The 71584-nt window shown below is 50.9% G+C and overlaps 1 protein-coding gene across 1 annotated transcript; it reads right to left on the bottom strand.

Moving 5' to 3' along the window:
- Nucleotides 1-47683: 47683 nt before the first annotated feature.
- On the bottom strand, nt 47684-59784 carry LOC142365254 (scavenger receptor cysteine-rich type 1 protein M130-like). The gene is given in 13 exon segments (XM_075445903.1): nt 47684-47699; nt 50618-50748; nt 54321-54376; nt 54710-54793; nt 54796-55047; nt 55121-55183; nt 55653-55967; nt 56325-56588; nt 56635-56685; nt 56772-57098; nt 58135-58449; nt 58676-58981; nt 59679-59784. Coding segments are annotated over 13 exon segments (2286 nt in total).
- Nucleotides 59785-71584: the final 11800 nt, after the last annotated feature.

Raw genomic sequence — 71584 nt, 5'->3', positions numbered from 1 at the left:
GAAAGCTATAATGGAGCATTTCATAGACACAGGGCAGCTTCTGAGGGCACCTTCCTGGAGGCTGGTGGAAAATACCTTTGGCCAGCTTAAATGAATAATGTGCCCACATTTAAGACAACTGAACTTGTAAATTTTCCTTGTCTTCAGGGCTGCCTATAGATGTCATGATCCCATGAAATGGAGTCCTGTGGTGCGGGGAGAGCTAAGTCTCTCTTGTTCTGTTCTCCATCAGCTGTATTGTCTACATGGCCTTAACGGTATGATGGCATTTGTCTTATGTGCATCTCTTCATTGCCTAACCTCATTCAGGGCAGCTAAATCTTCATTTAATTTACATTTACAGACATCTATGACTATGTAAGGTGCCAGGGCTCTCCAGGACAACTGCATGCACCTGTCACGGACAGCACAGGTCCTATGCAGGAACCCCATTCCCACCCAGATTCGTTGTGTGACAGGCACCACCCAGGGCATCTCACAAAGATTTGGTGCCTTTGGGCAGTGACGGAGTCCCACCACTGCAGTGACGCAAGGTCTGTCCCTTCTCTACCCAGTGAATGCAGGGCAGTTCATGAACCCCAAGCACATCACAGCAGGGTCTCCACTTGAGGGCATTCCCTCTCAAACTCTGCTGGTTCTTCTCTCCTCATCCTTTAGTCATTCCCTTGATGGTACTAACATGGATCAGGCCAATGATTTTCACAGTGTGCTTGGATCACAAGATGTCCACACCCAAGGACATTTTCAACATCATCTCTTCCTTCCTGAGATCAGCTTCACCTCCACTGTGGCATGTTACGGCAGAGACTCAAATTGTGGTGCAACTGAGACAAAGTTTATTTTGCAAGCAGTCCTTGATATATTTCTACCTGGATGCGAATCAGCCAGGGACTTTCCATCCCGATAAGGCAACTATTTGCACGATTTTCTTACTCAGCTTCTAGCCAGTCTGCAGACACACCATGCGCTAGTCAGCCATTGAGGCTGCTGATCACACGCTCTCCATGCGCTTGCGGTTTCAGGTAACAGGGCCGCCTCCTTTCTCTTATCTTGTTTGTTTCAGTGCTTTGCTCTTGCCTCTCTGCTTACCGCAGCAATCTGCTCCTATTCTTGTCTTCCACATCTCCTCCATTTTTTTTAATAAATCTAAAGCAAGTGCTATATTCACATGCGTAAGCATAAGTTAGTTCCTACTCTGTTCAATCATTCATTGTACACAAGATAGAATACATGGAATGCACAGATTAAGCAAACGACAAACACTCCTAGTAAACACAAAGCTGTTAGTTCTTTGAACCATGGCCCAAGGTCCCCAAACCATGAAAGGAACCCAAAAAAGTCCCATTCTGAGGGTAACTCAACTAATTTTTGAGGTAGATCTCTCAGCTTATCAATACTTGCATGAATTGACTCCTAGTGGTCAGTAAGGTTCATATAGTACACATCTTCGAAATCCTGACATCAGTGACCTTGAGCTAAGAGTAGAAAATTAATTGCTTCTCTATTTAGCAATGTAGCATGCCAGACTGAGTCTACATCCATTAATAAGCTTCGCAAAGCGGTGCTAGTTGCATTGCTTTCTTTAGCAAGCTGAAATCCTAACTTGTTAAGAGTAGATAATACTTGTGCTGTCCCTATGGGTGCCAGTAAAGAAGCAAGAACTCTTTCATCTGAACTCCAAAAATGAGCATTGAAATCACAATCTTCTGGGAACGATGTTACAGCTTGTTTCATACAATGACTGAGTTGATGTGTCAATTTATGTAGTGCAACACTAGGATAAAACAACTTTAGTCGGCTAAAAGCACACAGCCCACCCATACCTCTTCCAGGAATAGCTTTCCATGCTCTGTCTCCACTAACCAAAAAAATGCCATCAGGGAGGCTTAAGGCATTGATTCTAGTAATAATTTGCCTTGACACATTGGTGTTGCACCAAGTGCAGTTCCTAAATACCACCCTGCTTGGTGAAACATGAAACCCAGCGGTATTAGAAAACCATGCAGCTGTAAAATTCAACGTAGAACAAAGGTAACTTCGCAATGTACCCATAATGTTTAGTTCTTGTGGCTGAACTGGGAAAGGTGGGAAAGCATCTACGTGGAATGGGCCTAGTAGTGTGGTGAGATCGGTTTTGTTTCCCTTGTACCATCCCCGGGGTTGCCTGGCGGTTTTCCACCACGTCCCTTGGCACCACCAGAGAGGGTCAAGGATGGTTGGCTTCTTGCAGGGACTTTGCACTGTGATACTGTAGAGGCCATCTAATTCCTGACTTGCCATTGGCACACCTACCAATCATGTACAGAAAAGATCTATTGGTGTGCCCATGGAGATACGCATTGTGCTTGTCTTTGTTGCATTAGCAAGGACAAGACAGACACTGCTGTCAGGCGCAGTCAAGCCGACACTGGACTGTCCCATGGCGCTTCTGATGAGGTTGAGACATAGAGCTGCACAAAACGTGATGGGGCCCATTGCAGTCGGTCACCTGCAGAAACACAAGCATATCTCCAACCCCACATTATCAGATCTTTTGGTCCCTCCCTTTGTCCCGAGACTATATTTTTTACCAGAACCAATGGTTTATTTTGAAAGGGCACAGATAAACTGTGTTGTTTTTCGTGTCTTGATTTATACGTCTCATCTTGATTCAGAAAATTAAGGACATAAGTTGCTTTTCACAACCTTTCCTATGGTGATTCCAACCCCATACTCCCCCTTCTTGTTTGTGAGTTATTCTTTCAAGACCCTATGAGTCCGTTTGATGATTGCTTGGCCTGTAGGTGAATCAGGAACACCTGTGACATGTTCAACCCCCCACTGTTGTAAAAATGCTCAAACGCGAGTGGACTTATAGGACGCTTCCCTGAGTGTCCAGCTCCCTTTGTCTCTGTCAGCCAGATCCTCAATGTATTTTTCCTTGTTTCTCCTCTTGTCTCTTCGAAATTTATTTTTTGCTGCTCTCACACTCTCTGGGGATGGGAGTTTCAGCTACAGAGTCAAACTCGGGTCTTGTTTCTCCATTCTTGCAGATGTGTCCAAGGAAACTAGTGTCCCACCTTCCCTCTAACGTGTGGGGCTGTGGGCAATGCAGCCTGTGGGGCTGGGGACTGAGTCATTTTTCTCTATATGAGATGCCATCATTAGGACAACTGGCCAGCTCCTTGGGGTGTCCTTCCAAGCTGTCAGCTGCCTTCCAGGATGCAAACATGACCCACAGCACCTCTGTTTTATATTGAAGCCCTATGGAGAAAAGCAGCGACACTACAACCGAGGACATGCTCTTGGACTGGTGAAATGAGCCATGTGTGTTCTTGGCTAGAAGAGGGGTGCTGAGACCATCGGAAAGAGTGAGACATTTAGTGGTCTCTGTTGTCAGTAGTATCTCCACCTCAGGATGGTGAAAGCCCAGGGCAGTTCAGAAAAAGAAGGAGGTACAGACCAGCTCCCCTGTCTGTGCACTAAGCCACAGTCAATCCTCTTGCCTCGCAGGACTCACCCTGTTCACCCTGCAGGCAGCAGAAACACTGAGGGTTCCCAACATCTAAAGACAAACCTAAGGGGAAATCAGGGGAGCTGTAAAAACCCAAAATATCTGAGACTGCCTTCTGCCATCCCCATTCCTTAGCACTGGCAGTTCTGATGATGAAAAGCTCTGCTGCCACAGGAGGAGGTTCCTCTGACAAAGTTGTCCACCAGGTCTGGCCCTGCCTCGCCATGTCCATGAACCCACTGCTGCAGAGCGGGGCTGGATCCTTGGCAGCCAGCAGGAACAGGTTCTGCTGCTCATGGTACACTCTGCAAGAACCAACCAGAGCTGCAGCCACAGAGCTGAAGGAAAGACTCCTGGAAAAAGTAATGAAGTGTGTGTTTAACAGGGTGAGGGTCTTGGAGAAAGGCTTTGAGATTCCTCTGTGAAGTCCCCACTAAATCTTCATTCACTCTTCCTCTAAGGACAGGACCCCATGCACATAGGATGCAAATGAGCAACGGCAGCTCCATCACCCAGTTCCTCCTTCTGGCATTTGCAGACACACGGGAGCTGCAGCTCTTGCACTTCTGGCTCTTCCTGGGCATCTACCTGGCTGCCCTCCTGGGCAACGGCGTCATCATCACCACCATAGCCTGTGACGACTGCTTCCACACCCCCATGTACTTTTTTCTGCTCAACCTCTTTTTTCTTGACCTTGGCTCCATCTCCACCACTCTCCCCAAAGCCATGGCGAATTCCCTCTGGTGGGTAGCAGAGGAGACTGGGGGTTGTGTTGGGAAATGTGTCTGCACTGCAAAGGATGGGAGGGAGGTGCTTGAATCCCCACTCCCACGACATCTCTGGTAGCAGCTCCCTCTCGCTCCCTGCCCACGTCTCTGCTGCCTGGCGCTGTCCCTTGTGGGAGCTGTTTCTGTGTCCCTGGGTCTTCTCCCTGTCAATGCTCAGAGAGCCCATCTCACCCACTGAGTGCTCACCTCTGCCCTGCAGACATCTCCTGGCAGCTTGGCACCGCCCAGGGACATCTCTGTGTTTGAGGGGGCTAAGGAGCAGCTCAAAGTGCTAAGGAGAACTGGGGTTTCAGTGCCTTCTCCACAACAGAGAAATGAATTTGCGTCTCATAGAACCACGGAGTCACAGAACGGCAGAGGTTGGAAGGGACCTCTGGAGATCAGGTTGTCCAACCCCCCTGCCAAAGCAGTGTCACCTAGAGCGGGTTGTACAAGACCACATCCAGGCAGGTTTTAAATATCTCCAGAGAAGGAGACTCCCCAACCCTTCTGGGCAGCCTGTTCCAGGGCTCCATCACCCTCAGAGTAAAGCAGCTCTTCCTTATGTTCAGGTGGAACTTCTTATGCTTCACTTTGTGCCCATTGCCCCAGTCTCCCACTGCCCACCCAGACAAACAACAGCGGAAAAACTGAGAGCACAGAATCCTTTCCCATAAGGTGAATGGTGCCTCAATGTCCTTCGGAAAGACCCTCTGCAAATGTACTCGGGGTGGTTTGGAGCGGAGAGCAGCCCTCACCCATGCAGGTCCCCCTCTACAGCGGAAGGTGCTCCCCTTCCCTGTCTGGGGTCATTCCTTCTACCAACAGGTTCTCCCTGTATTGCCATGGGGAGCTCGCCAGGCAGGCTGAGTGCTGACCCTGGCAGGAGGCAGTCCCTGCCCCAGCACACAGCCCCCATGGATTTCAGGGACCCTGCTCTGAAGGACAGCCCCGGGCACCCCTGGCTGCACACCCGGCTTCACACCCCTGCAGCTGGGAGGTGGCAGCTGTCGTGCCCTGTCCCTCTGACCATGCAGAAGGGAATCCCTGCTGAGGACCATGTCCTTCACCTCACTCCAGCCAGCTCTGTCAGCTAATTGCAGGCTACTCACCTGCACTGCCCTTCAGCCAGAGACTGACTGTGTTCAGGACTGTGAAGCTTTCTCCTCCAGTGAGCTCTCAGCTGTCTTCCAATCCCAGACTGCCTTTAAGGTCTCTCTGTCTAACTCCTCTCCATTTGCTGCCTGCAGGCAGTGCTCTCAGCCCTGCTGTGCTTTGCAGAGGAGCTGCTTCTGGGCACAGCTGTGTCTATTCTGTGCTGCCTGGTTTCCATCAGATCCCTCCATCCCAGGAACTCAGCCCAGATCAGCAGCAGAGGACCAGCCCAAAGCGGAACCTTCTCTGCCCGCTCTGGGCTCCTTCGAGGTGTCCCTGGGGCTCCAATTTCTGTGCAGAGGGACTGATTCCAGCAGCAAGGTTCGTCCTACCAGTGCCTGGCTTACTGCGAGAGGTGGAAATGTTCCTCTCTGGACATGTCCATTCCTGTACCATAACAAAAAGACACAAAGACAGGGAAAGGGAGGGGTTAGCTTCACCTGTGCAACGCAGGGCTTCAGCTGGGGAGACACAGACATCTCACCCCATATTGGAACCCCTTGGGCTGAAGTGGGTTCCAGCTCCCCCCACGCACCCCACACTCCCAAGAAGATCCTCTTGGTTTAGTGCAGGAGTGAGTAAAAGAGAGGCCTGCATGTGAGCTCCTGCTCTGAGCCCCACGTTTGTATTCAGATGGGCCTCAGGTGCTCACACACAGACACTTGGTGATGACTGACGTAGAGTGGTGGTCCAAGAGGTGCGTAAGTGTTTGCAAGCTCTAATGGAAAAAACTCTCACTATACCCACATTCTTCCCGAGCATCAGCTGAGGGCCAGAGGGGGAAGGGCAATACAGGGGGATACCCTTTGCCACCCACAGTGAGAGCAGCCACCCGTGTGTCTTTGTCAAATATCTCCCTGGAGCATGCAGAGCTATTGAGCCAACCAAATGGAGGATTTCCCTGATGGAGAGCCAGGTCTCCATCCACTGTACTCACTAGGGCTGCAGTCACTTCAAAGACAAATCACATCCACATCCCTGCACTGAGCACATCAAGGCTCTCATTTAAATAGCATGAAAAAAGCCTCTAGTGCCATGCCAGCTGCCTTGGGTGCCAAACATGACGGCATTCAGCAGGCAAACACAGCACAGCACCTCCAGAAAAGCTGTGCCCTCTCAGAGCTGGTGTGGGGCAGATAGCCCATGGCCCCCCAGATGTGTCTGGTGCCTGGGTGCAACCTGAACACCAGAACCAGGGCACAGATACAAGGTCTGTCCCGTCTACGGCCAGGGGTACTGCAGGGCTGGGAGGCAGATCACATCAGGACGCCCTCCCCTGTACTTGTGTTCTCAGCCCTTGGCCCTTCGCTCTCTGAATGTCTGCTCAGCTACCTGATGCTATGGAGAGGGAAGATGACAATAATGTTGACCTTGTGGGTGGATCAAAGCCTGTTACGGCCAGAGATTTTCTCTGAAGCTCCCCTATCCTGGACCATACTAGAACCTTACAGCAATGTAGTTTTTGGATTAAATGAGATGTCGTGGGACACCTTGTTCACCTGGGGCAGTTTCTCTCATGTTTGCCCACTCTCCCACCTGTTGTTGCACAGCGTGTTTTACCCCTTTTCAAATATGTTATCACAGAGGCGCTGCCAACTTCACCAAGTGGCTCACATTTGGCAAGCGGTGGGTCCATTTTGGAGCAGGCTGAAACTCTGTCTGACATGGGGCCAACTCCTGGTGTCTACTCACAGAAGCCACCCCTCTAGCACATGCAACTCCATTACCAGTTCTTTTGCCATGTAAACCCAATACAGGGTGACGTGGTGTTAGATCTTACTAACTACTTGATCAAGGAGAAGACTTGGAAAAGATCTTCTGTCAGCAACCCAAGGAAGCCTCAGGTCAATGAGTAGGTTCCTATGGGGAACTCTAAGCGCCCTGGCATTCAGTGGCCAGGCAAAGCAGCTGGATGCCAGCATTCTGAGGGATCTTGGGGCAAGATCTTAACACAGCTGCCAGGTGAGTCACCAAAGGTGATGCTCACCTGGACCTGATCCTGACAAACAAGGAAGAGTTGGTCAGCATGAGACCATCAGTGTCCGCCTTGGCTGTCGTGACCAGGAAATAGTGGGGTCCCAGGCACCAGAGGGGAGTGAGGAAGGAGAGCAACAGAGTACAGGCTGGTGGACTCCAGAGGAGAAGACTTCAACATACTTGGGAGTTGGGGGGTGGGGGGCTGATACAGATGGTGTCGTGGGGAGCAGCTCTGAAGGGTAAAGGAACTCAGGAAATCTGATAGGCATCACAGGACACCCTCGTCCACGTACAACAATGATGATCTCTCTGAACACCCATGAAAAGAAGCATTCCTCTTGTGAGGCTGCTTGTCTGAACTGGTGGCTCCCTGCACACAAGTATCTCGGTCTGCCATGGCATGTGAGGTTCCCATTAACCCCCACCTTTTGGTTCAAAGAGGTGTGATTTGTCTTGAGGTGTCCTGGCTTATCTCCTCACTCAAGTCATGCTTTAGGCACCCACTTTTCTGACATGCTCAGACTTCACCAGGAGATGCTCCAGGTCAGTAGGAATTGGAGATTGCTGATACCACCTGCGCTCTAAGCAAGGGTGGGGGCAGTGGGTTAGAAGTTACAGAAGAAACACTGTTTTATTGCTGTTTATTAATGAAATGGTCTCTGTTTGGATACACTCCTGAAATCTCTTAGATCACCCACAGCAGACTTGAAACCTTCAGGAAAATGATGCAGGGAGGCTTGGCTTGGAAGGGCATTTTGCGTGTGCAAGGAGCCCTCTGGTGCCAAGTTCCTGAACTGTGGACACTGGAAGATGAAACAAACCTCTAACGAAGCGAAAAGCAGAAGCAAACCCCAAGTTTCTGAGGGTGTTTGAGACCCCACGAAGGGCCATCACTGACAAAGCTGTGAAGGAAACAACCTGTCAAGGTGCCTGTCCTTGGAGTCTGCTGAAGAAAAAATTTGCAGACAATGGCTGCAGGTGGCAAAGGCAACGTGGAGATGACTCTGATGCCATGGAAGCTCTTAATATTTGTTTATCACCAGAATGGCCAAGCCGTGACCCCCTACTCCTTTACCAGGGCCTGGTAAAGGAGAACCTTTCTCTCAAACTTATCTCAAGACTCTGGCTATCGTGTGTGTGAGCATGCTTGTGTTTCAGGGAGTGGGTTTGGTACCAAGTACTGTTGCTTCAACCACAAGACTATGGTTTTCTGAGGATTTGGCATTGCCTGTGAGTTGCCCACAACCCATCCAGCTTCTTTCTTATCTCTGCTAATGGTCCTCAATCACCTAAGAGGTCCCAGTCCCAAACTTGCATTTATCCTCAGTTTGGATCCATAGCTAGAATCGTAATCACAGAACAGTAGGGTTTGGAAGGGGCCTCTGTGGGTCATCTAGTCCAACCCCCCTCTTGAAGCAGGGTCACCTACAGCAGGCTGCACAGGAGCTTGTCCAGGCGGGTCCTGAGTATCTCCAGAGAAGGAGAATCAACAGCCTCCCAGGGCAAAGTGTTCCAGGGCTCCGTCACCCTCAGAGGGAAGAAGTTCTGCCTCATGTTCACACGGAACTTCCTCTGCTTCAGTTTATGCCCGTTGCCCCTTGTCCTGTTTCTGGGCACCACTGAAAAGAGTCTGGCCCCGTCCTCTTGACACCTACCCTTAAGATACTTCCAGGCATTTCTAAGGTCCCCTCGCAGCCTTCTCTTCTCCAGGCTAAACAAGCCCATCTCCCTCAGCCTTTCCTCGTAGGAGAGATGCTCCAGTCCCCTCATCATTCTCGTAGCCCTCCGCTGGACTCTCTCCAATAGCTCCTCATCTTTCTTGAAGTGGGGAGCCCAGAACCGGACCAAGTACTCCAGAAGGGCCTCACTAGGGCAGAGTAGAGGGGAAGGAGAATCTCCCTCGTCCTGCTGGCCACACTGTTCTTAATGCACCCAAGGATGCCATTGGCTTTCTTGGCAGCCAGGGCACGCTGCTGGCTCATGGTCAGCTTGTCATCCACCAGGACACCCAGGTTCCTCTCCGCAGAGCTGCTCTCCAGCAGGTCCGCCCTGAGCCTGTACAGGTGCATGGGGTTGTTCCTCCCCAGGTGCAGGACCCTGCACTTGCCCTTGCTGAACTTCATCACATTCCTCTGTGTCCAACTCTCCAGCCTGTCCAGGTCACACTCAATGGCAGCACAGCTTTTTGGTGTATCAGCCACTCCCAGTTTTGTGTCATCAGCAGACGTGCTGAGAGTGCACATCGTTTATTCATCGAGTTCATTGATGAATAAGCTGAACAAGGCTGCCCTGAGTACTGACCCCTGGGGGACACCACTACTTACAGGCCTCCAACCAGACTCAGCGCCGCTGATGACAACCCTCTGAGTTCTGCCATTCAGCCAGTTCTCAACCCACCTCACCGACCACTCATCCAGCGCACACTTCCTGAGCTTCCCTAGGAGGATATTATGGGAGGCAGTGTCGAAAGCCTTGCTGAAGTCGAGGTTGACAACATCCACTGCTCTCCCCTCATCTACCCAGCCAGTCATGTCATCGTAGAAATCTATCAGATTAGTCAAGCATGATTTCCCCTTGGTGAATCCATGTTGACTACTCCTGATAACCTTTTATTCCTCCACTTACTTGATGATGACCTCTAGAATGAGCTGCTCTGTCATCTTTCCCGGGATGGAGGTGAGGCTGACCGGCCTGTAGTTCCCTGGGTCCTCCTTCTTGCCCTTTTTGAAGATTGGAGTGACATTAGCTTTTCTCCAGTCCTGAGACTTCTCTCCTGTCCTCCAGGACTTTTCAAAGATGATGGAGAGTGCCTCAGTGATGACCCAGCTCCCTCTGCACTCGTGGGCATGGATCCATCGGGGCCCATGGATTTGTGGGCATCCAGATTGCCTAAGTGATCTCTGACGCAATCCTCCTCAATCAAAGGAAGGTCATCCTCTCTGTAGGCTTCCTCTCTTACCTCCAGGGCCTGGGATTCCTGAGGGCTGGCCTTAGCACTGAAGACTGAAGCAAAGAAGGCATTCAGTAACTCTGCCTTCTCTGCATCCTCCGTCACCAGGACACCCACCTCATTCAGCAGCAGCCCCACATTATCCTTAGTCTTCCTTTTGCTGCTGATGTACTTCAAGAAGCTTTTCTTGCTGATCTTGACATCCCTTGCCAGATTCAATTCCAGGTGGGCTTTGGCCTTCTTTGTTACATGCTCTGAAACATTCCTATTCCCCTCCCAAGTGGCCTGTCCCTCTTTCCACATTCCATAGGCCTGTCTCTTCCACCTGAGCTCTGCTAGAAGCTCCTTGCTCATCCATGCGGGACTCCTGCCTCATTTTCTAGATTTCTTTCTCAGGGGGATGCACCGCCCCTGAGCATGGAGGAAGTGATGTTTAAACAGCAACCAGCACTCTTGGACTCCTCTGCCTTCTAGAGCCCTGACCCACAGGATTCCTCCCAGTAGCTCCTTGAAGTGGCCAAAGTTAGCTCTCCTGAGGTCCAAGGTTTTGATCCTGCTTATCATCGTGCTTCCTCCGCGCAGGATCCTGAACTCTACCATTTCATGGTCACTGCAGTCAGGGCTGCCTCCATCCTTCACATTGTCAACCATTTCCTCCTTATTTGTCAGTACAAGGTCCGGCAGCACAGCTCTCCTTGTTGGCTCCTCCACCACTTGCATCAGAAAGTTATCATCGATGCTCTGTAGGAACCTCCTGGATTGCGTGTGCCTAGCTCTGTGGTCTTCCCAGCTGATGTCAGGGTGGTTGAAGTCCCCCACGAGAACCAGGGCCTGTGACTGTGAGGCTGCTTGCAGCTGCCTGTAGAAGGCCTCATCAACTTCCTCCTGCTGTTCAGGTGGCCTGAAGTACACACTCACAACAATATCAGCCATATGAGGCTGTCCCTTAATTCTAACTTACAAGCTCTCGACTGCGTCTTCATCTGCCCCCAGGCAGAGCTCAATACATACCAGTTGTTCTCTCACATACAGAGCAACTCCCTCACCTTGCCTTTTTGTCCTGTCATTCCTAATGAGTGTGTAGTTATCCATGACAGCATCCCAGTCATGCGAGCTGTCCCACTGTGTCTCTGTAACTGCAATGAGATCGTGGCTCTGCGACCGCACACAGATCTCTCATTCTTCCTGCTTATTACCCATGCTATGTGCGTTGGTGTGCAGACATTTCAGAGAGGAACTTGAGCATGTCTGTTTCCCTGGAGGGGTGCAAGAGGATCTGGTGTGTCCACACCCACCCTTAAGGTTGTTGGTCTTTTGCTTCTCAGCTTGGGACACAGCTGAGGAATATTTGTCACTGCTGTGACTGGGCACTCTTCATACCCAGCCGGATGGGATGGCTTCAGCATTGTGGCTTTGCCCCCCACCCCCCGAGTCCTTCAGTTACAAAGCCCTCCACAGCAAGTTTGTTAGCCTGCTGCCAAAGATCCGCTTGCCTGAGAAGCAGTTTAGCCATTTCCAGGATGTGTGTCCGGGACTCAGCATGGCAAACAACCTGACAATGAATATCCCCCTCCTTCCTCCGTCTTTCCATGAGGTGATATGGCTGAGCATGACATCATGTGGAATGGAATACTCCTTTGGTCATTTGGGGTCAGCTGTCCCAGCTGTGCCCCTGTCAACTGCTTGAGTACCTCCAGCCTACTTGCTGAGCGGACAGAGTGTGAGGAAGAAGATTTCATGCTCTGCAAGGGCTTGTCAGCAGCATCCAAAGCACTGGTGTGTTATCAGTGCTGGTTTAGTTACAAATCCAGAGCAGATCACCACATGGTCTGCTGCGAGGAGAATGAACTCCATCCCAGATAAATCCAGGGCGAGGTGTAAACAATGTTGTATTTAAATGGCCTGAGGAAATCTGTGAATCTCAGCCCCTTGCTCTGATGGGGGACTCCTCAGCCTCCCCACTATTCCCGGGCCCAGTGAGACAGCAGGATGCAAAGAGTTCAGGAGGTTTCTTGTGGTCTTTGTGGAAAATTGTGAGCACAGCTGCAAAACGGGCTACCTAGTCTGATGCTCACCTGGACCTGATAGTCCCAAAAGAGGCTGAGCTGGTCAGGAATGTGAAGACCAGTGTCAGCTTTGGCCACAAGGACCATGAAATTTTGGTCTCTTCTATCCCCAGGGATGTCGGGAAGGAGTGTGGAGGAGCACAGACCCTGGACATCAGGGAATGAGAATTTGGCCTATTGAGGGCACTGGCAAGTGGGATCCCATAGGTGCAGTGTCCTGAGAACATCCATAGGCCTTCTTGTCCCTGACCAGCCTCACCTGGCGCCTTCACCCACACCTCTGTTCCATGGGCCCAGGAGACTGTTTTAGCCCAGCCCTGAGTTGCAGTCCCAGCTTCATCTATGCTGTAGGTGCACTGGTCTCCAAACACAGCCATAGACACAGCTTTCCCTGTCCATGGTCTTCCTTGACTTGGGCTTGCAGACTCACTTCCCAGCTTCATTCTTTACCAGATATACAAGGAAATGACACTGTAGCCCTCCAAGTGCCAGACCCCAGCGGAATCACAGAGGTGTATTGATATTCTCCAATCTTTCATATATTTTCACCTGTCCTGACAAAATGACTGTTACTAACATCACCTTTTCAGATGCAGTCTGCCTAGGCGAAAGCTCTTTCCATTATTCTCCAGTTTTCTGCTCCCTGTACTCTTTGTTCATTCAGATTCCTGTCACCTACTCAGTTCCTGCTTTAATATCAAGGAGTTAAAAGTTTGCCTGTCTTACAGTAGTCTAATTGTCTCCTTAGACAACTCTCTAATTGTGTTTATAACTATGCTTTTTATCTACTTAGCTACAACGATTCTCGTAAGATCATGCCATATAGGAAGGCAACCTCATTAGTTGCAGGTTGTAATTACAGTATATTTACACAGTGTATTTTGTTTATGGAACTTGACCATGCTTTAATTTTTCTTTTCTTGCATATAGGAAAACTCCTGCTGTGCCTGTGTGCAGCCAGCTCTCTATGGAGAAGATGTGGGAGATGGTGCAATGCAGCTGTGACATCCAGCTGTAGAGATCAGTGGAGAAGTCTGATGCAAGGAACCATGATGCGAGTCCCAGGTGGCCAATGAGAGAAACACTGGGTTTGGAGAGGCGAGGCGCGAAGTTGTCCATAGAGTGTCAGACCTCAAGGGACTGCTTTTCCTACCTGTCCATACCTCAAGAGGAGGTACCCTGGATCATTATCATTTGCAGAATGTTGCTACCACCTGTTCTCTAAATTGCAAAGCAATAAAAAATATCCTTTATTAGGTACGGTATGAAATCTTCCTCCTTAACTACACTGTAAGAAAATCTCCAATTAGCTCTACAAGTCTTGAAGACTTGAACACAAATTACAGTGAGAAACATAGCGCTTTAGGGATTTCTGTACTTTAATAAGCCCCATGGGGTATTTGGTGTTCAATCCATGAACCTCAGATACTGAGAGGAGACTGAAAAAAATGCTCAAGAAGTCAGAAGCAAAACTCCAAGTACCTGGAAGCATTGATTGGCCCCACTATGGGACATTACTGACAAAGCCTCCCCAGGGACTCCTTAGAGCAGAGAATTGGAGGCCATGATTACAGGTAGGCAAAGGCACTGTGCAGGTGGCTGCAATGCTGAGAAAATTCTTGATTTGTTTTATGAAGCAGAAAGGCCAAGACCTGAGCTCCAGGCCCTGTGAAGGCAGATCCTGTCCCTCGTGTGTGGCTCAGTGTCTCCTCTTGGGGACAGTTGAACGTATGGTTGAGCAACAACAAGTGTAGGAAAATTCTATGACAACTCCCAGCCTCCCAGACAAGGGGTGAGGAGGAAATGAAGTCCAGAGCCTCAAAGGAAAGTATCTCCTGATAGGCCTCAGTGGTAGAGGTAACTGCCATAGCCAAGGGGACAAAGCCCTCGGTCCTGTAGAAACTTTCAGCTCTGCCAGAGTCCTTAGCCATCTCTGCTGCATGCTGTCCTGCACTGTCCCATGCCTGTGTCTCTTTCCCTTCAGCATGCAGACACCCATCTTGCTTTCCCACCTAGGTCTCACCCCCGAATTTCCTCACCTTCACTGATGCCTCTTCACGCTCACTGGCTTTTCCTTGAAACACAAAGCCATGGGCTGATCCAGATTCCCTGTGGGTGACCTCTTACACAATAAGAATAGACTTTGAGGGAGTCTTCTTTTCCTTCATCTCTAGTCCGAACCCTCCAAGCAGCATTTTGTGAAGGTTTCCTTCCCTTCTCATTACCAAGAAAAGCTCCATCATCTCTGAAATCACCCTTCAAGTTTTTGCAGGCTACTGCTGTTGTCCCAAAACCTGAGGATCATTTACGCGGTGTGCAGTATGCTAATACATACAGAAAGCAGAGGTACTTTACTGCATATTTGTGCCCGTATGGGTATCTGTCCAAAGACAGCACACCTTGTTTATAAATCAACAGTCGTTTATACTCTTAACATTGCCATATAGATATATATTATTCCTAATACATATGCATCATGATTCTATTTAGTAATTGGTTAAATCCTTCTCGCCCAGTACGTTAATTGGTACGCGTGCTCAGTTTCTTCATCTTCTGAGTCTGGGGTATAAATGGGGAAAGTGGTCCATGAGTTGGAGGTGGTGATCTCCCCCTGCCAGAGTTGTCTTTCCCCTAGTTACCTGTTTGTTTTGGCATGTATAAGCTTTTCTTCATGGTTTACTATCTGGGCTAGTCATACATCAATTAAACTTCTGCACTCAGTAACCATCTCCTGCTTATTAGACAAAGGCACAATTTTAGATTAAATTACTTTCTCTTCTGGCTTTAAACCAGCAAGGGTGGGGATATACAGTGGGCATCTATAGCAACAGTGTCTCAGCACAACTTAGTTCGGACAATACTACGTTAGTGCCCTCTGCCTGCACTTTGCCAGGCTAAAGCAGCTCAAGTCCCTCAGCCTCTCCACAGAGGCCCCAAGCCCCGTATTGGCAGATCTGCTCTAGAACCTCTCCAGTTCTTCCCCACATGCAGACACACTAGTCCAGATGTGGCTACACTGCTGCTGAATCAAAGGGGTTGATAATTCCCTCTTTTAGATGGCCATGCTCCTCCTAAAGCAGCCTTGTAAGCTGTTGGCCTTATTCACTTAGAGCATGCGCCACTCGCTTATATGGCATCCCTTGGAATGCCCAGGCCTTCCTCCTCAGGGTTACTCCTGAGTTGTTCAGGCCCCCCAAAAAAGGACTCGCAGCTTCTCCTTGCAAAACGTCTCGAGGCTTCTACTGCCAAATGTCAGAGTTATTTAAGGTCCCTGTGGAGTGAGACTTGTTTTGACAGCTTTTAATGTATACGTACCAGATTTGTGGTGCCTCTGACAGGATAACAGCGTGAGGAGTTGCAGGACACCACTGATGACAGAAGGAGGCACCTGTTTCATGGAATTGCTGACAAAGGGAGGAATTCCCGTGGTGACAAGGGTTCTGTTATTACTATTATTATTACTGTTATTATGTCTCTGTGTCACTAGAATCATAAGAATCACAAAATCATAGAATGCTTGGAGTTGGAAGGGACCTTTAGAGGTCATCTAGCCCAGAGCCCCTGCAGTGAGCAGGGATATCTTCAGCTAGACCAGGTTGCTCAGAGCCCCGTCCAACCTGACCCTGAATGTTCCCAGGGCTGGGGCATTGACAACCTCTCTGGGCAATCTGTTTCAGTGTTTCACCACCCTGCTTGTAAAGAAATTCTTCCTTACATCTAGTCTAAATCTACCCACCCTCAGTTTAAAGCCATTGTTCCATATTCTACTGCAACAGGCCCTGCTGAAGAGAATTTCCCCATCTTCCCTATAGGCCCCCTTCAGGTGCTGAAAGGCTGCTCTAAAGTCTCCCTGCAGCCTTCTCTTCTCCAGAAGAAGAAATAACCGACCAGAAACTCCTGGTATAAAAAACCTGTCATGTGTCTGCTGCTGGTTATCAGGTTCTCAGGCAGAAGTGACATCGTAGTGAACACCCCAGCATCAATGATCTAGATGCAGGAGTTGAATGCACCATTGGCACGTTTTCTGATGATCCCAATCTGGGAGGTGCTGTTCACTCTCTCGAAGGATGAGAGGCCTTACAGAGAGACCTAGATAGATTGGAGCATTGGCTGGTGATTAATAGGATGAAATTTAACACGTCCAAATGCCAGACCCCTGCACCTGGGACATGGTAATGCTGGGCACAAATGTAAGTTGGGAGAGGAGTGGCTGGAGAGTAGCCGTGCTGAACAGGATCTGAGGGTGCTGGTCGGCAGCAGGCTCAGTAGGAGTCAGCAGGTGCCCTGGCAGCCCAGGGGGCAAACCGCTTGCTGGGGTGCATCAAACACAGTATAGCCAGCCCGTCACAAGAGGTGGTGATCCTGCTGCATTCAGCGTTGGTGCAGCCCCACCTCGAGTGCTGTGTACAGTGCTGGGTCCCACCATTTAGTAAGGATGTGTGAGGTCCTTGAATGTGTCCAGAGAAGGACATCAAAGCTGGTGAAAGAGCTGAAAGTAATATCCTAGGAGAAGCCGCTGAGGACTCTAGGTTTGTGTAGTTTGGGAAAAAAGAGGTTGAGGGACGATTTCATTGGTGTCTATGTCTTCCTGAGGAGGGGCAGTGGAGAGAGAGAGGTGCTGATGCAAAAATTGCTTGGACTTGATGATCTTAGAGGTCTTTTCCAACCTATGATTCTATGATCTCTTTTTCCTGGATTCTGTGACAGGACGCGTAGAAATGGTTCGAAACTGCACCAGGCGAGGTTCAGGCTGGACATTCGGAAGCATTTCTTTACCAAAGGGTCAAATACTGAAACAGGAATCTTAGAGAGGTGGTCGATTCCCCGTGCTTGCCAGTGCTTAAGTGACATTTGGACAATACCCTTAAGAACATGTTTGAACTTTTGGTCAGCCCTGATTTGATCAGACAGTAGTTGGACTAGATGATCATGTCATGATGTAGGTCACTTCCAGCTGAAAGATTCTATTCTATTCTATTCTATTCTATTCTATTCTATTCTATTCTATTCTATTCTATTCTATTCTATTCTATCCTATTCAACAAACCAGAACCTGGTCAGGTTCAAACCAGAACAGTTGTGTGCCTGTTGGTGGCACTTTCTCGGGCAGAAGTGACATCCAACTCAACACCCCAGCCCTGTGTCTGCTGATGGCCAATCACCCAGGCAGACTGGAGACTATAGTGACCCCACATTTGCCTTCATAGCCACGTGCCTCCTACTGGCCTATGAGCTTCTCAGGCACGAGTGATGTCATAATGATAGCCAACCCATCAGCTTTCTTGTGGTTTATGAACTGACCAGACAGAAGTAAACTCACCATGATCTTCATAGTGGAAACATGCTTGGAGTATACGGTAGATGGAAATGTAAATGATGCTGTGAGATGTTGAGGTAGATGACGAAGTAGATGATCAAGTTGCCCACAGAGTGAGCAAAGCCTGCTCACCAGGGCCTGAGGTAAGAAGGGCTGGGCTGTGCAACCCTGCCGGGACACCATTTGACATTATAGTCAGTGTAGATCTAGGAAGTGCAGCTCATGGAGAGAAAAAGACACTTGGCCCTCTCTGTGGCAAATGCCTCAATTTGGTCAGATGAGTACTTCTCCACGCTGCCCTGAACATACTGAACATGGACAGGATTCTTTGGCCAGCATCTGCTGTCATTTCAGCTGGCTAAAGGAATTCCCCAATGGCCTCCAAAACCATGCCCCCAGATGTCACCCTGTCCCTCACCACCAGTTGCTTCATTACAGCTCTCAGTCACCTGTATATTCCTTGGACCTTCTGTGTCACCTCCAATGGCACCAGGTGTTCCCACCTGAGCAACGCACTCCTGGCCTCCAGATCCATTGACTAGCACAGTAGCTTAGACAAAGAGCTCACACTTGTTTTGTCCACTCCGAGCTGAGGCAAGAGGAATCCCGTCTCCTGTGGATCTGTGGGGTGCACGGGAGGATCTGCATCCCCTCCAGCTTCAGGGTTACTGATGAGAGCCAACATGCCTGCACTAAGTAAGCTGAATCCCTGAGGCACACAGGACCTGGGCATGCTGGTCAACAGCCAGATGAACGTGAGCCAGCAGTGTGCCCAGGTGGCCAAGGAGGCCAACGGCATCCTGGCTTGTATCAGGAATAGTGTGGCCAGCAGAAGTAGGGAAGTGATTGTGCCCCTGTACTTGTCACTGGTGAGGCCGCACCTTGAGTACCGTGTTCAGCTTTGGGACCCTCATTATGAGAAGGACATTGAGGTAGTAGAGCATATCTAGAGAAGAGCAATGAGGTTGGTGAAGCATCTGGAGTCTTATTAGGAGCGACTGAGGGAACTGGGATTGTTTAGTCTCAAGAAGAGGAGGCTGATGTGGGATCTTCTTGCTCTCTGCAGCTACTTGAAAGGAGATTGTAATGAGGCAGGTGTTGGTCTGTTCTCCCAAGTAACTAGTGATAAGAGGAAAGGGCCTCAAGTTACGCCGGAGGAGGTTTAGATTGGATATTATGAAAAATTTCTTTACTGAAAGAGTTGTAAAGCATTGGAAGAGTCTGCCCAGGGAAGTGGTGGAGTTATCATCCATGGAGGTGTTCAAAAAATAAGTAGATATGGCACTTCAGGACATGGCTTAGCAAGCATAGTGATGATGGGTTGATGGTTGGACTTGATGATCTTAAAGGTCTTTTCCAACCTTAATGATTCTAAGATTCTATTAGTCAATGGAGGCCATCATACAGGTCAGCTATGAATATGAAACATATGCCACAATGAAGTAAGACACATGAGTAAAGTCTCTCTGGAACAGAGGGTGGTGGCTGGGTATTTGATATAGCAAGGCCTGGCAATATTGAACCTCTGCAAGGAACACGCCAAGGCAAGTGCTACGTGCTCACCATGGTAGAAGTAACCATCAGGTGACTAGAAACTTACACTGTACGTCACAGCATTTCCGGAAACACATCCTAGGGCCTTTAAAGGCAAGTTCTGTAGAAACTTGGTACCCCAGAAAGAACTGACTCAGTGGGACTCTTTTCCAACACTATCTCATAAACTCCTGGACCAAGAAATACAACATTGACTGGGCACATCCCGTTCCCTATCACCCACAAGCCTCCAGAAAGACTGAGCGGTATAGCGGGCTGTTAAAACTGTGTTGAGAGTATCGGGCACTGGGGTATGGAAGCACTGGGATATAAATTTCACAGAAGCCACTTGGCTGGTGAACACCAGAAGATCTGCCCGAACAAAGCCCCTAGGTACTGTAAGCAGAAATATGCTGCTCATAGGGAAGCTGCTGGGGAAGGCAATGTGGGTTGCTCCTCCCTCGGGAAAAGGCAGGGCAGTGGTGGGACTGTCTTCAGTCAAGGACCTGGCTGTGCTTGGAGGGTTATGAGGACAGGGAATATCATCTGTGGTGTGAGGTGTATGTTGCAGGAAGTAACGCAGCAGAGGCTCCCTGAACCAATAAAGAGTAAGCTTCATAAGGAACTGGGCAAGTGTAGTGATGACCCAAACCAAGCCAGTGTGGCACCCAGACGCCAAACATGCTGCTTCTCTTGTCCCGAGCGACCACCTAGACAGATGGGGCCCCAGTCATTGCCTGTTCTTACAGATGTTCAGGAGTGGTGGAAGGCCATGGAATGGGAAAATAATATTTATCCATCAATGAACAGGCAATAGTAGTTAATGAGAGTGTACGAATCTCTGTGTTGGAGGTAAAGATGGTTTAAGTATGTAGTAGAAGTTGTAAGTGTTGGTCTGGGAGGATTTCAGGAATGAGAAACAGATACAATGGGATCATCAGAAGACATGTAAACATAGCAAATTATGTAGGACCACAGCACGATGTAAATAGTATGGAATAATGCATGAGTATTGTAGTGGGCCTGGCTGGGAAGGAGGTAACCTTCTCCAAAGCAGACGAGACTGTGCTGTCTTGGCTGTTGACAACACATGGATGTTTTGGCTCTTGCCCAGTAGGGCTCGCACAGCACCAAGGCTGTCTCTCCAGCCTCCCTCCCCTGTGAAGGCCAGTAGACTAGGGGTGAGCAAGAGGCTGTGAGGGAATGGGGAGTGTTTTGGGTGTTCTTGAGATCTGTGCTTCACACAATAATGGGTTTTCCATTGGTCTAAGGCTGTCCACTGTGGAAAGTGGACTTGGGAGGAGGCAACATGGACATAATATACAGCTAAGGAATGTCTTCTAGTTTTTCTTGAAGTATGCCTGCCTTTGTTTTTGTTTCGTGGCAAGTAACAAACATCCTTCTGTGCCTGTGTGCAGCTCATTCTTCAAGTAAAGCAGAGGGAATTGGTGCCAATGGGCTGAAATATGCAGCTACAGACTTCAGTTGAGAAAACTGTTTTTACAGCACTACTGTAAGTTCCAGGTGGTTGAAGATAGAAATGGTAGGGTTGGTGGTAGGCATGAAGACTGCCCATATAGCTTCTACCATAAAGTGGCTTGACTTGCCCATGTGTTCAGACTCCATTAGGAGATGCTCTCTCTCAACGTCAGCTGAAGATTGCTGCTGTCAATCTGTAAGCAGAAACATAAAGAGAAGTGGAAAAAGAGTAAATCCTTCCTTATTGTTGTTTAACACTGAAATCTTTTCACTCTGACTACACTGGCACATGAGAGGTGAGGATTTAGGGGAAGTTAGAGAGGCTGGGCTTGTTAGGACGTTTTGCACATTCATGAGCCCTCAGGTGCCAAGTTCATGAACTGCAGATCCTGAAAGACTGGACAAGCCTCTAGAGAAATCAAAGTTGAAGTCAACCTCCGTGTTTCTGATGGTGTTAGTGAGTCCCATAGAGGGGCATCACTGAAGAGGCCATGGAGGGAACAACTGGACAAGGTGACCATGTCTGGGTGCTGGTGAAGGAGGAAGTCAGAGGTGGTGGATACAGGTGGAAAACTGAAGGTGACTATGACTATGATGTCAAAGAAGCCCTGGATGTGTTTCACGAAGGAAACTGGCCAAGTCCTGGCACCCATCACCTTGGAAGGGGCATCCTTTCCCTCACAGGATGCTCAGGGATCTTCCTATGAACAATGGGATGTGGGGTGAGGAGTAGGACACTTGCCAGGCTTTATGAGGGATGAGGAGCACTGGGCCTGTAAGGAAAAGGTGTGCTCTTGTGGGCCTCAGTGGAAGAGACAGAAGAGACAGCGAAGAGGACAAGTACCCCAGTTCTCTTGGTGTGAGGTTCCAGACTCACCAAGACCCTCAATCATCCCCACCGCATGCTGTCCTACACTGTCTTATGCCCGTGCCTGTTTCTCTGCAGACTTTAACCACCTGTCTGCTTCCAAACTTCATTGTGACCAGGGACATCCCAAGCTTTACTGGTGTCTCTCTGTCCACACCGCTGTTGCTTCCAAGACAAAGCTTTTGTTTTCTGCAGATTTGCAAATGCCTGTGAGTTCCTCACAACTCATCCGACTTCTTTCAAAGCCCTGATAATGTTCCCCTAGTACTCAGGATGTCCCAGCCTCAAATTTGCTCACAACCTCAATCCATAACCCAGCACTGAACAGCACATTGTCCTGCTGCTGCTGCCGCAATAGCACTTCAGCTTCCTCGCCCGGCCAATCTGTCACCCAACTACTTCAAGTCTTCTTCCTGCCTTTAACACACTCACTGCTACACACACCCCACTCTCGCCCTGCAGTCCTACCTGCAGACCCTTCCCTCTTACCCTACAGTAATGGGATACTCGCTCTAGGATGCTCATGGATGTTTCCTGAGGTCCATCCAAGTGTGGGGAGTGAAGGAATAAAAAAGCAAAGGCAAATCATGGAGAATGACTGAGCATGGCAACCAACAGCAGCAGGCATGGGTTTCCCATCCTAGGCCAGCTTCTGAGTACTAGGTCCAGGTGAGCATCGTTTTTGTTGGCCAGTCTTGCAGCTGTGTTAAGAAGCTGTCCCATGACCCTTTAGAATCCTTCTAGGCTGTTTGCACGTATGTTGCTCTCCCAGGCAATACGAAGGGAATGAATGTACCCAGTAAGACCTGGGATCATTGATTTGGAGATTCTTTTGAGATGCTAAAGGAAGACTTCGTCCACTTCCTCAGCTGCTTACAGCTTCCTAATTTCCCACCACAAGGTCTCCCTAACTTGCCTCTCCCCTGACCCTCACCCACAAGGGAAACCATGTATCGGAACAGGTCCTTCAGCATCTCCCTCCTGATCTTGGCCAGTGTCTCTTGAAGAGCAACTCCCCATCCAGCACAGCCACTGAGGTGGGCAAGTTGTTCCCCCCACCCCTTGGCAGTTATTTCAGCACTGTTGCAGTTCAGTGGTCTCATGTGGGGCTCCAGCTCCTCCCGCCTGTGCCCCTGGCTGACGACAGTGATGCACATTTGGCTGCAGCACCTCAGCTGTAGCAGCAGGGCCAGGGAAAGACTTGTCCCAGGGACACCTGGCACCAAGCACCCAAGGCCCCATATGTGTCAAAGCTGTGCTTCAGAGCTCAAACATGCTGCAGTGGACAGCAGATGGTAATGTCATGATGAGATGAGCTGTGCATGTAGACAATAAGGTAGACAACAGGAGGTGCCCACAGAGTCAGCTAACCCTGCTCTTGAAAACACCACAGGGTAACAGGGCTGGACTGTGAAGGCCTGGCAGGAGAGATCTTTGCTTTCTGGAGTGTCTCTGCAACCCAGGAGGGCCTGTGGTGGAGGTTAAGCTGATCTCCAGGAAGGACAAGGTGCTGCTGAGAATGTCCTTGTCTATGGACACCTTGTGGTCCAGGAACACTGTGACAATCATATGGATATTCCTTGACTGTATCTCCAAAGGGACGTGAAAGGATGAGGGTAAGAAGCGTTTGAGAACCCTGGCACCCAAGTACAGTACCAATGGTGGTGATGTGTTCTTTGTGTCCTAGTGTGATGTGTTCCGTGTATTCACATCCTGCCTGAATCTATGGCATAAAGAAGGGACAACAATGGCCTAACCATGTCAGTGGGAATCAGTCGCCGGAGCACAAGCACCAAACCTCTCCCAGATGCCATCTGGGGCAGCTGCACATGCTGTGCTGCCCCTCCTAGCCACACACTGTTGTGCTGAAAAGCCCTGGCAACTCCTGTAGCAACAGAGGCCTGTCATTGGCCAGGGCATGGAGTTGCTGCCTTGAATGAAGATAGGCAAGGAAATGATGTGCTGGAGACAATTGAAGCTAGAGTCACTGGAGATCTTTGAAATACCACTGATGGGGAAGAGACGTAAAAGAGATCCCTGCCTGTTCCTGCCTGGGTGTCCTCTCTAACGATGGGACAAGGAAAGGTGATTGTAGGACCTAAATCTGTCATTGACAGAACAAAAGATATTGCTGCAAAGAAGTGTCTCTCCCAGGGTTACGGAATGAACATCAGTGATGACTTCAGCCTGCTTCACAGTAGCTTCCCAAGGAGTCCCAGGGACACCTCAAGGGAGCCTCGAAGGGCAGAGAAAGTGGTGCCATGGGCTGGTCCTCTGCTGCTGAGCTGGGCTGGGCTCCTGGGATGGAGGGAGCTCATGTCAAGCGGGCAGTGCTGCAGAGGGACAGCTGTGCAAAGGAGCAGCTCCTCTGCAAAGCACAGCAGGGCTGAGGGCACTGCCTGAGGGCAGCGAGGGCAGAGGAGCGAGGCACAGAGAGGCTAATGTCTCTCTGGTGTTGGAGTACACTGAGAGCTCACTGTGGGGAGGAATCTTCCCAGCCTGTCAGTCTGTGGCTGCAGGACATCGCATCCGCAGATCCTCGGGGGATCTTCTCCAGCTGGCACATTGCACAGCCTATGGGATCTGTAAGTACAACTCTCAGAGATACTCTGGTGTAGGGGAGGAGGATGTGCTGCGGAGCAGGGATTGCCTGCTGCACCATCCTGGGGCTGTGTGCTGGGGCAGGGACTCTGCCACCTGCCAGGGTCAGCGCTCAGCCTGCCCAGGGAGAAGCTCTGGGTGGAAGGAGTGACCCCCAGCAAGGTAGGGTCCTTCTGCTGGTGAGAGGGTGTTGTGTAGGCCAGGACTGCTCAGAGCTTCACCTCACTACCAGAATAGTTCCAATAGGAGATTGCAAGGAGAAAGTCTAGACAAGGATTGCTATAAAGATAAGGAATTCTCCTGACTCCGTGCTTTTCAATTTCCTGTTCTTGGGGAATTGGAAAGGATAAGTGATGCAGGAGTTCTTAATTTTGACAAGTTACTGAGACTCCAGAACTGCACCTTTGAGTGATCAATTCATCTTCCAGGAGTCCAGGAGCTAATGTGCTTTCAGCCACTCCTCTGCCTATGGACAGAAGCAACATCACCTTTGCTGGACCCATCAGACTGAATCTCACCTGTGCTTTTTCCATTTCTCTTAGCCAGACCCTCCCTGGATATTGGCTTGTTTCTCCACTTGTCTGTGTTCTTGCTATTGCTATTTCATTCTTGCTGTCAGGCTCTCTGGGGAGGGGGATTTTCAGCTGCAGAGTCACAGGCTGATCTTGTGGATCCTTTCCTGCAGGTGTGTCCATGGGACCAAGTGTCCCAGCTTTCATCTTCCCTGTGGGGCTGTGGTCAAGGTAGTCTGTGTGGCTGGAGGATCGGCTGCTTTTCCCTTCATCAGCTGCTATCCTTGGGACACTTGGCTATCTCCTTGAGGTGTCCTTCCAAGCTGTGAGCTGCCCTCCACAAAGCCAGCCTGTCCCCTCGCACTCTTTTGTTATCAGAAAACCCCACAGAGAAGCTCAGAGATGTTGCAATTGAGGAAATGCTGTTGGGTTGGTGAAATGATCCACGCGTGTACTTGGCTAGAAGTGAGGTACTGATACCTTGAGAAAGGGGGAGACATTTAGTGGTCTGCACTGGATCCCTCTGTTCTCAGTAGCACCTGTTTTTTCTTATCAGGGTAACATAACAGTGTGATCACTCTCCATCTCATGAAGAACAAGCCCAGGGCAGCTGAGAACAAGACAGCGGGACAGACCAGCTGCCTTCTTTGTGCACTAAGCCACAAGAAATTCTTACGCCTCGCAAGACTCCCTCTCTTCTCCTTGAGTGCAGCAGAGATGCTGAGGATTTCTGAAATCCACAAAAACTACCCAGGTAAGATGAGCGGAGCTTTAAAACCCCAAACCTTTTAATTTACTTCCGTGATCCACATTCCTTAATGCCTGGAGTGCAGATGCTGAAGAGCCCTGATGCTTTAAGAGTGGTTTCCTCTGACAAAGACGAACACCAGGACTGACCCCTACCCTCATTTTCCCCGCGAACTATGCTGAAGCAGGGCTTAATTCTCAGCAGCCAGTGGGTAGAGGTCCTGGTCATCACGACACACTTCACATGACAGCATAACCTAGAGGTGCAGCAAAGCAGCTGAAGGAAGCTCTCCTGGCAATGGAATAGGGGAGGGAAGAGTGTACAAGGGTTTAGGTCTAGCAGAATGTCTTTGCTTTTCCTCTGAGATGTCTCCCCTAACTCTTCATTGACTGTTCCTTGAAGGACAGGACCATATGGACTGAGGCACCAGGTGTCCAACAGCAGCTCCATCACCCACTTCCTCCTCCTGGCCTTCTCAGACACACGGGAGCTGCAGCTCTTGCACTTGTGGCTCTTTCTGGCCATCTATCTGGTTGCCCTCCTGGGCAAAGGCTTCGTCATCACAGCTATAGCCTGAGACCACCACCTCCACACTCCCATGTACTTCTTCCTCCTCAACCTCTCCATCCTCGACCTTGGCTCCATCTCCATCACTCTCCCTATATCCATGACCAATTCCCTCTGGAACACTAGGGCCATCTCCTGTGCAGGGTGTGCTGCACAGCTCTTTCTCTTTGTCTTCTTGTTTGTAGCAGAGCATTGTCTTCTGACTGTCATGGCCTATGACGGCTATGTTGCCATCTGCAGACCCCTGCACTACGGGACCCTCCTGGGCAGCAGAGCTTGTGTCCACGTGGCAGCAGCTGCCTGGGGCAGTGCTTTGCTCAATGCTCTCCTGCACACTGCCAATACACTTTCCATACCCCTCTGCAAGGTCAATGTTGTGGACCAGTTCTTCTGTGAAATCCCCCAGATCCTCAAGCTCTCCTGTTCACACTCCTACCTCAGGGAAGTTGGGCTTCTTGTGGTTAGTGTTTCTTTAGCTTTTGAGTGTTTTGTTTTCTTTGTGCTGTCGTATGTGCAGATGTTCAGGGCCATGCTGAGGATCCCCTCTGAGCAGGGAAGGCACAAAGCCTTTTCCATGTGCCTCCCTCATCCGGCTGTGGTCTCCCTGTATGTAAGCACTGTAATGGTTGCCTGCCTGAGGCCCCCCTCCATCTCTTCCCCACTCCTGGATGTGGTGGTGGTAGTGTTGTACTCAGTGGTTCCTCCAGCATTGAACCCCCTCATCTACAGCATGAGGAACCAGGAACTGAAGGACGCAATAAATAAGATGTTTCATTCTGTTATCTTTCAGCAGGGATAAACTGCCAGTGTCTCTCACAAGTCATTTCCCATGCATGTTTGAAAACTCTTCTCCTTTGGACATTTTACCCATGACAATCCTGTGCGTCCAATAACGTCTACACCCACTCCACTTCTCCATAGACTTGAAACCAGCTAGTTTACATAGAGGCCTTTTAAGGACAACACAGCTACTCTGCTGTGTAGTATCTCTGTAATAAGAGAGGATTTCCTTAGTGCCAGTGTCTGGAGGTTCGGGTCTTCTTCCAAAGCTGAGGTCAAGTCTGTCACTAATCCATTTCCCAAAGTGCCACATCTAAATGTCTTTTAAATACGTCCAGGGATGCTGACTCATCCATTTATCTAGTCAGCCTGTTCCAGTGCTTGAAAAGTCTTTTGGTGAAGAATATTTTCTTAATATCCAACTTAAACTTCCCTTGGTGCATCCTGATGCCATTTCCTCTTGTTCTGTCACTCGTTACTTGGAAAAGAGATTGACACCCACCTCACTGAAACCTCCTCTCCCCAGACTAAACAATCCAAGTTCCCTTAGCTGCTCCTCATAAGACTTGCTCTCTAGACACCTCACAAGTTTCGTTGCTCTTCTCTGAACAGGCTCCAGCACCTCAATGTCCTTGTATTGAGGGGCCAAAAACTGAACACAGTATTCAAGGTGTGGCCTCACTAGTTGTCCTGGGTTCGGCCAGGACAGGGTTAATTTTCACCAGAATCCAGGAAGGGGCACAGCAGGGGTGGGGGGGGGGGCTGACCCCACCTGGCCAAACAGAGCCCGGTATTCCATACCATGTGCCGTCACGCTGGGTTCCGGAGGGGGAAAGCTGGGGGGCGGGAAATGACTCGCGGCTCGGGAGCGCACAGCGGCGGTTCGGGCCGAGAGAGCGGTTGTGTTCTGCGGGCTCTGTTCTGCTGGTTTGTTTTGTGTGTTCCCCTTTTCTGTACCGTTGTTGTTCCTGTTTCCCTCTGTTTGCTGTTCCGTTAAACTGCCCTTATACCGACCCACCAGTTTCTGCCTGTTTCTTTCCATTCTCCTCCGCACCCCAGCGGGGGGAGGGGCGGCCGCGTGGTACTTTTGTTGCCGGCTGCAGCCAAACCTGAACACTAGTGCCCAGTAGAAAGGCAAAATCACTTCTTTAGTTTTGCTGGCCACACTATTCCTGAGACAAGCCAGGATGCTGTTGGCCTTCTCGTCCACCTGGGCACACTGCTGACTCATATTCTGCCCACAGTCAGCCAACCTTCTCAGGTCGTTTTCTTTTGGCCGGCTTTGTAGGCAGTCTTCCCCAAGCCTGTAGCGTTGCATGGGGTTGTTGTGATCCAAGTACAGGACCTGGCACTGAGTCTTGTTGCACCTCATACAGCTGGCCTTGGCCCATTGATGAAGCCTGTCCAGATCCCTCTGTAAACCTTCCTACCCTCAAACAGATCAACACACCTGCCCAACTTGGTGCTGCCTTCAAAGTTACTGAGAGTGCACTCAGTACCTTGTGTTGATCGTTGATAAAGGTGTTAAACCATTCTGGACCACAGCTGAGCCCTGGGGAACAGATAGCCTTCTGATTGTCTTCCAGCATTCAAGGTATTACAGTACCAGACTTCATGGAACCTCTATTTCTCTCTGTATCCCAGCACTAAACAGCAAATCTGTCCTCTTCTTCTGTCTCAAAATAAAAACCAACCTATTCTGACTTAATCAAGATGCTTCCTTCCCCCTTTATTTCAGATTTTCACCCTGCCTGTAACACACTGACAGCTACATAAGCACCGTTAACTCCCTCCACTACCATGTGTCTCACAAACCCTTCCCCTGATCGAGGTGGTGATTTGAACAAGGGGATTCCCCTCCAATGTGAAAGATGATGCCCCCAGATGCTGTCCTCATTCTCACCATTGCTCCATTAGCACTTGCAGTTACCTGCACATGTCTTGGGCCACCTCTGGCACTTCACATGTTACCAGGGGGTTCTGTCCAGGCAGCTCACTCCTGCCCTCCATCCCCAGTGATTACCATGGGAACGGACACAAGCAGCACACATGCAACTGCCTCCTGTTTTGTTCCCACCTGACCTGAGGCAAGGGGAATCCCATGTCCTGTGGGTTTGTGGCAGGTGAGGGAAGGAGCTGAGTGCTCTTCCAGCTCACAGAACAGAAACTCAGAATGTGGTATGTCCTGGATTCGGGTAGGATACAATTGTTCCCCACAGGAAGCTGGGAGAGGCCACAGCCAGGAATGCTGACACAAACCAGCTAAAGGGACATTCCGTACCATGGGATGTCATGATCACTATATAACTGTGGGAGGTGAATGGGGAGGGGAATGGCTGCGCAGGACTGGGCTGCACATAGGGCAGTGAGAATACGGCACTGTGTATCCCTTGCTTTGTATATTCTTTTTATGAGTGTTGTTGCCGTTGTTCTCCTCTTCCTTTGTGGTTCTTATAATCTGTCTTCATCCCAGCCCATGAGTTTTGCCTTTTTCTTTTGACTGACCTCCCCATCCCATCGTGGGGAGAGGAGTGAGTGAGGGGCCATGTAGGTCTCTTGCCAGCCATGGCTAGATCACCACATGCCTTTTTGATGCCTGACATGGGGCACAAAGGGTTGGGATAATGGCAGATCTGACCAGAATGTGTTAAACCAAACGTGTTATCATTTGCTATACGCATTTATTATATTAGATATATTGTCGCTGATCACAGTGTATCTTTGTTTGGTCACATGGTTGTGTTACGCAGATCTTTACTGGCTGTATGTATTCCCTGTGGCGATGTTTCTCATATCTGGGAAAGGATCAGGATTATCATTTTGCCATACTGTGTATTACCGACTCACGATATGATAACAGCACTGGGCATGATTTTAGCCTGGTATCTGACTGTGGTATTGCTCTCATGCCCGTACCTTGGGCACCATCTCTTGGAATTTATTAATAATCATACCCAGTTTATAGGGAAGACAGGGGGAACACTTCCCTCTGCTCTTTCACCTCCCCATTCTCCTTCAAGCTAGTCACAACTTTTTGCTAAGTTTCTCAAATGAATTTGAGGTCTTGTTTTGGGTCCAAAAAAATATTTTTTTAGAGTACCACCCAGAGATCTAACCCAAGGCTGGATAGTCAGGGGTGGCATGGGATGTGGGAGAATACAGGCAGGCATCAGGAGAACTTCTCACTTTGAATAGTTTGGAATGTCACTCCTGAATAATTACAGGACCCTAACAAAGTGACACAATGTTTGAAAGGAAAATGCTGTGGCTGTTCCACAGAGCAGAAAATTACCGCAGTGTGCTTGGCCCTGGCCAGTATCTTCCAAACACTGCTTGGTACTATGCAGCACCCACAGCGGGAAGAGAGGGAAAACTGTGGCTACTCCAAGCCTCCTGACAAGCACTGCAGTTACCCCAACCCCTGTAACAGGCACTGCAGCAGAACCAGAAAACCAACCCACCTAGTAAGGCATGACGATGAATCAGCGCCATCAGGACAACAGCAGGAAGAGGCAGAACCAGAGATAGTCACCCGAATCCTATCCCTGAGAGAGCTGTGAGATATGCAAAAAGGTTTCAGCCATCATCCAGGTGAGCACATTCTTACATGGCTGCTCCAGTGCTGGAAAAACCAGGTCAGTAACTTGGAATTAGAGGACAGGGAAGCCAAGCAGCTGGGAACCCTGGCCAGGGAAGGGGCCATTAGAAAAGCTGACAGTAAACAGGACACTAGCCTTCAGCCTCTGGATGTAACTTCTGTCAGTCATGAGGGAAAAGTGCCCCTTCAGTGAGGATGTTGTAGGTTATCCAGCCAAGTGGACCACCATGGAGGGAGGTATCCAGTAGCTGAGGGAAGTGTCTGTGCGGGAGCTGGTTTACTATGACCCAGACAATGCGTAGTTACCCACAGAGCCAGATGAAGTACAGTGCACACAACACATATTCAGGAAGTTTATACGGAGCGCACTGTCATCCCATGCCAACTCATTGGCAGCAATGGACTAGGAAGGTGAAGAGGCACCACAGGTGGGTGAGGTGGCTGTCTGACTGCAGCAATATAAAGAAAGTGTCTCGTCCTCACTGTCTCAGCTGTGGAGAAACTGTCCTGGGAAGGCCAGCAAATCAAAGAGAGCATGTTCTACTCCCCACCTGTCAGGACCAGCATCTTAGCTATTAGGAGCAAGTGTTTCTCTGCTCAAGAGAGCGGATATAGAGGGTACACACCATGAGGCACACTGTGGTCTTACCTGCGTGACCACGGAGAGGACATTAGGAAGTGGGATGGAAAACCTGCCTCGATCCTAGAGGCACACGTGCACATGTTGAAAGGAAAAACTGTCACAAAAGACGATTCTTCTAGGAAAAATGCCACTCCAGTTTCCAACGGTGAGCTCTCCAGACAGAGTAGAAATCCTGATCTTACATCTGATCTTCTTGAAGGGACTTCTAAGTCATTTCTACAGCAAGTGAGCAGCAAATTATCTGACCAGGATTAGAGGGGCCCTGCCTCCAGCCAGGTGGAGGAAAGGGACAACCACATTTATTGGACGGTGTGGATTCGATGGCCTGGCACGTCAGATCCACAGGAGTATAAAGCTCTAGTGGACACTGGTGCACAGTGTACTTTAATGCCATCAGAGTTCAAAGGGTCAGAGTCCATTTGCATTTCTGGAGTGACAGGGGGGTCCCAAGAGCTGAGTGTACTGGAGGCTGAAGTGAGCCTCGCTGGGCAGGAGTGGCAGAAGCACCCCATTGTAACTGGCCCCGAGGCTCCGTGCATCCTTGGCATAGACTATGTCAGGAGCAACTATTTCAAGGGCTCAAAAGGGTATTGGGTGGGCTTATGGCATAGCTGCTTTGGAGACGGGAGAAATTCAACAGCTGTGCATTTTGCCTGGTCTCTCGGAGGATCCTTCCATTGTGGGGTTGCTGAGGGTTGAAGAACAACAGGTGCCAATCGCGACCACAACGGTGCACCGGCGACAGTATCGTACCAACCAAGACTCCCTTCTCCCCATTCATCAGCTGGTCCGTCAACTGGAGAGTCAAGGAGTGATCAGCAAAACTCGCTCACCCTTTAATAGTCCCATATGGCCAGTGAGAAGATCTACTGGAGAGTGGAGACTGACAATAGACTACCGTGGCCTGAATGAAGTCACACCACCGCTGAGTGCTGCCGTGCCAGACATGCTAGAACTTCAATATCAGCTGGAGTTAAAGGCAGCCAAGTGGTACGCGACAATTGACATCGCTAATGCATTCTTCTCCATCCCTTTGGCAGCAGAGTGCAGGCCACAGTTTGCTTTCCCTTGGAGGGGTGTTCAGGACACCTGGAATCAACTGCCACAGGGGTGGAAACACAGTCCCACCGTTTGCCATGGACTAATCCAGACTGCACTGGAAAAGGGTGAAGCTCCAGAACGTCTGCAGTATATCGATGACATCATTATATGGGGCAATACAGCAGAAGAATTTTTTGAGAAAGGGGAGAAAATAGTTCAGATCCTTCTGAAAGCCGGTTTCGCCATTAAGCGAAGTAAAGTCAAGGGGCCTGCTCAAGACATCAGATTTTTAGGAATAAAGTTGCAAGAAAGGTGTCTTCAAATGACAAAGGACATGATCAACAAGATCTAGGCCACAAACCCCAGCTGAGCACAGGGAGAAAGCTTTAGAGATCCCTAACCTCTCCAGAGTCACACCCTGGCAGGAAAAGGCACCCAATATCCATAGTGTTTGCATATCTTGCCCATTGGGGTGGCTAGGTTTTGCGTGCAGCTCTGGATCCTTGTCATCTCTGCTCTCTCCCAAAATCAGTCCTTGAGTTTCACACCTTTGGTCTCAAGATATGTGTGCTGTGATTGAGAGGAACTGGGGCAGAGTATGGTGGAAAGGCCCTACAATCTTGGAGGGTTCAGTCCCTCTTCTTGAGTGTCCCTACCACTTTGGCAGTGCAGGAAGCTCTTCCTCCATCTTGCAGCAGTCTCAGCCTCACTTGAAGAGAAACTCTCAGTCAGTTTTTGCCCCTGCCAAAATGGGGCAGAGAGTCTGGGAGGCAGGGCAGGGAGAAGCTGGTCTAGTGGAAGGAGGGGTGATTTGACATTTTCCACGTAGGATATTTCCATAAATGGGGGAATGGCTGAAGAAGTCTCGATTGGATTCTGCCTTGAATACAGGTGATCTTTTCTGCCACTTCTTATGCAGGAGAGGATACAAAGTTAGTGGCTCAGCTTCACTGGAGACAGCTGATGTGGCTGAGCCCAGGCATGACAAGACCAGTGACCAGCCCCCACTGTGAAATCCCTCCCATGCCAAATCCCAGGCCCTGCAGTCCTTCAGGGATGTCCCTGGCCTGGTCTGGGTCTCCCATGGGCCAGAGCCTCTCATAGGTTCAGCCGCTGGCCGCTCCGTCTTTCCAGAGAACATCTCCGTCTCCTTGTGTCCTCAGGAACTTCTCCACACCCTTTTAGAAACATGTCTTCCATTAACCCACAGAGCCACTGCTGTGGTCTCCATCCAATTTCCCTTTAAACCTTCCCTTGACTAGGATGCCTGCAGCATGCAATCCGCAGATGACTTGTACTGATGAGATTAAGACACTCAGACCAGGTCTTGGTGATTGTGCTCATGAAAACTCCTTTTGATTCTAAAGGAAAAGACAATCAACAACTAAGTTGTTGTTGGGGGTTAAAATGGGAAAACAAAGGAAAAGGATATAAAAGGGGCTGGTTGAGTTTTTAACAGGTTTCTCTTGAGTACACTTCTCTGTTTGAGTACACTTCCCTGGACTGACTACTTCCTTCATACTGGGCATGTGTGAATGGTAGTGAACTTCAGTCTGGTGAGTAGCAAATGAGGTCCGTGTAGCAACAACCGCAGCAGGACTGCAACCATCCAGCACATCAGCATCTGAGCGCTAGCAATGGGGACGCCATGGGACTCTGGGTCCAGTTACTAGACCGAATGAATGTTTAGAGAGGAGCTGGTTCTCCCCTTGCAAGGTTGCCAGTCTGGAAGAGGTTCTCTGGCTTCCCTCCTGATTGACAGGAGCACCTCCATGCTGTGAGAGCTGAGGAGCTTGTGGATGAACAGTGCAGGGCAACTTGGTAAAATGAGCTCTAGGTCCTCACTGGGCCTGGCTCTCCAGACTGTACCTGCTCAGATATGGATATCCTTGATGAGAAAAATGAATGAAGCAGCTGCAAATGGCATCTGGTGGGCATCAGCAAGGACCTGCAGCTTCCACTCGCACCAGGGGAGCAGTCTCTGGAGGCAGGCTGTGTTGCTGTGGAAGAAGGTGGCCAAGGTGTCTGCCAGGAAATCAGTGCTGGGAATCTAAGCTGGGAATGAAAAATTGTTCTCAGTCTTTGAAAGGTGGGAAAATAAAAGGCAAGGTCATCTGGAGTGGAAATGGGGATCAAATCCTAACTAGTGCCAAGAATTATGGTGGAGATTGTTAAAGAGTGGAATTTATTTCAAGTGGACTGCCTCAAATCACATCACTTCCGGAATGGTGGAATAGTTGGGGTTTGGAGGGATCTCTGGAGATCATCTAGTCCCAACCCCACCTTCAGCTAATGTGCCTGAAGGGAGCAGGCTCCACTGAGTGATGGCTGTGCCTGGGCCACTTGTCTCCCTGGTTTGGCCCCACATGGGAGGAGAGGTCCCATCACCACATGTATGCACCCCTGCACACCCAAATCTGTGAGCTGCAAGCTGAACGCTGTGGGCTGCGGTGGGTGTTTGCTTCCCCACAGCCCTGCAGCCCCACACCAGACCCCTGGTGAGGATGGTAGCTGTCCCAAGTGCACTCACAGCTGGGGCACATCTGGAGTAGGGTTCCAGGTGTGGTCAGAGACCATCTCAGCTAAGACTCCACCAGGAACATCTGCTCTCTGTGTGACCTTACGGCCAGAGAAGGATGCTGCATGTGAGCAAAATGCCACCCTCACCAGTGTATGTGGTCCCACTCTTTTGGCACTCATTGATGTCTCTCATATGGACAATGACTCATATCACACTCTCCATATTCTTCACTTCTCCCTAATGCAAACCCTTTGCCAACAAAGTGCGGTGGACAGAATGGATTTCAGGTTGTGGCACGGCTGGCTAAATGTCTCTGTGCACCAGCTCACCAGAAAAGCCTGTGCAATGCTGCCAGTTTTAACACTGAACCCTCCGCACCTCTGCTTTCTTTTGCAGTGGTGGGACTGAGTTGGGTGGCCCTGAGACACCGGTGTCTAACCTGGCTCCAGAGGTCTGCAATAAGGAGGCCCAGATTTCAGTTTTTCCCTCAAGGCTCTCTCTGCAAGCACAGAGGAGGAGTGAGTTCCTCTCATCTGCCTTCTGCAGTGCGTTGAATTGTGTCCTAAACTTTGCTGACCAGCTCAAAGCAACCTAAGGAGACTACTTCAGCATTGAAAAAATCTATCCCACAGATATCCAATGTTATAAAGACAAAGCACTGCTTTCTTTTTTTACATTTTTAGAGAGACCTTAAGATTTTAGGTTACTCTTTCCTAGAATGCTTCACAAAATGGATCTAGATTTCTGCAGGGGTTAGGCCACATAGATAGCAGTTACCATTTTCATTAATATCTTGTCACCCTTGCAGACCTGCTCTCTTGACGTACCTCTGAGATTAAGCCCGCAAGGCCATGAGTCATCAGGGAACATGGAAGGAATTGAATAGTTTTTCACAAAGGGGGGAGAAAAAGGGGAGGTTACTTCTGTATGAAGAACATTGCATCAGAGCAAACAGCATTGCCAGCTGACTCAAAAACACTTTACAATAGCCTTGAGGTGAGACCTGACAGATTGTTCGTTAGGGGTTGCAGGAGGAGATGGGAGGAGATGACAGTTCATGGAAAGTCTACTGTGATTCGTTTCCCATTCGATGGAATTCCCTGCACAGAATCACAGAATCACAGAATGTTCGGGGTTGGAAGGGACCTCTGTGGGTCATCTAGTCCAACCCCCCTGCCGAAGCAGGGTCACCTACAGCAGGCTGCACAGGACTGCGTCCAGGCGGGTCTTGAATATCTCCAGAGAAGGAGATTCCACAGCCTCTCTAGGCAGCCTGTTCCAGGGCTCCGTCACCCTCAGAGTGAACAAATTCTTCCTCATGTTCAGACGGAACTTCCTGTGCCTCAGTTTGTGCCCATTGCCCCTTGTCCTGTCGCTGGGCACCACTGAAAAGAGCTTGGCCCCATCCTCCTGACACCCACTTGTGAGAAGTTTATAAGCATTTATTAGGTCCCCTCTCAGCCTTCTCTTCTTCAGGCTGAACAAGCCCAGCTCCCTCAGCCTTTCCTTGTAGGAGAGATGCTCCAGTCCCCTCATCATCCTCGTAGTCCTCGGCTGGACTCTCTCCAGTAGCTCCTCATCTTTCTTGAACTGGGGACCCCAGAACTGGACAGAGTACTCCAGATGGGGCCTCCCTAGGGTGGAGTAGAGGGGGAGGAGAACCTCCCTCGACCTGCTGGCCACACTCTGCTTAATGCATCCCAGGATCCCACTGGCCTTCTTGGCAGCCAAGGCACACTGCTGGCTCATGGTCAACCTGTCATCTACCAGGACACCCAGGTCCCTCTCCACAGAGCTGCTCTGCAGAAGGTCAGCCCCTAGTCTGAACTGGTGCAAGTCTGCTGAGAAGGTATACTTAGACATGGCCATTAAATCAGGAGGGGAGGCAACTCCTGATTGATGAGGGAGATAATAGACACAGCGTTGGTAATAGAAGTAAGTCACAAAATACCCCTAAAGAGTGATAAAAGGCTGAACAGTGTGACGACACATTTCTCGCTTTAGATCTTTGTTGTCAGTTAATCTTGCAAAAATTTTCCTTCTTATTAAATGACATCTGAAAAACCTAAAGGTGTTAAAAAAAAGATCATCTGGTGTGTTGCAAAGAACCCTATCCACCCCCAGACTTCCCTGCCTAGGACTTCTCCGTCTTTGCCCAGAGCAAGTCACACTGAGGTGTCAGCCTCTCTACATCCGCTTGGATGTTGGTTTAAATAGTTGCTTACAGCACAGGAGGGCTCATGCCCCACAAACAGCTGCTCTGCTCCAGTTAGAAATACGACCCGTACTTGCAGGAATGGAAGACAACTGCAGCTGGATGGGACATAAGGAAATCTTCAATGCAACCTGTCTGAAAATTGGTCAGACCAAGTAGTTCAATGCTTGCTTCAGTCTGAGTTTGAAACTCCCAGGGGCAGAGACTGCCCAGCCTCTCCAGGTGACCTGTTCCCGCACTTGGCTGAGCTCCTGGGGAAAAATACTGCCCTTCTGTCCTTGCTGAAATTCTCCTTTTTCACCTTCCTCCCATTGTCTTTTGTCTTCCTACATTGGACCATGGTGAAGAGACTGGCTCTGTATTCTCCATGACCTCCTCATAGGTACTGGCAGGCTGGGATGAGGTCAACCTCAGCCTTCCCTATTCTGGGCTGGGCAAGCCCAGCTCTCTCAGCCTCTCCTCACAGGCAATGTCCTCCAGTCCTTGGCTGTGCTGGGGAAGATTTACTAAACCCACTCCAGCTCGTCTTTATTGTTCCTGGAAATGTGAAATCTGGATCTCTTCCCTTTGCTCTTGACTTCTTGCAGCCACCAACTCCAGGTGGTCACCCCACGGCAGGTGCTTCGTGGCCCCTGTCAGTGCCATGGCCTGTCCCAGCCCAGCCCTGCTGTCCCAGACATGGTCCAATGGCTGCACTGTTCAAGTGCAGCATGGGGAAGGGTGTATTCGGTGTGAGGAGCAGCTTGCCTCTCGTGATCCGCAGGACATCCCTTTGTATCCTGTGCCCCTGCTGCTCCTCCTACTCGAGCCAGCCTCTCCCGGCTTGTGGAACCTACCCAGCCCTATCCGCATCCCACATGGTGTTTCGCAGACATCCCCACTCTGGGGTCTGCCAGGGTCTGGACAAGGAGAGAGGCAGAGCAGGCCTGGTCATTCCACCTGTGCAGGCACTGAACCCAGCAGGAGGAGCAAAGACGCCATGCAGAAAAACTCACACATAAACCTTTGGTGAGTGGCCAGAGCTGGAAAGGGCTGAACAGGGAGGCCATCAGTGAAAGCTCACTCCAGTCCCATTCTCTAATATATTGCCCTGTGTACACCTCTCCTCAGCACATGGAGAACCCTAGCACAGCAACGCAGCCTCGTGGGGAGAATATTTTCAGCCTCTTCCTGACCTCAGCTTTGGAAGCGAGCAAAGCCTGGAGACACCGACATCGAGGAAATCCGCTTTTATTACAGAGATGTGCCATGAAAGGGTACCCGTACCATTATGCCAGACTCATATGCAAAGGTACCTGAGGCAGACAGGCTGGGTTCGTGCCTCTAGAGAAGTAGGTTGGATGCAGACATTCCTGGAGAAACAAAATTGTGAAAGGTAAAATGTCCAAAAAACAGGAGGTTCCTTAGATATGTTGGAAATCACTTATGAAGGGATATGGGCACCTTATTGCTGCTGAAATACTACTTATTGAATGAGCTTCTTCACTGTGTCTTTGAGCTCCTGGTTCCTCATGCTGTAGATGAGGGGGTTCGATGCTGGAGGAACCACAGAGTACAGCACTGTCACTACTAGATCAAGTAACGGGGAGGAGAAGGAGGGAGGCTTCAGGTAGGCAAATACTGCAGTGCTGAGAAACAGTGAGACAACAGTCAGGTGAGGGAGGCATGTGGAAATGGTTTTGTGCCATCCCTGCTCAGAGGGGATCCTCAGCACAGCCCTGAAGATCTGCACATACGACAGCACAATGAAAACAAACAGCCAAAAGCTAAAAAAAGACTAACCACAAGAAGCCCAACTTCCCTGAGGTAGGAGTGTGAGCAGGAGAGCTTGAGGATCTGGGGGATTTCACAGAAGAACTGAGCCAGATCGTTGTCCTTCAGAGGGGTATGGAAAAAGTATTGGGAATGTGCAGGACAGAACTGAGAAAAGCACTTCCCCAGGCAGCTGCTCCCTTTTGGACAGAAGCTCTGCTACCCAGGAGGGTCCTGTAGTGCAGGGGTCTGCAAATGGCAACGTAGGGGTCATAGGCCATGACAGTCAGAAGACAGTAGTCTTCTCCAACAAAGAAGACAAAGAGCTGTGCAGCACACCCTGCACAGGAGATGGCCCTAGTGTCCCAGAGGGAACTGGCCATGGATTTGGGGAGAGCGGTGAAGATGGAGCCAAGGTCGAGGATGGAGAGGTTGAGGAGGAAGAAGTACATGGGAGTGTGGAGGTGGTGGTCACAGGCTATGGTGGTGATGATGAGGCCGTTGCCCAGGAGGGCAGCCAGGTAGATGGCCAGAAAGAGCCAGAAGTGCAAGAGCTGCAGCTCCCGTGTGTCTGCGTATGCCAGGAGGAGGAAGTGGTTGATGGAGCTGCTGTTTGATTGTTGCTGCCTCTGAGAATGTGGTCCTGGCATCAGAGGAAGAATCAATGAAGAAATAGGGGAAACTTGTCAGAGGAAAAACAAAGTCTTTTTCCTAGACCCTCACACTGCTACAGGCCCGAGCCTTCCCCATTCCTGTTGTAGGAGACCTTCCTCCAGCTCTCTGGCTTGAGCTCTGGCTGAATGTGCTGTGAGGAGCAGGACCTCTGCCCACTGCCTTCCAAGGTGTCCATCTAGCTGTGCAGCAAGGAGTTCATGGAAACCACCAGTACAGGGGTCAGTTGTGTTGTCCGACTTGGTCAAATAAAACCACTCCTCACACCTTGTCAGCCTTGGCAGTCTCAGTGCTAAGGAACAGCAAAATCAGAAAACAGTTTGAGAGGATTAATGTTTATAAAGCTCCCCCAGCTTACATGGGGAGTTTTCCTGGATTTCAGAAACCCTCAGCATTTCTGCTGCACTCAGGGAGAAGAGAGGGACTCTTTTGAGGCATATGAAATCGATGGTGACTTAGTTCAGAGTGAGGGGACTCGGTCTGTTCCTCTGGCTTGTTCTGACCTGCCCTGGGCTTGTTCTTTGTGAGATGGAGTGTGATCACACTCCTGCGTTACTCAGAAAATCAAAGCAGTACTGCTGAACAGTGAGGGATCCAGTGCAGACCACTAAATATCTCACCCTTTCTAAAGGTCTCAGCACCTCACTTCTAGCCAAGGACACGCATGGATCATTTCACCAACCCAAGAGCGTTTCCTCCCTTGTAGCATCTCTGCGCTTCTCCATGGGGCTTTCAAAATAACAAAAAGGTGTGAGTGAACACATTTACACTCTGGGGGGCAGTTCACAGCTTGGAAGGACACCTCAGGGAGATAGCCAAGTGTCCCAAGGATAGCAGCTGATGAAGGGAAAAGCAGCTGATCCTCCAGCCACACAGACTACACTGACCACAGCCCCACAGGGGAGATGAAAGCTGGGACACATGTTCTCATGGACACACCTGCAGGAATGGATCCACAATTTCAGCCTGTGACTCTGCAGCTGAAAATCCCCCTCCCCAGAGAGCCTGACAGCAAGAATGAAATAGCAATAGCAAGAACACAGACAAGTGGAGAAACAAGCAAATAAACAGCGAGGGTCTGGCTAAGAGAAGCCAGGGCAGAGGCAGCCGGGCCCTCAGCACAGCGCTGCCCTTACCCAGCTCTGCACTCCACCTCCCAGGCACCAACATTGCCAGAAAATTGAGCTCTGAGCCCCTGTGACCTGCAGCTCAGCAATGGAGACATGGCTGGAGAGCTGCCCCATGGCTCTGCTGGAGCTCTGCTGCAGAGGAGGTGGTTCATGGCTTGGAGCCCACAGCCCTGAGGGCAGAGGCTGTGCTGGGTGGGAGAGGAGGCAAGGGGGGCTTGCTCAGAGGAAGGGGTCTGCCCTGCAGGGGATGTTGCAGAGTTTTCTGAATTCTTCCTCTCACAACATTTCTGGTTTTGCTTTCTACTCCTTCCCTGATCACATCCCTGATGCCTGGAGATTTTCCTCCTGGGAGGTGTTTCGCTGTGCCCTGTCTTTCACTGTCAGCACTCACAGACCCCATCCCAACCTCTGTGCACTCTCCCTGGCCCTGCCTGATTGCAGGGCACTGCCTGGGTGTCCGTTCCTGTTTGCAGGTGGAAAATGAAAGGTCAGGCTAAGCCTGATGGGTCCAGGAAAGGTGATGCTGGTGCTGCCCATAGGCAGAGGAGTGGCTGAGGGCATTTTAGGAGGCTCCTGTCAAAGTTAGTGATCACTCACTCAGGAGTCTTAGTGACTTCTTCAAGGCTGACAGCTCCTTTTCCATTTATCCCTTTTCCATTGCCCCCCCTCCGCCAAATATGAAACTGAAAACACAAATTCAGGAAATTTTCATTGTCTTTATGCAATCTGTGCCGTGACCTTGTCCTTGAATGAGCCTTTCAGAAATATCCTGGGAGTGAGCTGAAGCTCTGAGCAGTCCTTATCTGTGCAGCAGTCTCCTGATAGGAGAAACACTCTACCCTACCAGGGGTCACCTTCCACCCACAGATTCTCCCCACAGCACCATCTGGAGCTCCCTGGGCAGGCTGAGCACTGACTACAGCATACAGGCTCCTGGGGTGCACAGACCCTGCTCTGAAGGACAGCCTGGACTTCCCTGGCTGCACACCCCTGCAGACATCCCTAGGAAAACAGAGCTGTCATGTCCTGCGCACGTCCTCCTCTGCAGCACAGAAGTTGTGAGAGTCCTGGTGAAAGATCCCATAGGCTGTGGGGTATCCAAGGTTTTGGAGATCTCTCCTGGAGCTGCAGATGCACTGCTCTGCAGCCAGAGACTTACCATGTCCTGGGTTGTGAAGATTTCTCCCCCAGTGAGCTCTCAGCATGCTCCCACCCCAAACTGCCTTTAACCTCTCTCTGCCTCCCTCCTTTCCCCTCGCTGCCTGCGGGCAGTGCCCTCAGCCCTGCTGGGCTTTGCAGAGGAGCTGCTCCTGGGCACAGCTGCCTCTTTGAAGTGTTTCCCTCTTGCCATGAACTCCCTCCATCCCCAGAGCTCAGCCCAGCTCAGCAGCAGAGGATCTGCCCAAGGCACCACTTTACCCACTCTGGACTCCCTTGAGGTGTCTTTTGGTCTCCAGGACAACTTGCTGTGAAACAGGCTGAAGCAATCACTGATGTTGCCTCGCTCAGCTGGGGAGAGACACTTAGTTTCAACAGTGGCATTTATCATCTCAGAAAAAGAGTTAGAAACAAAAATCACCTTTCCTCACCCCATCACAAGACAGGACAACCAGAAAGTGACAGGGAGGAATCTCATTTGCCCCAGCTGAGGGAAAGGATGAGTCTAGTCACTCGAGGCATCTCATCCTGGGTTTGAAGTCCTGAGGACTCAGGTCTCTCTCATGCTCACCATAAAACCCACGGGAGGTGGGATTCCTGTTGCCTCAGTTCAGATGGGCATCAAATAGGTTCCTGCATGGGAGCTCCTTGTCTCACCTCCCTTGCTAATTCATGAAGGTGGAGGGCAGGAGGAAGATGTTCAGACACAGACACCTGGTGCCAGGTTTGGTTCCAGAGATGACCAAGATGTGTGCTGGTAACTGCAAGCTCTAATGGAGCAGTTCATAGAGACAGGGTAGTGTCTGAAGGCACCTTCTTGGAGGCTGGTGGGAAATGCCTTTCGCCAACTTAAATGACAGAAAGTGCCCACATTTAAGACAACTGAATCTGCAAATATTCCTTATGTTCAGGGCTGCCTATAGATGTAATCAGTCTGACCAAATGGAGTCGTATGGCACAGGGAGAGCCAAGTCTCTCCCTGTCTGTTCTCCATCAGCTGTATTGTCCACATGGCCTGAACAGTATAATGGCATTGATCTCCTGCGCATCCCTTCGTTGCCTAACCTCATTCAGGGCAGCCGAATCTTTATTTATTTCACATTTACAGACATCTATGACTATGTAAGGTGCCAAGGCTTCCAGCACAACTGCATGCACTTGACATGGACAGCACAGGTCCTGTGCAGAAACCCCATCCCCCCTCAGTTTCGTTGTGTGACAGGCACCACCCAGGGCATCTCACACAGATTTGGTGCCTTCGGGCAGTCACGGAATCCCACCACTGCAGTGACGCAAGGTCTCTCCCTTCTCTACCCACTGGACGCAGGGCAGTACATGAATGCCAAGCACACCACAGCAGGGTCTCCTCTTGAGGGCATTCGCTCTCAAACTCTGCTGCTTCTTCTCCCCTCCATCATTTAACTATTTGCTTGATCATACAGTCATGGATCAGGCCAATGATTTTCACAGTGTCCCTGGATCACAAGATGTCCACACCCAAGGACATTTTCAACATCCTTTTTTCCTTCCTAATGTCAGCTTCACCTCCACCTAAGGCCTTCACGGCTGCAGAGACACAACAGACAGCAAAAGCCCCTCCTGGCCTTGTGGAATGCAGGGTTTGCTCTCTTGCTGGGGACCTCATTTCTGCTTTACATTGCCATCTGCCATCCCCTCCACCACGTCTCTGCTCTGAAGCAAAGCCTTTGCACACACAAGGCCTTGGGCACTTGGTAGCAGGTTTCTTTTTGCAAGTCAGCTCTCAGCCCAGATGTGCCACAGCTGAGGTGCTGCAGCCCAGACGTGCACCAATGGCCTCAGCCTGGGGCACAGAGAGGAGGAGCTGGAACCCTGCAGGCCATCACTTCATACCACTTGGAGGGAAGAACTGATGAGGCATGTTTGGACAGCTGACATGATTGGGGTGCTGTAATGGGTGGATACAGGATGAAAAGAAGAGACAGGCCAGAGAGATCAGGAGGGAGGTGTCCTCAGTGTGAAGGAGCTGCTCTGATATGTGGAGCTCCTCTATGGGATGAACAATTTGGATAAGCCCTTATGGGTCAGATTCAGAGGAGAGACTGGTAAGGGTGACATTGTGGTGGGAGATAAAGAATGAATTAATGTCCTTTTGCTGACTTTAATCACTTTAACATTCCCTGGAAGGGGACCACAACAGCATGCAATCAGTCCTGGAGTTTTCTGGAGGTTCTTGGTCAAGACACAGCTTGGGACACAGGTCTTTATAGCTCAGCTGCCAGATTGCTCAACAATGCTGATGCTCATATGCATCTGCTACTCACAGAGAAGGGAGAGCTGATCATGGATGTTAAAACCAGTGTCAGCCTTGACTGCCATGACCATGAAATAATGGGGTCTCACCTCCCAAGGGGAATGACAATAAAGGAGTGCAGATGCTAGACCTCAGATTGTTGTCCCAAAAGTGTAGTCGTTTACCCGGTGCACAGTAAGCCATTATACACACAGAGCAGAGGTATTGTCTTTCTGTCAGATTTGCACAGATGTGGGTGCTAGATGATAATTCCACAAAGCTAGCACACCACTTAGCAGAGTCACAAGGACTATATACTCTTAAAAAAAACAAAGAAATTACTCATTGCATTCTGATTGGTTCATCACATTACACGCTTATCATAGAAGTATACTCCTTCCTTACTTAACTATGCATGCTCACAAGCTGGGGGGGTGCAGAATTTTTGGTTCTGAATTGAGTCGGTGGTCGTGATCTCCCTCTGCCGCCTTTACCATTTTCCTAGTTACCCTTGATCTTAGCTAACTTCATGCTTCTTTGGCAATCGTCCAGCTTTCGGTGCCTTCTGGGCTGGATGTTCCGCTTTTATCAGTCTCTTAGTTCCTCTTGGAGGGCATAATTGATAGTAAGGCATGCATTGTTTGTACAAAGTATTTTGGCCTAAATTAAACAATATCACTGTGACTGAAGCATTTTTGTCCTATGTCATTACAACCTAAGCATCACTATGCTGAGAGCATTTCTGTCCCATATAAAGATAAGCAGACTCTGGCCAAGTCTTGCGACTATCAGTGAGGTAGCCCATATGAGCAGTACACAAGGGCAGCAGATATCAGTACAGCTGCTCTTCAAAGACAGTGTCTCTCAAGCAGGAGACTGTGCATGTCAGTAGTCAGGAAAACAAGCAGAGCTATCAGGAGAGAAGCTTGGGAAAAGAGGAAACTCATAGGGAATCTCCATGTGAAAAAGGAAACATACAAGACGTGGATGCAAGGATAGAAATGAAGGAGAAATTCAGAAATGTTGGTTTTAGAAAAGTCAGAGCTCCCCTAGAGATGACACTTGCAAGGGAGTTCAAGGTCACAGCAACAAGCTGTCACTCCTTTAGAGCAGTTAAAGCAGAAACAAAGCTAGTGTGTGGCCACTGCTGAATTCAGGAAGAGGGGAGGTCAATGAGTGTGAGATTGTCTGTGTCCTCTTTGCTTCAGAATCTGCCAGCAAGGTCTCCCCGTTCCAGGTGCCTAAGAGGAAGAACCCTAGGAGAAACCCAGCAGTGGACGGAGATCAAGTCAGAGGTCCCTTAGGTAAGGTCAACCCTTAACAGCCCACTGGACCAGATGGGATGAATCCAAGGATGTTGAGGGATCAGGCCAATGTCACAGTAGGGCTACTGTGACACATTTTGGAAGTTCATGGTGACTGGAGAAAGCAAAAAGCAACTCTTCATACATCTTCTACTGAGACCTGAGGACAGAGCAGGGGAAGTACAGGCTGCAATGACAGAGGCCAGGAGCTGTGTGGCAGGGCAGCAGCTCTGTGGAAATGGCTCTTGTGGTCTTTAACTTTCATCAGGCAAACCAGGAGCCAACAGCAATGGTAGCCAACAGCATCCTGGACTGTATGAGCAGGAGCCCAGGCAAAAGAAGTGATTATTACCCTTTGCTCAGCACATTTTCCTCCACAGCCTGCACGATGACAGTGAGATAATGACAAAGAGGAATCACTTCACTGGAGTGCCACTAAGGTGGTGATCCTCCAGTTATCCTTCAAGTGTTTGTTGTTTGTTTGATTTGGCTAAGGGTATCAATATCTACAAAACCAACAACAACCACTGAAGTGTTAATCTGCCTAAATATAGATATCTGCAGGGGAGCAATCTGCGTCTGTGGTAGCCCCTCTGGGCAATGCCAATGGAATCAGTAGTTGCAATACAAGGCATGATATCCAATCCACAATTACATGTCTGAAGGGGTTCAGAGCAAGTGCGGTCCTGCAAAAGTCACCCTTCGAATCCCCAGGTAGCATGCCCACTGCTAATTTCCCTCTTCCGAGACTGGCAGAGGCTGGATCTCCTCCTCAGGGCAGACCCCTTGCCAGGAAGCCGCAGGCGTGGGGGTAGCTCACCTGGTTCTTAAGGGCACTTCACTTGGCATCTGTTTCAATGTATTTTGTGCTTTTCTGTTACCACACTTTCTGCACAGAAGATTATAAAAAGACTACCATTTCATAAGAGATGGTCATAAAGGCTGTCTTATGGGTAAGAAAGCACACCACAAGCTCTGGAGGGAGAGAGGAAGACTGTGATAATCACCAGGAAAATCGAGGAAGCTCAGGGCCTCTTCTGAACAGCACTGCTTGGCCATGTGTAGGTATGGGAGAGAGGTCAAGGGAAGTCAGTGAGCAACAAGGAGATGGCTGATGACCTCAACAGACCCTTACAACTATGTGTGAGCCTAGAAATAGAAAGCAGTGGGTGTCTGCAGGTAGAGGAGGAGGAAGAGAATTGTCCTGAGAACACAACAGAAAGGAAGTTCCCTCCTGTGGCCATCAGGTGCCGCGACTGAGAGATGGGACACCTGCTTGATGCAAGCAGAATGTTCGTTTTATTGCCGTTGTACACATATATTTATACAGATCAGAAGATGGCGTGTTTTAAGCTGATTGGTTAAGTTTCAAACTAGGCACTCATTAATTGGTTAACACAAACGCTGGTGCAGACACATATTTTTCAAGCTTATCTTAACAGACACATTCCTTAAGTTTGTCTTAACTAGGGCAATACTTCCTCCTCCAGGAAGACTCGGCACTATCTTGTTTCTTCCCAGGGCTTGTGGCCAACGAGTTCCAGCACGTCCTCCTTTATCAATTGTGCCACACTGGGGGCCCTGCTGAGACCTACATCTCCCCCTTCCTGTTGCACGATAAGAATCCTTTTTACCGAGCGTGTGATTAGTTTTTGCAAACACTGTAACAGGCATGGAAGGAGTAATAACAGAAAAATAAAAACAGCCAAAGCATACACTGCCATCTTTACTAGGCTCCTTAACCACCCAGACAGACCCCATCCCCCAAAAAGTTTATCTAACCAATCCCAGCTGTCATCCTGACGGAGTTTGGAGACCCCATCTTTAAGCTTTTGGATGCTGGCATGGATTGATCCTGAGTGATCGGAAAGATTCATGCAACACATGCCCTCAAAGTCCTCATAGCCATGGCCCTGTGCTAAAAGCAGAAAATCTATGGCAGCTCTATTTTGTAATGTAGCATGACGAACACTATCTACGTCTAATAAAAGATTCGATAATGCACTGCTGTCTTTATAGCATTTACACAAAACCTATGGTTCACAAGTGTTACAGAAAAGACACGAAACTTTCGTGACTGGTGTCTCTGTACACTGGTTCATACAGTCCTTCTATGTCTATGATTCAACCGTCCTGATTGTCCCGGTCCTCTTGAGGAGGGTCACCGACTTGCTGCTCTGAAGGTTGGTCCTGGGTGCGATCCGATTTGTCCTCAGACGGTTGTGGCAACAATTCACGGAAAGGCCGCACGCTTTTCGCTGGAATCCATCGGGTGCCTCTTTCTGTGGAAACACAAGCATAACCTCTGCCCCACGTGATAAGGGGGTAAGGTCCCATGATCTTACCTGTTTCAGGATCTCGAATCAATACTGGGGCCTTGATTGTTGCTTCAAACAAAGCGTTTGTATTAAAATGACGAACTATCGGAGAGTTGATGTCTAACAGAGAACAATTCAAAAAAATTAAAAACATATAAGGCTTTCTGTAGACGCTTCTCAGGGGTAGCAGTCCCTACTGCCCCTTTTTGTTGTTGTAATAAACGTTTTAGACATTGATGAGGGCGTTCAATTAAAGATTGGCCTGTAGGGGAGTGAGGAATGCCAGTAATGTGAGTAATCCCCCAGGAGTTAAAAAAGGCTTTTGTTGTGGCGGACACGTAGGCAGGGCCGTTGTCCGTCTTGATTTGAGAGGGTATACCTAAAGTGGCAAAGGCACGCATTACATGTTTTTGAACATCACGTGTCTTTTCTCCTGTGTGGCAGGAGGCAAATAGGGCACCAGAAAAGGTATCAATGGAAGAGTGAATACATTTTAGATGGCCAAATTCTGAAAAGTGGGTTACATCAGTTTGCCACAGTTGTAAGCTCTGCAGTCCCCTAGGATTAACCCCTCCCGCTACCGACGGAAAGGAGTGTTTTTGACAGTCAGGACACACGGCGATAATGTTAGTTGCTTGCTGGGTAGTGAGGCTGAATTGTCGTTTAAGACCTCCAGCATTCTGGTGAAAGAAAGAATGGCTGAGTTTAGCCTGTGCTACGCGATCCGGTAATACTTGCACTGGTAACGTAAGCATATCAGCTCGTCGATTCCCTTCTGCAATGAAACCAGGTAAAACAGTATGTGCCCTGACGTGCATGACAAAATAGGGATGAGGGCACGAGTCCAAAAGGAAAATAAGCTCCTGCAATAAAACAAACAATTCAGAATGTGAGACATCATGTAACACAGATGCTTCAGCTCATTCAACAATTCCTACAACATAAGCTGAGTCAATAACTATGTTAAGCGGTGTGGACCACTTTCGAAAGACTCGAACAACCGCGGTCAGCTCTACTATCTGAGGAGAACCAGGCACAGTCTCTATATCCGAGTTCCATTGTCCACGCTGGTCATCCCACCATAGGATGACCGATTTATGCGACTTTCCAGAGCCGTCCGTAAACACGGTGAGGGCCTGCAAGGGTTGGTCGCTTCTTTTTGGCCTGGACAGAAGATGAAAGTCAGCATTGAGTAGCTTATGAGATGGCGGGTGAGAGGTAAGTTGTCCTGTATAGCCAGCTATTGCTATACTGAAGGCATCGGATTGTTGGTGGAGCCACTGTAAGTAAGTACTTGCCACAGGCAAACAGATGCAGGCAAAGCCCATTCCTGATAGTGTCAGCAAACGTTGTCGGGCTCTAATGATTAAGGACGCAAACATCTCGTGCTGTGTTGAAATAGTCTTTGAAGATTGATTGGGTAAGAAAACCCATTCAATAATCAGCAGTGGGTCTGATTTTTGAGAATCCCACTGAAATATTAGCACATGAGGTTGCCGAGCGGGGTTTAAAATAGTCAGAAAAAAGGGTAGCTCGGGAGCCCATCGATGTGCTTGTCGGAGACTAATTGCTGTAGCAACCTTTTGCAGGGAAGTAGTGGCTTCAGGGTCAAGACTGCTGGGGGAGTGCAAGTCAGTGTCCCCTTTTAGCAGTCTAAATAAAGGACCTAGGTCCGCATTAGAAATCCCCAACAGTGGTCGGACCCAATTGATTGTTCCCAACAATTTCTGTACATCATGTAAATTTTGTATGTCTGTCTATATCTGTAGAGGTTGGGGAGTTACAGTCTGGGCCCTGATGCACCAACCTAAGTATTTCCATGGAGATATTTTTTGAACCTTTTCCGGTGCAATGCAGAGGCCTGCCGAGTTAACGGCAGCCATGACAAGGGCTACGGCTTCCTCCATGACCTCATGAAGTTGTGCAGCCACTAGGATGTCATCCATATAGTGATACAACAAGACACTGGGCATCGCAGTTCTAACAGGGGTGAGTACTTTAGCTACGTACCACTGACAAATCGTAGGACTATTCTTCATTCCCTGTGGCAGCACAGCCCACTGGTATCTTTGCAATGGGGCTTGCATATTGACGCTTGGAACTGAAAAGGCAAATTTAGGAGCATCGTCTGGATGCAGTGGGATATTAAAAAAGCAGTCTTTGAGGTCAATAACAGTCAAGTGCCAATCTCAAGGGATCATAGTAGGGGACGGGAGTCCTGGTTGAAGGGCTCCCATGTCTTCCATGGCGTCATTAATTTTCCTAAGGTCATGGAGTAAGCGCCACTTGCCAGTTTGTTTCTTGATGACAAAGACAGGTGAATTCCAAGGGCTAGTGGAGGGCACGATGTGCCCTCTTGTTAACTGCTCCGTGACTAATTCCTGGAGGGCGCGAAGCTTTTCCAGAGGGAGGGGCCATTGATCTACCCAAATAGGGTCATTGGTTTTCCAAGTTAATTTCAGGGTGTCGCGCACTTCAATGGCCCCACCTAAAAATGGGTCCGAATGGACATTCCCCACTGAGACAGTACGTCGCACCCCCACAGGACCATAGGAACAGGCAACACAAAAGGCTTAACAGAAGCTGTATGCCCTTCCGGACCTTGGATTTGGATTAATTCCATGCTTTGGTGACTTTTACCATTTCCTCCAATTCCAGCCAATGTCTGGGAAACGTTAGCCAGAGGCCATTGTGGAGGCCACTTGGTCTGGGATATTACTGTAACATCAGCTCCAGTATCAATAATCCCATTTAGCATTACTTTCTGCCCCCCACGAATAAGGGTACATTGGTACACAGGTCGTTTCTGGGAAATAGACTGTACCCATAAAATTTGTGGGTCCCCCATAGATCCAAACCCTCCCTGCCTTTGTTGAGGCTGGTTGGGAACTGGGGAGTCCGTCACTGCGGGAATCAATACCAATTGTGCTATACGGCTGCCTTTTGGCACCGTGCAAGGAGGAAACGGGGTCCATGCCATGATTTTAATTTCATCAGTACTGTCAGAATCAATAACCTCTGGTAGTACAAAAAGTCCTGACAAGGTGGTAGATGATCTTCCTAACAAAAGCGCTTGAGTTTTTGGGGGTAGGGGCCCCGAAACGTTTGTTAACAATAAGTGAACCGAGGAATCGAGCAACGTTACTGTGTGGGAGGTTGCCAGGTCCAATCCGGCGTTACCGGCTGTTGTTGGATGGAGACTTGAGACACTGCTGGTTCCCTCCGTGGGGGTTGGAACATCGGCTGCGGTACTTGTGTCTGCGCGCGTCGCTTCCCCGCGCTCCGTGGTTGGTTTCCCTGTATCGGTTGACCTTGGAAATCATACTTAGACCGACATTGATTAGCATAATGACGCCCTTTTCGGCATCTAAGGCAGACCCCAAGGGCCTGGTACCAGCATTGGTAGCCAAACAGTTCCTTTTCAAATGACCTGGTTTGCCGCAACCGTAACAATTCCTGGGCCCCCCAGAGCTGTGCATGGCCGCAAAAGCAGCAGCCATGGCTTCAAATTTATGATCCATAGTGCCAATTCTATTACAAGCCTCTACCATTTCCACCAGTGTGGGGTTTGGATTTGGGAGAGATTTCAGTAACTTTTTACAATCCACATTAGCATTTTCTAGAGCCAATTTCAACAACAAAATCTCCTGCGCTTCTGTGTTGTCTATCTGACGCTCCAGAGCTTGCTTCAGCCTGTCAATAAACTGCATATAAGGTTCCCGGGGGTCCTGGGTAATCGTAGTGAAGGTTTTTTGCGGTTTTTGTGAGTCAGGGACCTTAAAAAGGGCTTTTTTAGCTTTTTCACGAATCGCTTCAAGAGCTTCCCGTGGGATATCCCGGGCTTGAGCCACCGGATCAGAATACTGACCCGTGCCAGTAAGGTGCTCTATAGTCAGCGCAGCTATAGCTGCATTGCCGTGACCCACGTAAGTCATAAGAAGTGCCTAGAGTCCCCCCCTCCAGCGTGACTCCCACAGGGAGTACTGTGTCGGAGTCAGTAACAGTTGCGCTAAAGATTTTAAATCATGCGGAGTCATAACATAAGTGTCAAAAACAGAAGACAGCAAACTTGCAAAATACGGAGACAAAAGCCCGTGCTCAGTAACAGTACGACCCAGTTCCTTAATTACCGAGAAAGATAAAGCCTCCCACTGAGCCCCCCGACCCTGATAGATCACAGGGGCTACAATTGTTTTAGCGATTTCTAACTGCCCCTCCTTCAAGGCTTGGCGTTTTATATTAGCCCACACATCGCGCGGGTTAGGGGGGTAGAGATCCGGTTCTTTTTCAGGATCCACCGGACCCGGGTCAAAAGGATCCCCCCCCGGGGGGTATCCTGCAGCACACACTCTTAAGGGTTTGTTCTCCGGCAGCACCAGAGGCGCCGTGGGAGAGTTATCCTCGTCCCCTGCTTTGTCTTTATGATTTTTCTCTTGCGCTTTTAAGGTCTCAAAAACACTCCTCCACCAGGGGAGCATACGCTGCGCTTCAGCGTTCCCTGTCGTTGCCGCGTCCCATAGTTTCACCCCCACATCGTCCCAAAGTTCCCGCGTAAAGACAGTAGACGCAGTTACGGTGGGCATCTTCACCTGTACCCATTTAAGTATCAGTTTGAGATCGTGCCCAGAAATATTCTTTCCATGTCTTTTAAGGAGAGCTTTCATAAGCTCATATACGTCTCTCTCTGGGGAAGACGTCTGACTTCCCATGTTTCCCACAGCTCACCTCTCAGCTCCGGAGGGATTGTTTAAGCCGGCTCCTGCTTCCTTTCAGCAGCTCATTCAACGTCCTGTGGGACTCGCAGCATGCCACGCAGATAGGTGGTTCTCTCCAAATCACGTCGGGGTCACCAATTTGCCGCGATTGAGAGACGGGACACTGCTTGATGCAAGCAGGATGATTGTTTTATTGTTCTTACACACATACATTGATACAGATCAGAAGGTAGCGTGTTTTAAACTGATTGGTTAAGTTTCAAACTAGGCACCTATTGATTGGTTAACACAGTTGCTAATACAGACACATTCTTTTCCTAAGCTCATCTAAACTAAGGCCATGCAGACACATTCTTTTCTTATCTTATCCAAGGCCTTGCTTCCTCCCTCAGGATGGCTCGGCACTATCTCTCTTCTTCTCAGGGTCAGGATGGCTGGGCACTAACTCCCTTCTTCCCAGGGTTTATGGCCCACAAGTTCCAACACATCCTCCCTCATCAATTGCACCGCGCTGGGGGCCCTGCTGAGGCCCACAGGATCCAGCTCCACGACTCTCCCCAAAGCCAAGGCCAATTCCATCCAGGACACAAGGGCAATTTCCTGCTGAGGATGTGCTGCTCAGCTCTTTCACAGAATCATAGAACCACAGAATAGTAGGGGTTGGAAGGGACCTCTGTGGGTCATCTAGTCCAACCCCCCTGCCACCAAAGCAAGGTTACCTAGAGCAGGCTGCACAGGACTGCATCCAGGCGGGTCTTGAATATCTCCAGAGAAGGAGACTCCACAACCTCTCTCGGCAGCCTGTTCAGGGCTCCGTCACCCTCAGAGGGAAGAAGTTCTTCCTCGTGTTGGGCCGGAATTTCCTCTGCTTCAGTTTGCACTCGTTGCCCCTTGTCCTGTCGCTGGGCACTACTGAAAAGAGTCTGGCCCCATCCTCCCGACACCTACCCTGCAGATATTTATAAGGTCCCCTTTCAGCCTTCTCTTCTCCAGGCTAAACAAGCCCAGCTCCCTCAGCCCCTCCTCGTAGGAGAGATGCTCCAGTCCCCTCATCATCCTCGTAGCCCTCCTCTGGACTCTCTCCAGTAGCTTCTCATCTTTCTTGAAGTGGGGAGACCAGAACTGGACACAGGACTCCAGATGGGGCCTCACCAGGGCAGTGTAGAGGGGAAGGAGAACCTCCCTCGACCTGCTGCCCACACTCCTTCTAATACACCCTAGAAAGCCATTGGCTTTCTCGGCAGCCAGGGCACACTGCTGGCTCATGGTTAACCTGTCATCCACCAGGACACCCAGGTTCCTCTCCACAGAGATGCTCCCCAGCAGGTCCACCCCAAGCCTGTACTGGTGCATGGGGTTGTTCCTCCCCAGGTGCAGGACACTGCATTTGCCTTTGTTGAACCTCAGCAGGTTCCTCTCTGCCCAACTTTCCAACCTGTCCAGGTCACGCTGAATGGCAGCACAGCCTGCTGGTGTATCCACCACTCCTCCCAGCTTTGTGTCACCAGCAAACTTGCTGAGGGTACATTCTAACTCTTCATCCAGGTCGTTGATGAAGAAGTTAAACAAGACTGGGCCCAGTACTGACCCCTGGGGGACACCACTAGTTACCGGCCTCCAACCAGACTCAGCGCCGCTGATGACAACCCTCTGAGTTCTGCCATTCAGCCAGTTCTGAATCCACCTCACCGACCACTCATCCAGCCCACACTTCCTGAGCTTCCCTAGGAGGATATCCTGGGAGACAGTGTCGAAAGCCTTGCTGAAGTTGAGGTAGACAACATCCACGGCAGAAGGAGGCAGAGAAGGGCCTCCAGGATGTTGCAGGATGATGGGCATTGAGATCCTCCCGCTGCTGGCTGGATGGTCCCAGGTAGGATCTGCATGGGCAAGAACACGAAAAAGGCAGACTTGGGATAGGTGGGGGCAGCATCAGTTCCGACCCCCATCACAGGAGGCACTGGCGGGTGGAATGCCCCAGGGGTGAGTGATGGGGAGACTTCCACCCTGCTGAGTAAATTGCAACCCTCCCCAAGCCCCTACCACCACTCCAGTGCCTCCTCCTTGGGGTTTCCCACTCCAGAAAGGAGCCCCTTCCATCCAACCATGGGTCACAGCCTGGGCCCAGAGATACCCAGCCCTGGGGGGAGGACAAATTATCTGTTCACAGTGCAGATGCTGCTGTCCTGGCTGTAGCTGCAAAGTAGGAAAATGGAGAGCTGGGCTGAGAGAGTGGGAATGCAGGTATCGGGGAACCTTCCCCCGAACACACCATGTGTGTGTCTGTAGATGTCCCTGACACATCCCACCCAAATTGCCCCTTCTGTACTGTTAGAAAGGGAGACTGGGACAGGGCCCAGGGCCTTTGCTCTGTGCAGCAGGAAGGATCGTGCAGCCCAGGGGGTAGCCCTTCGGCTTCAGGGCCCCATGGGCAGTGGCCAGAGGACATCCAATTCCACTGAGGCTGCTCCCCACCTGTCACAAGGCTTGCACAATCTACAAGAACATTCTTGCTCTTGGGAAGTCAGGGAACATGACAGGACAAAGTGGACCTTACCCAGATCCCTGCCAATATCAGGGCAAGGGTCCCTGCCCTGCTGCTCATCTGAGCAGCACACAGCAGTGTCTTCCTTATGCTGTCATCCCCAGGCCAGGCCCAGAAGTCCTGCAGAAATGATTCCATCCCCTGGCACTTCCTCCAGCCCATCCCCATCCCAAAGGCAGCCTCATGCAGGGCAGATACTGCAGGGCCGCAGCCCAGCTGCCTGCATGCCACCTCAGCATCCTGCACGTCCCAGGACTCGTTGCACACTGTCCCCCAGCATCCACGGTGCCAGACGTCCACTCTGCCCAAGCATCCGTCCTCACCTCCCACAGCACGAATCTTCTCCCTGTCTGGAGAAGGCAAAGACCTCCCATGGCAGTGAGGCAGTAGGCAAGAGCGGCACACAGAGGAGCAGCTCCCTACCTGTGCAGCTCGTGGAGTTGGGGCAGGGGGCCAATGGGTCCAGGGGAATTTCTGGGTGTCCCCCTGAAGAAGAAAACACTGTGGTGCAGGGGCTGGCTCGGGGGACTGGGCAGAAGAGAGCAGGGTTGAGTTCTGCTTGTGTCTCCTTGTGCCATCTTGGTCATGGCAGCAACTGAACCCTGGTCATTCAGGGGACACGTGGGAGCATGAGGGGACCCTGACTGCTCAGCCCCAAAGGATCCCTGGCTCACAGAGCGCATCAGGGGGGTGTCCATGGAGGGGAGGCTCCTCTGAACCCTGTCTGGTCTCTTCTAAGACCCCACTTTTTGATGCCTCTGCCTTCCCCCGCTGCTGCTGGCCACCTGGGGAACAACTGCTGCTGGATGCTTGTGGCTGTGGTCACATTTGTACCACCAGCAGCAAAAGGGTCTGACATGGAAAGCAAAAGGCCCTCCAAGCTCTCTTCATTTGGCACCACGCAGTGGGGAGCAGGAGCTGGGGTGATACTGGTGTCCGGGTGGCTCAGAGTTACCATTGCAGGTGATGTGGATCTCGTCTCGTAGGTCTTCACATGACTGCGGGTCCCAGGGAGTGGAGGGACACTGCCAGAAGGAGCTGTTTTTTTCCCCACACTGCACATTACCCAGCCAGGCAGGGCCAGACACCCTGCTGTAGAGCAGACCTCTTTCCAGGGATCCTCCATCCCTGCAGCCCAGCTCCTTGCACGCCAGCGACACCGTGTCAAGAGTCATCGAGCTGGAGCAAACACTCCCCCATGTCCCGTTGTAGAAAATCTGCAGGCGCCTGGAGCAGCCGTCACTGTTCTCCAGCCTCAGGGCCACGAACTCTGGGAGGAAAGGCAGCAAGGGGGAACAGGCTGGTCTGGGGCTGTGGGAGGTAGAACATCCCTGCACTCCCCAGGCCCTCAGCCAGGCGAGGGCACGGCCAGTAAGTCCCCCTTGCACCCAGGGGCAGAGAGAAGTCCCTGATGGAGAGACACCCCTGCCCTTCCCACTAAACCCCAGGGACGGCTGAGCTGCCCAGGGACCCCCAGTGGGACTGAGGGTTCCTGTACGTGGGTGTCCAAAGGGTGGGCTTGGGCAGAGGCTCAGAGGCACCCAGGGACAGCCCTGGCCATGCTTGGCTCTCCCCATGTGTTGGTCTACCCAGGAACCAGGCTATGCCCACAGCTCCCAGCACAGACCTGAGCAGACAACTCCCGCATCCTCTTTGTGCCCGCAGTCGTGCTGCCCCCAGGACCCTGCCGGGCAGTCCCAGAGAGCAGCTTCGGCCCCGGAGCAGTTCACTCCATCCAGCCAGATCTGCTCAAAGCCTTCTCCGAACCGAGCAGAGCCAACGGCCTCCACTGCCCCTCCGCAGCCCAGCTGGTGGCAAACGATGGCAGCGTTAGACAGGTCCCAGCCGTCATCGCAGAAGGTCCCCCAGCTGCCCTGGTGGTAGATCTCCAGCTGCCCTGGTGGTAGATCTCCAGCTGCCCTGGTGGTAGATCTCCTCTCTCCCGGCACAGTGCCCAGCCCCGTTCACCAGCCGGACCCGCCGGCTCCCTGCATCAGGGAGAAACCTCAGGTGCTGTCAGGGGCCTGTTGCCCACCCAGCCCAGAGCCTGGGGGGCCTGTGCAGCTCTACTCACCCCAGCAAATGACTCCAACATCCTCTGCAACCCCTGCTGCCAGTGCACTCTCAGGCAGGGAGGTGTTGCAGAGGGACAGGTTGTCCTCATGCCCTGTGCACCGGACCCCTCGCAGCCCCACGGGGCCCATCCCTCGCTCAGGCTTCAGGGGGTTGTAGGCTTTTTCTGCCTCTTTGCACTGCAGCTGCTGGCACACCACCCTGGCCTCCTGCATGTCCCACTGGTCATCCAGGACTCTGCCCCATGTCCCATGCTGGAAGATCTCCACTCGCCCATCACACCGGCTCCCTCCATCCACCAGCTGCAGGGATGCAAAGCTGGCTGAGCCTGGGGGGAGAAGAGATGCCACGGCCATCAGTGGCAATGGGGAGCACGGCCCCTTTCAAAGAGCAGGGTGAGAGGTCCTCAGCTCTGCCGTATCGTAGCAGTCTGTCTGAGCAGGAAAAACCCTCGAGACGGCTTTGGGGAAACCAGGGTTTCTCCAAGGAGAAATTCAGCCTGGTGCTGCCACGGGGTCCCCTGCTTTGGGTGGTCATGTTGCACACAAAGGCAAGTGCAGTTAATGCAGCATTTTCCCACACAAGGGCAAGTGCAGGGTCCTGCACCTGGGGAGGAACAACCTCATGCACCAGTACAGGCTTGGGGTGGACCTGCTGGAGAGCAGCTCTGCGGAGAGGGACCTGGGTGTCCTGGTGGACGACAGATTAACCATGAGCCAGCAGTGTGCCCTGGCTGCCAAGAAAGCCAATGGCATCCTGGGGTGCATCAAGAAGAGTGTGGCCAGCAGGACAAGGGAGGTTCTCCTTCCCCTCTACACTGCCCTGGTGAGGCCTCATCTGGAGTACTGTGTCCAGTTCTGGGCTCCCCAGTTCAAGAAAGATGAAGAGCTACTGGAGAGAGTCCAGCGGAGGGCTACGAGGATGAGGAGGGGACTGCAGCATCTCCCCTACGAGGAGAGGTTGAGGGAGCTGGGCTTGTTCAGCCTGAAGAAGAGAAGGCTGCGAGGGGACCTTAGAAATGCCTACAAATATCTGAAGGGTGGGTGTCAGGAGGATGGGGCCAAGCTCTTTTCAGTGGTGCCCAGCGACAGGACAAGGGGCAATGGGCACAAACTGAGGCACAGGAAGTTCCGTCTGAACATGAGGAAGAACTTCTTCCTTCTTAGGGTGACGGAGCACTGGAACAGGCTGCCCAGGGAGGCTGTGGAGTCTCCTTCTCTGGAGATATTCAAGACCCGCCTGGACAAGATCCTGTGCAGCCTACTGTAGGTGACCCTGCTTCGGCAGGGGGGTTGGACTAGATGACCCACAGAGGTCCCTTCCAACCCCTACTATTCTGTGATTCTGTGATTCCCGGCACTCACCTGAGCAAATGACAGCAGCATTGTCCCCATGGGAGCACAACGAGGCCCCCAGGGCAACAACTGGGCGCTGTCTCAGGTGGGTTTCAGTCCCGTCACACTGGAATGAGTCTCTCCAGACAGGTCTGCTTCCTCTCCCAAAATGCTCTCCACCAGGAATGGACTCAGCAAACCCACAGTTGAGTTGATGACAGAGAACGTGGGCATCCAAGAGATCCCAGTGCAAGGCACACAGGGTCCCCCAGGTCCCCAGCACCTGGACCTCCACTCTCCCTGCACATGTCGTGCTGCCGTTCGCCAGCCTGAACCCTGTGTACTCTGGGGACAGAGGAGGAGGAGAGGGTGGAACGGTGCTCTTGCACCCACAGTAGCTGGCAGAAAGGCCACAGGGACAGCACGCCTTTCTTCTCCTTCTGCACTAGTTTCATGCTGCAGACAACCCCATCACCACTCCTGTCCTCACACCCGGCCCAGCATGGTCCTTGCTCTGCTCCCCGACCCCCGGCACAGCCCCAGTGTTCAACCCCCCTCCCTGAGACCTTACGTGTGCAGGTGACAACAGCACTCTTCGTGTGGGTGCAGGGCTGTTCCCCGGGGGACCCCCTGGGGCGGGAGGTCAGGAGGGATTCGTTCCCCACACACTGCAGCTCTCCGTCCCAGACAGGAAGACCTTCTCCAGAGCAAGCTGCCTCGGTGATGGGCACGGCTGTGCCGCACTGCAACTCCCTGCAGACCACCTCAGCAGCTTTGGGACCAAAGTGTCAGTCACAGACAGTTTTCCACTGGCCCCCATCTTGGGTCTCCACACGTCCCGAGCACTGGCTCTGCGCTTCCACCAGCTGGACAAATTCTGGGAAAAGCAAAAAAAAAACGGGAGTTCCCAGCACCCTCTGGCAGTTACATGCCCACATCCCACATAACTTCCAAGCAAGCCATGACAAAATTTCCTATTGCACATCCCACAGGAAGCTGTTGACGGAGTGCTGGCAGCACAAACACATCCAGTCCTCCCCTCTGCCTTTCCACTTCTCTGCACCATCACAGCCCTCAAGGGTATGTGTCTATTGCACACCCACACCACACCCTGCAGACCATGTTGGTGGCTTTGGGACCAGATCCACAGCAACTGATGCCACTCAGACAAACTGCTCCCACACAAGGCGCCCTGTGCTGCCTCGCATGGTCCCTCCCAGCACCACGGTGCTGTGTGCAGCACAGGTGCAGGAGAACTTTCCCAGACTCTAGTGACTGCTGCAGCCTGCTCAGTGTTTGCAGGGGTCAGGGCCAAGCAGGGTGGCTGTCTCGAAGACAAATGGACAGGCTGGCTCAGGGAAGGAGGATGTATCTGCAGCCCATGACCCGAACTGAGTGGGGGCCGAGACACTGTGGGAGTTTAGTTCACCCTAGGGTGGGTTCCTACTGGCCTTTCCCAGTATCAACCAGCTACACCGGGCACTGCTCCCCCATCCACTTCTTACTCTTTGGGGGCACAGACTTGTGCCTTCCCCCACCCCAGCCTCAAAGGAGGAAACCGGCTGACCCCTTACCTGAACATGTCACTCCAGCGTTCTCACCATCACCACAGTCATGTTCACCCCATCCTCCGTGTTCAGACAGTGCAGACTCAGTGCCATTACAGCCAGCATCATCCATCCAAATGGGGCCAGATCCTCACCCAAAAGAGCCTACCCCATGAGCTTCAACAGCAGAGCCACAGTCCAGCTGCTTACAGACCACTGCAGCATTGTTCATGCCCCAGTAGTCATCACACATGGTCCCCCACTTGCCCTGGTGCTTCACCTCCACTCTTCCAGCACAGTGTCCACTGCCATCCGCCAGCCCCACCTCCACAGCCCCTTCAAATATGAGCACAGGACTGCTCAGGAGAGCGCTGAGATCCAGTACTGCAGGTCTGGGGCCGCCCCTGCCCACACCAAGACAGAGGCACTGGAGTCTTAGGCCTTTCCCATACAGGGCTTCCTTGGGCCCATCATCGTCCCACGGGCTGCAGAGGTCTGGGGATTCCAGCTCCAGCTCCAGCCCTCCTGGGACACGCACTGTCCCACAGCCTTTGGCACCTCTTTCCACCCTGACAGCCCCCTGTGTGACATCCCATGTCCAGCAACTCACCATGCCTATCCCTGCACAGGGTGTCCACTCCTCCCCAGCTCACCCTAAACAGCCCTGTACCCCCAGGCCCCCTGTTCTCCCTAGCTCTCTGCCTGCTCCAGACACCAGTCAAACCCACCAACATCTCCAGGGCTTTCTGTGTCCCTAGGGAGCACCAAGACAATCCTGGATTCCCCCAGATGACATCCTCTTTTCATGCCTGGTGTCAGCCTAGCCCTTGCACTCTTCTGGGCCCCCCAGGAAGGACACCTCTCTTCTGCCTGCAAGTGCAGATGCCCTCGTCCCCTTCTCTCTGTGGACATAAACTGCCCTCCTGGGGTCAGGGTTCCCCCAGACCGCAGAGCCAGCACACAAAAGCTCCAGGGACAGAGCCCTGGGGAACAAGCAGTCCATAAATGGTATCCAAGGATAGCAGCCAGACACAGGGTACCATAAACACTGGAGTCCTGGACCATAGGGTCCATGGACTTGAGCACCTTCTGCCCCTCGCCTCAGGCTCTCCTGGAAAGGAATTCCGTTCCCAGAGAGGTCCCAATGACCCAGCTGGTACCTGCTGGCCCTGGGCTGTTGGTGAAGGGACCCGGCACTTACCCCTGCACAGCTGTACCCAGAGAAGGAGCTTCACCACCCGAGGCCACAGGAGTCCCTCTGTACCCATCCTGAGCCTCCTGCCTTGCTGGTACATCCCTGCTGTGCTCCACTCTTTGCCAGCGCTCCCAGCGACTGACAGGAACAACGAGGACATGGAGGTCATCATATCTCTGCAGATGCCAGCCCAGCTGCAGGAGGAGCCAATCGAGGCAGCAGCTCCTTTTTAGACGTTATAGAGAGCTACCTCCCCTCAGAAACAGCCAGCCCTCCAGTGAAATGCTCCAGCACCATTCATGACCATATATGAGGAACAACTCCACTGCGGGTATCACATCATTGCCGGCTGGGATCGTCACGGGACAGGGGCGGCTGTGGGGGGGAAATGGGTTTTTCGCTGCTTGAACCCTGCTGTGCGGACCAGGAGCACTGAGCATCTCCTATGCAGGGCACATCCAAGAGCCCAAGGTGCGAGTGTGCAGCCATCCCTATGCCATGGGACCCACAGGGCTGGGACAGCACTGGAGGCTGTGCCAGGAAGGGAAGGAAAAAGACCCTGCTCCTGCTACAGACCCCACTGAGGTCTGTAGGGAGCACCACTGAGGGAGCAGCAGACGGGAAAGGGCCTTAGCCCAGGCCAGAGCCCCGTGCCAGGAGCACAGATTTTCCCAATCCTCCTCATAGAGACCCATGGTAGGTCCCTCACAAAGCTGGAGCTGGGACATGTCCCTGTCCTGGCAGCAGACATGCAGCCCAGAGGCTCAGACGTGTCCCTGACTCTCAGCGTGTCACCAAGGGGCCGTTATTCCCCGCGGGGGGATCGGGAGCTGCAGCCTGCAGGTGCACAAACCACAGCCCATGTGGTCTCGCAGTGGTCCCCTCGGTCCCCCCGCACCGCCCTGGCAGGAAGCCTGTGGTTTTCTTCTGGCGCTGTGCCCGGGCACATCGCTGCGGTGCCCCTGAGCCACCCCCACCCCGACTGCTCCAGCCAGGGCTGCAGGGGCTGCTCCTTCGGCCTCGCACACACAGGGCCAGGCAGCTCCCATCCCCTCTGATGCCCTTGTGATGCACATGGTCACTCTGCACCAAGCCCCACAGCCACGGGGTGCCATTGATGATGTGACCTCACACCCTCCTTCTGCTGCTGCTGTGTGCTTATGGGTTATACCGATGGTGACCTCACACCCCTTCTACTGCTGCTGCTGTGTGCACAAGTTACACTGTCACACATGTGTGGTATATGGACTTCTGCTGACAATGGTTCTTCCAAGTACCCATATTTGGGCATAGTCTTAATATTATTTTGGTGGCATCAGAAGCACCTACAGAAGCTATGGTCCAGCTGCTGTCAGCTACTCAGGCACCAGAGGCACCACAAGATCATACACAGCAGGAACTGGAAGAACAAAAACGAGGAAAAAGAAATAATCTCATGACTTGAGATAAAGACGGTTTAATAAGTGGAGAAGTAAGCACTCACTGCTGCAGATTGATGCCCAGCCAGTCTCTGAGCACAGGATACTTTGAAGAACACACACCCCTCCCCTTTTTTATTGCTGACCGTGACATCATAGGATGTGGAATATCGATTTCATCATCTGGGGGTCAGCTGGCTTTGTCCCCTGCCAGCCTCCTCACTGTCAGGGCAGAGTGAAGAACAGAGGAGGCCTTGATGCTGTGCAAGCACTGCTCAGCAATAGTTACAGTGTTGGTGCACTATCAATCACAGATGCTTTGGCCACCAGTGCAAAGCACAGAATCACAGAATCACAGAATCACAGAATCACAGAATAGTAGGGGTTGGAAGGGACCTCTGTGGGTCATCTAGTCCAACCCCCCTGCCCAAGCAGGGTCACCTACAGCAGGCTGCACAGGATCTTGTCCAGGCGGGTCTTGAATATCTCCAGAGAAGGAGACTCCACAACCTCCCTGGGCAGCCTGTTCCAGTGCTCCGTCACCCTCAGAGGGAAGAAGTTCTTCCTCTTGTTCAGACGGAACTTCCTGTGCCTCAGTTTGTGCCCATTGCCCCTTGTCCTGCAAGGGCTGCCAACAAGCAGAAAATTGCCTCCATCCCAGCTAGACCCAGTACAGCCTCTACCTCTTATTCCATACAATGTGATTCCTGCTCAGATCCTACGATATTCAGTATATTTGCATCCACCACAACCACCCCCTTCCCCATCCCTTGGTGGGTCACTGGTTCATAGAATGGCAGCCCCGCCCTTCCAAAACAAAATGGCAGCCCCTGTAGGGGAAGGGCCTTCTGGGCCAGATGTGCTTCCAGCTAAACCAGAAACGGTGGCCGCTCCTTCCAACCAATCACAACAAAGCACGTGACCAGCATGTGACTTCCGGGGCACATGGCCTCTGAGGTGGCTAGGAAGGGGCGGGGCTTCTACTGGCAGCTGGTGGGCGGGGCACTGCTCATGTCTTCCCCCTGGTGGTGGTGCTGCTGCCTCTGCTCCTGGCGTGTCCCAGGGCAGTGAAACAAGCAAGTGCAAGGGAGGAACGTCGTGAGGTAAAAATGCGTCTTTTTGAACCGCTGCCAGGTAGTGGGTCAGCGCGGTGTCAGAGCTTCAGTGTTTGTGCCCGACGTAAGAAATTTCCCCAGCTCCATGTGCTCCCAAGTCACAGAGTCGTAGAATCTTTTAGGTTGGAAAAGACCCTTAGGTTGATCGAGTCCAAGCATAAACCTCACACTGCCAAGTCCACCACTAAACCATGTCTCTGAGCACCACATCTACATGTATTTTAAATACCTCCGGGTATGGTGACTCAGCCACTTCCCCGGGCAGCCTGTTCCAGTACTTGAAAACCCTTGCGGTGAAGAAATTTTTCCTAATATCCAATCTAAACTTCCCCTGGCGCATCTTGCTCCTCTCGTCCTACCACATGATACCTGGGAGAAGAGACCAACACCCACCTCACCACAACCTCCTTTCAGGTAGTTGTAGAGAGCAATAAGGTCTCCCCTCAGCCTCCTCTTCTCCCGGCTAAACAACCCCAATTCCCTCAGATGTTCCTCATCAGATTTGTTCTCTAGACCCTTCACTAGCCTTGTTGCCCTTCTCTGCACATGCTACGGCACCTCAATGTCCTTCTTGTAGTGAGGGGCCCAAAACTGAACACAGCACTCCAGGTGCGGTCTCACCAGTGCTGAGTACAGGGGCACGATCCCCTCCCTGCTCCTGCTGGCCACACAGCTCCTGATACAAGTCAGGATGCCGTTGGCCTCCTTGGCCACCTGGGTACACTGTTGGCTCATGTTCAGCCGGCTGTCAACCAGCACCCCCAGGTCCTTTTCCGCCGGGCAGCTCTCCAGCCACTCCTCCCCAAGCCTGTAGCATTGAATGGGGTTGTTGTGACCCAAGTTCAGGACCTGGCACTTGGCCTTGTTGAAACTCATACAGCTGGCCTCAGCCCATCGATCCAGCCTGTCCAGATCCCTCTGTGGATCCTTCCCACCCTCAAGCAGATCAACACTCCTGCCCAGTATGGTGTCATTTGTAAATTTACTGAGGGTGTATTTAATCCCCTCATCCAGAATGTGGTGCTTTAGGTAGTGAACATCATCAGACCCAACTTTGTGACTAGCCTAGTTTCATTTTACATGCTGAAATGCAGGGCAGGTGAAGGGAGCTCAGAGCTTTGAGTCTCTCTGCTGCAGACTTAGGATTTCAGAGACTGGGATTGCAGGTAACGATGCTGTGTCAGTGTACACCACATAAAAATTCTAGCTTCCTTTGTGCATTTTCTCTAGTGTTGGATCCATCCATTGGCTTTCTTTGGCAAAAAAATGAAACAACTCTCCTATTCCACCTCCCCCTCCTCCTAGAAACAGAGAGAAAATATATGGAGTAGAGATGATCAAAGGGTCATTCTGTCTAAGAGGTAGAATTTTTACAAGATAACAGAGAGAGCAGTGAGAAAAAAAGCACAGTTCTAAAAAGAATTCATGCCATGGGATAACTAGTGAGAAGTTATAAGCCTTTTGTCTAGTAAGAATGGCTTTTGAGAATGGAATCAAGGAGCTTTAATTCATCATAATTAGGAAGAACAAGGAATTCACCTACTGCACTCTCCTGTTACTGTTTTTATAGTATCACTAATTCCTACACGTCCTTGAGAGCTTGTTAGTATTTTCCTCAGATCCAAAGTGCAGCCTGCTCAGGCTCATGAAATGACTGCCTCAAACCTCTGCAACCCAAATCTCTCCCACCTTCTCTCACAGAAGGTCTTTTATCCCAAGACACTTTTCCCCATCACATCACTCTTCACTGCCTAGTCTCTATTTTTTTCAGGAGGGTGAAGTCAGGGTACTCCTTTACAAAGCCTTCCCTACAAAAGTCTTCTCTATCTATTTAGAACAGATAGAAGAAAGAAATTCTTCACCACGAGGGTGGTGAGACACTGGAAGAGGTTGCCCAGAGAAGGTGAGGATGCCTTCTCCCTGGAAATGTTCAAGGCCAGGTTGGATGGGGCTTTGAGCAATCTGGTCTAGTGGAAGGTGTCCCTGTGCATGGCAGGGGGGGTTGCAACTAGACGATCTTTAAGGTCCTTCCAACCCAAACCATTCTATGATTCTATGATTCTGTGAATATCCTTTTGGTCAGCTGGGGTCAGCTGTCCCAGCTGTGTCTACTCCCAAATTCCTGTGCACCCCCAGCCTAATCCCTGGTGGGGTGGAGTGTGAAGTAGAAAAGGTCTTGACTTCGTGTAAGCACTACTCATTGGGAATGAAAACAACCCTTTATTATCAAAATTGTTTTCAGCACAAAACTGAAACGTAGACCCATACCAGGTACTATGAAGAAAATGAACTCCCTCCCAGCCAAAACCAGCCCGCCTCACCCTCCCATCACTCCAGCTCTCCCACCAGGGCTCTGCAGTCCCTGTGGGCGAGCATGTCTCTACCTGCCAGAAGAAATTACTTTGATGGGAACTGGAGGGGAAGGGAGGGGAGAGCAGGAGCCAGCAAAGTGGAAGAGTGTGGGAGAATGGCTGGGAGTTTCCTTCTGTTGCAGGAAGAGAGAGGTGCCAGGAGAGGCGCTGTAGCTGGGAGGTTCCATCTGAGGTCAGTTCTTTTGCAACCTGACTGCGTCATAGCAGGCAGGCAGGTACTGTGACAAACCCCAATGTGACACAGATGACTGCTGATGGAGGGTGGCAGTGGCCAAAACCAACGTGGTTGGGCTGTTGCTTGGAAGTCACCTCATTACAGCAACCTGACTGTCCAGAAGCAGGCAGGCATCATGAGGTCATCAAAAATGCCAGATGTGAAGGCTGCAGACAGATGAGTGAGCCCTGGTCAGGCCCTGCTCTGGGGTGAATCTGCCTGCACATGACATGGGCGAATATGCAACATGGCATGAGAAATTGCAGGATGTGACAGAGAACCGTGTAAGAAGGGACGAGAAGTACAGGCAGCACCGTGTGTCCCGGCTGGGTCTCAGAAGTGGATGAAGAGCAGGGACGTGAGAAGAGGCCAAACTGCTTGGAAAACTGGAGGGGAGCATTGGGGAGCTTCTGGGTCACCAAGCCTTGCAAGGCCAGCGGTGCCAGAGGAACCCATCACTGATGCCATTTAAGGCCCAGATGACCTAGGCAATGGTATCCCAACTACCCAGTGATGGTACCAGTGGAACAAACTACAGATCATTGAGGAAAACATAATTGGTGAGAGTTTTTAACTGGGGAGGGGACTGCAGCGGAGAAAGGGAATGATCCAGGTGGAGTGCCTACAAATATCTGAAGGGTGGGTGTCAGGAGGATGGGGCCAAGCTCTTTTCAGTGGTGCCCAGTGACAGGACAAGGGGCAATGGGCACAAACTGAGGCACAGGAAGTTCCGTCTGAACATGAGGAAGAACTTCTTCCCTCTTAGGGTGACGGAGCCCTGGAACAGGCTGCCCAGGGAGGCTGTGGAGTCTCCTTCTCTGGAGATATTCAAGACCCGCCTGGACAAGGTCCTGTGCAGCCTGCTGTAGGTGACCCTGTTTCGGCAGGGGGGTTGGACTAGATGACCCACAGAGGTCCCTTCCAACCCCTACTATTCTGTGATTCTGTGATTCTGTGAGTGGGAGGCAGAAGCCTGTGGATGGGGAGAGGAGAGGGATGCAAGGGGCCAGCTGTAGTGTGGAAGGGGCTGCTCAGGGCTGATGTGTCCAAACCCTGCGTGTGATCACTATGGTGTGCACCCTGTCTTCTTATCAAACTTTGCTTATGGCTATTTTCTGTGTGAGCGTACTCATTAGTGTGTGTGCATGTGTATGTGCGTGTGTGCGTGAATGTACATACATGCTTTCCTGGCCAATTCCATGTGGGGTTGACTGGAAGAGGAGGACACCAGGATGTGGAGACACCCAAGGCTCAAGCTGCCAAGTGGGTAACAGCTCCAAGACTTGGTAGGACACCTGGGCAGACCCAAAACTCAGACCCACGCTGGAGGGATCATGGGGCTCTGTTCTCATGGGTAAACACTGCAAAGGATGAACAGACCACTCATGACCTTCACACCAGATTAGACTGAGAAGGGAGCAGGATGGGGACTGTTGTGTTGTCCATGGTTGCATGTGTTCTGTTGTTGGTGTGGTAGCTGCAAAGGTGTTCTGGTATTTTGCACTTTCCATTTGGGTGACTCCACCTTGGGTGATCTCTCACTTAGCGGGGCTTCAGTCACTGCTTAGTCCAGGCACATGCTGTCCCTGTAAAAATCCCAAGGCTCCCAGGAGGTTCCAGATTACCTTCCTGGAGAATTTCTTTCCACTGTCATATCTGAGAAAGCCTGGCTAGGTACCTCACTGACCATTCCCCATCTCCACGACCATCACACACCAATAAGTGAGTCCAAATTTCAACCCTTGGTCTCTAACAGCTACTAAGAGGACAACAAGCTTTACTCTTCCAATTCCAAAGAGACACAGGCCTTCAGGAAGAAATTCCTTGGGCCTCTTGTTAGCACCAGCCTTGGAAGAAGAACTCCAATGTCAGTCAGTGCACTGGGGTGATCCCATTTTATTTCAGAAATGTTATGAGAGTGTCAGCTCTGTCCCAGTTAAAGAAACAACGTTATATTACATCCAGGTTAGACAGAGCAGGTTGATAACTCAGGAGAATCACAGAATCACAAAATCACAGAATGGTAGGGGTTGGAAGGGACCTCTGTGGGTCATCTAGTCCAACCCCCCTGCCCAAGCAGGGTCACCTACAGTAGGCTGTAGATGAACTTGTCCAGGCAGGTCTTGAATATCTCCAGAGAAGGAGACTCCACAACCTCCCTGGGCAGCCTGTGCCAGTGCTCCGTCACCCTAAGAAGGAAGAAGTTCTTCCTCATGTTCAGACGGAACTTCCTGTGCTTCAGTTTGTGCCCATTGCCCCTTGTGCTGTCGCTGGGTGTAATAAACCAAAGCATAGAAGATTTGTTCTCAAACCAGTTGGAAGGTGAAGGAGGCCCCCCCCCCCCTTCCCTCTTACCTTGGTATTTTCTGTATTGTTAATGTGCAACCCTTGCATAACCACTTCCTTAATTACTGTCGAAAGAATAAAGCGGGGATTTCTATGTACTGGGTCAACATGACCAAATAAGGAAAAGAACTGATCCACAACGCGGAGGAAGACTACAGCCTTCATCCTCACCACCACCAGAGGGACCAGAGCGACCCCCTAACAACAGCACGCGCAGCCACAGAAGGAGACCAAGACGTGCTACGTGGAACGGGAACTACTGAACTATAAAAAGGGACTCTGGGGGAGGTGGGGTGCGGACCGTTGGCGGAGCAAGAGACTCCCCGGCCGCCCAGCGCTGTTTTGCCTGCTTCATCGCTTGCTTAAATAAATTCTATTGCTAATAAATTCACACTTGATTAATTAACAGTTGGCTCCTCAATTTGGATTCGTCACGGGAGGCGAGCATCTATAACACTGGGTGCTAATGAAAAGAGCTTGGCCCCATCCCCCTGACACCCACCCTGCAGATATTTGTAGGCATTTATAAGGTCCCCTCGCAGCCTTCTCTTCTCCAGGCTGAACAAGCCCAGCTCCCTCAGCCTTTCCTCGTAGGAGAGATGTTCCAGTCCCCTCATCATCCTTGTAGCCCTCCGCTGGACTCTCTCCAGTAGCTCTTCATCTTTCTTGAACTGGGGAGCCCAGAACTGGACACAGGACTCCAGATGAGGCCTCGCTAGGGCAGTGTAGAGGGGAAGGAGAACCTCCCACAACCTGCTGACCACACTTCTCCTAATGCACCCCAGAAAGCCATTGGCCTTCTTGGCAGCCAGGGCACACTGCTGGCTCATGGTCACCCTGTCGTCCACCAAGACATCCAGGTCCCTCTCCGCAGAGTTGCTCTCCAGCAGGTCCACCCCAAGCCTGTACTGATGCATGAGGTTGTTCCTCCCCAGCTGCAAGACTCTGCACTTGCCTTTGTTGAACCTCATCAGGTTCCTCTCTGCCCAGCTTTCCAGCCTATCCAGGTCACGCTGAATGGCAGCACAGCCTTCTGGTGTATCTACCACACCTCCCAGTTTGGTGTCATCAGCAAACTTGCTGAGGGTACATTCTAACTCTAAATCCAGGTCGTTGATGAAGAAGTTCAACAAGACTGGGCCCAGTACTGACCCCTGAGGGACACCACTAGTTACAGGCCTCCAACTAGACTCAGCGCCACTGACAACAACCCTCTGAGTTCTGCCCTTCAGCCAGTTCTCCATCCACTTCACCAACCACTCATCTAGCCCATACTTCCTGAGCTTCCCTAGGAGGATATTATGGGAGTCTGTGTCGAAAGCCTTGCTGAAGTCGAGGTAGACAACATCCACTGCTCTCCCTTCGTCTACCCAGCCAGTCATGTCATCATAGAAAGCTATCAGATTGGTCAGGCATGATTTCCCCTTGGTGAATCCATGCTGACTACTCCTGGTAACCTTCTTTTCCTCCACTTGCTTGATGATGGCCTCCAGCATAAGCTGCTCCATCACTTTTCCCGGGATGGAGGTGAGGCTGACCGGCCTGTAGTTCCCTGGGTCCTCCTTTTCCTTTTTTGAAGATTGGAGTGACATTAGCTTTTCTCCAGTCCTCGGGCACCTCTCCTGTCCTCCAGGACCTCTCAAAGATGATGGAGAGTGGCTCAGCAATGACATCCACCAGCTCCCTCAGCACTCGTGGGTGCATTCCATCGGGGCCCATGGATTTGTGGACGTCCAGATCGCTTAAGTGATCCCTCACACAGTCCTCCTCGACCAAGGGAAAGTCGTCCTCTCTGTAGGCTTCTTCTCTTACCTCCGGAGCCTGGGATTCCTGAGGGCCAGTCTTAGCACTGAAGACTGAAGCAAGAAGGCATTCAGTAGCTCTGCCTTCTCCACATCCTCTGTCACCAGGACACCCGCCTCATTCAGCAGCGGAGAAGTAAGATGGATTCAGATATTTACATAATAAAATAATAAAAAAGAATAACAATACAGATAATGATAAAAAAAAGAGGACAGAACAGCAAACGAAGGACAGGCCTCCAGTGAGGCACTATGGGAGACATTCCTGAAGAGTGATGGAACATTTATCACTATTGAGAACCATCCCTGTAGTAACCTTCATGATGGACACCTTCAGCTCCTGGTTCCTCATGCTGTAGATGAGGGGTTTCACTGCTGGAGGAAACACCGAATACAGAATAGCCACCACCACATCCAAGGATGGGTAAGAGATGGAGGGGAGCTTCAGGTAGGCAAACATGTCTGTGCTGAGAAACAGAGACACCACGGCCAGGTGAGGTGGGCACATGGAAAAGGCTTTGTGCCATCCCTGCTCAGAGGGGATCCTCGGCACGGCCCTGAAAATCTGCACAGAGGACAGAAAGATGAAGATAAAACACCACCAAGCACTAAACATGACAAGCCCAACTTCCCTGAGGTAGGAATGTGAGCAGGAGAGCTTAAGGATCTGGGAGATTTCACAGAACTGGTCCATAGCATTGCCTTGGCAGAGTGGTATGGAAAATGTATAGGCAGTGTGCAGCACAGCATGGAGAAACTCAGTGCCCCAGGAAGCTGCTGCCATGTGGACACAAGCTCTGCTGCCCACGAGGGTCCCGTAGTGCAGGGGTTTGCAGATGGCAGCATAGCGGTCATAGGACATGAGTGTGAGAAGAAAAAATTCTGCTGACATCAAAAACAAAAAGAAAAAACACTGGGCAGAACATCCTGAGTAGGAAAGGGCCCTGGTGTCCCACAGTGAATTTGCCATGGATTTGGGAAGAGTGGCTGAGATGAAGCCAACGACATGAATGGAGAGATAAAGGAGGAAGAAGTACATAGGGGTTTGGAGGTGCTGGTTGCAGGCTACAGACGTGAAGATGAGGCCATTTCCCAGGAGGGCAACCAGGTAGATGCCCAGGAAGATCCAGAAGTGCAAGAGCGGCAGCTCCCATGTGTCTGCAGATGCCAAGAGGAGGAACAGGGTGACAGAGCTACGACTGGACATTTTGTGACTCTGGACATGGGCACCTGTCCAAGGAGAAAAAGACAGTGACAGTTTAGGGGAGATTTCTCTCAGGATAAAAACGTGTCATTACGCATAGAAACTCCCCTCCCTGGGCTGAAGGAGGAAGGAGTCTGCTTGTTCTCCATGACTACCAGTTGAATGATGTGGTTTGTCAGAGCTTAAAATGCAGTTTGGGCATGAGCTCTCCATGAAGATATCTCTGGGGTAGGGCCGCCAGCGTCAGTGCCAGAACAAAAATTGACC

The sequence above is a fragment of the Opisthocomus hoazin genome, chromosome 34 (assembly GCF_030867145.1).
Source record: "Opisthocomus hoazin isolate bOpiHoa1 chromosome 34, bOpiHoa1.hap1, whole genome shotgun sequence".
NCBI classification, from domain to species: domain Eukaryota; kingdom Metazoa; phylum Chordata; class Aves; order Opisthocomiformes; family Opisthocomidae; genus Opisthocomus; species Opisthocomus hoazin.
Note: the sequence above shows the minus strand (reverse complement) of the source record. Positions and strands in the feature narration are given on the sequence as shown.